The sequence below is a fragment of the Benincasa hispida genome, chromosome 1 (genome assembly GCF_027475165.1).
Source record: "Benincasa hispida cultivar pf3 chromosome 1, pf3_genome.v1.1, whole genome shotgun sequence".
Lineage (NCBI taxonomy): Eukaryota > Viridiplantae > Streptophyta > Magnoliopsida > Cucurbitales > Cucurbitaceae > Benincasa > Benincasa hispida.
Genome location: NC_143478.1, coordinates 67,810,473 through 67,882,561, shown reverse-complemented (window position 1 = coordinate 67,882,561; position 72,089 = coordinate 67,810,473). Strand labels below are relative to the sequence as shown.

General features: G+C 33.8%; 3 protein-coding genes and 1 long non-coding RNA gene across 6 annotated transcripts; 2 read left to right on the top strand and 2 right to left on the bottom strand.

The window, feature by feature from the left end:
• The first annotated feature begins 1,249 nt into the window (after window positions 1–1,249).
• On the top strand, window positions 1,250–3,429 carry LOC120078487 (putative polygalacturonase At3g15720). Its single transcript, XM_039032760.2, has 8 exons — window positions 1,250–1,449; window positions 1,539–1,676; window positions 1,934–2,104; window positions 2,172–2,379; window positions 2,455–2,536; window positions 2,671–2,779; window positions 2,855–2,971; window positions 3,062–3,429. The coding sequence occupies exons 1-8, from the start codon at window positions 1,315–1,317 to the stop codon at window positions 3,293–3,295; spliced, it is 1,194 nt and encodes a 397-aa protein (XP_038888688.1). The 5' UTR covers window positions 1,250–1,314; the 3' UTR covers window positions 3,296–3,429.
• Window positions 3,430–26,819: 23,390 nt separating this feature from the next.
• LOC120092076 (uncharacterized) lies at window positions 26,820–47,824 on the bottom strand. Of its 3 annotated transcripts, none has more exons than XR_016524522.1 (3): window positions 47,317–47,784; window positions 46,690–46,767; window positions 26,820–27,503 (listed from the first exon to the last, which is right to left on the bottom strand). It is a non-coding gene; the product is annotated as an uncharacterized LOC120092076 (long non-coding RNA). The 3 variants fall into 3 exon arrangements; XR_016524526.1 differs by lacking the exon at window positions 26,820–27,503 and adding an exon at window positions 39,419–39,775 and having other exon boundaries at window positions 47,317–47,785; XR_005485911.2 differs by lacking the exon at window positions 26,820–27,503 and having other exon boundaries at window positions 46,383–46,767; window positions 47,317–47,824.
• A 2,500-nt stretch (window positions 47,825–50,324) lies between these two features.
• LOC150038656 (uncharacterized) lies at window positions 50,325–50,711 on the bottom strand. Its single transcript, XM_090314049.1, has one exon. It carries the CDS (start codon window positions 50,709–50,711, stop codon window positions 50,325–50,327), a length of 387 nt encoding a protein of 128 aa, XP_090170175.1.
• Window positions 50,712–68,020: 17,309 nt separating this feature from the next.
• LOC120078477 (putative polygalacturonase At3g15720) lies at window positions 68,021–70,099 on the top strand. The gene is made up of 8 exons (XM_039032748.1): window positions 68,021–68,152; window positions 68,285–68,422; window positions 68,607–68,780; window positions 68,867–69,074; window positions 69,182–69,263; window positions 69,452–69,560; window positions 69,649–69,765; window positions 69,866–70,099. The coding sequence occupies exons 1-8, from the start codon at window positions 68,021–68,023 to the stop codon at window positions 70,097–70,099; spliced, it is 1,194 nt and encodes a 397-aa protein (XP_038888676.1).
• Window positions 70,100–72,089: the final 1,990 nt, after the last annotated feature.

The window sequence follows — 72,089 nt, the reverse complement described above, 5'->3', positions numbered from 1 at the left end:
TTGAAGGAATTTTACAGGTTGTCTATCTTTGAAATTCTAATTTTACCAGAAATAATATTTGAGTGTAGCTTAGTTTATGCTTATGTCTATATATCTTCTCCAATCACAAAAAGATAAAAATATTTTAAAAACACGTACTTCTATAAAAAAAATTGTCATATAATAATTTGTAATTAAATACTTAAGTTAGATGCACAAAAATAAATGCAGCCGGATATATATCAAAATATTCTTGAAAATCTTGATTGATATAATCTTCTCTATTTGAATTAGAATATTGGATATGACTCATTTCTTGTTATAATAATGTGAGAATCTAATTATTTGGTGTCCGTGAAGTGCTTAAGTTCACACATGAGTAGAGATTTATGGATTTTGTAAAAAAAAAAAAAAAATAAATAATAATAATAAACGATAATGAGTATTTTTTTTAATATAATTCTTCAGGTTGATCAAATCTTTAATTTTGAGGATATATTATATACTTTTTTTTATTACGTTTATCAAAAAACTAATTATTATATAATCGAAAGATAAACATTAACTAGACTAATGAAATTAGAGATGAAAGAAAATTTCAAATGAAGATGCTTCATTCAAAATAGTTTTTTTTTTTTTTTAAAAAAAATTCTTTTTGAGAATCTCTATTTTTTTCTTAGAATCTCTATTTATCTACTTAATAAGAGTAATATTACTATTATATATATATATATATATAAGAGTATTATTATTCTTACAAACAAAAATAGTGAATTTCATGAATCCAACCAAAGAGTAACTTTGAATTTCTACAAATTTGGAGCAAAATTGACCCAAATAGTGACGTCACTTACTAGTACAAAAAAAATATTAATTTTGCCTAAAATAAATGCCCCCACAAGAAAAATGAATAAAAATAGGAATTAGCATTCTCAAAATAATAATAATAATCAATCCATTTATTTATCACCTAAACTAAATTCCCCACACATTTGGCCTTATTTTAGGCATTTTATTACATTTCAACAAAACCCAAAATGCTAAAAGGAATAAACATTCATCTATTTATGGAGATTGCTTTTCCCTACCCTATAATTTAACTAAATCCGAATTATATTCAATTAATATTTTCCTTTTTCTAATCTTTCATACTTCCAAAAATATTGTTTTTTTATTAAAAAAATAAATATAAGATTACATTTTCCATTTCAATCCTAACACTATATAACCATGGACATATCCATTCATTTTCATTATCCTTTCACATTTCAACATTTATCTTTATCTTATTCTTATATTTTCATTTCTCTTCAAATTCTTCATTATAGCACATAAATGAAGCTCCTTTTTGTTTTTGTTTCAATCTTTTCCATTGCCAATTTAAGTTCAAGGAATGTATTAGCTTCGCCTCATTATTTCAATGTTCTTCATTATGGAGCCACCGGAAATGATGAAACCGATGATTCACAAGTAAGTAATTTATAACTCCAATTATATATATATTTTTCGAAGCAATTGTTAGCATGTCTCTAACTTTTTATTATTTTTTTTCTATAAAGGCTTTCTTAAAAGCTTGGAAAGATGTATGCGAAGCAACCAAAGGCATTCCAACATTACATGTTCCACTCGGAAAATCTTACCTATTGAACCCTCTCACTTTTCAGGGTCCTTGCAAGTCCAAACAAGTCAATATACAAGTAATTTATCTCTCACCCCATATTCTTTAAATTTTTTTTTTTTTATATTTAACCTACTTTTTGAGATTGAGGACACAAGTTTTATACTAATTCATCTATGACAGTTGAAAATTTGAGAAAACACTTTTAGAAAATGAACCATTATTTTGTCGAAATGAGTTTGGTTTAATGGTATTGAGATGACTTCTGTCCAAAGAGGTCGGAGGTTCAATCTACTAAAAAGAAATACTATTTTATATGATTGTGTTATTTTGTAGCTTAGAGGAACTCTAGTAGCTCCAAAGAAGGGTGCATGGCCAACTGACAAGAAAGATAAATGGATCGAATTTCATGACATAGATGGACTTACAATTAATGGGGGAGGACAAATTGATGGCCAAGGTTCTTCTTGGTGGGAAGATTGTGAAACACATTGTGAACGACCAACGGTAACTTTTAATTCATTATTAAATTTATAATGTGGACATTACTTTTATAACATATGGTTTTTTCTAGGCATTATTTTTCCACAATTGCAACGGTTTTCTATTAAGAGATATGAAGCACGTCAATAGTGGAAGGAACCACATCTCCATAAATGCTTGTAACAATGTTATGGTCTCAAATATTCATATAATTGCTCCTGAGGCGAGCCCGAACACAGATGGAATTGACATTGCAAGATCAACCAATGTTTTTATTCAAAAATCTTTCATGGCAACGGGTAACAAATTTTAGATTGTTCTTAGGAAGAATATTATTTTCATTTATAAGATTGTAATCATATATTTTATTATAGGTGACGATTGTGTTGCCATTAACAATGGATCTTCCAACATCAATATCGTAGGGATTACTTGTGGCCCTGGCCATGGCATAAGGTAAACATGTTGATTTCTAAATAAAATATAACATCTAATCTTTATTTGCATTAAATAAAATCAATTTAAAAGTTCTATAACAAAAAAAAAAAAAAAAATACAATGTAGCATTGTTTTGTTATATTTGAATGTAGCATTGGGAGCTTAGGAGCAGATGGACAATACAACGTAGTTGAAGATGTACATGTGAGAAATTGCTTCTTCAAGGGAGCTCAAAATGGAGTTAGAATCAAGACTTGGGAGGTGATATTAGTTTTCAATTAACTCATAATGAAATATCGATAAAAAGTAATATTTTTTGTTCCGACATAATTTTAGGGTGGATATGGATATGCAAGGAACATCACATTCGAAAAAATAACACTCATGAATACAAGAAATCCAATCATTATCGATCAATATTACACTACTTCAGCAAGTTCAAGAAAAAATAAGGTACAACAACAAATTACTTTTATCTTACTTTTTTCCCATTTTGTTCCCTATATATATATATATATATATTTAATTACACTTTATATTCAGGTAATAAATATAAAAGTGAGTGATGTGACATATCGTGAAGTTCATGGAACATCAGCAAATGAAAATGCAATTACTTTGAATTGTTCTCGAGCTCGTTGCACCAATATTCTAATGGACAATGTGAACATAAGGACATCAACACCAGGAGAAGAAGCCAAAGCTTTTTGCCAAAATGTTGAAGGAAAAGTCGATCGTGCTGTTCCCAGTGTACCTTGCTTATCAAAATTTGATTAATTTGTTTTTGAGACTTTATTAATGTATCATTGGAGAAAAGGATTTAGTTAATGATCCATCTCTTAATTAAGTCTATTAAACAAAGATGTTAATTAACCTAAAAAAGTCCAATGTCCCATTAATCTATACTTATAAACAAAATGGAACAAGTAAGCTTTTAAAAATAGAATGTGTAAGCTCAATGTCCCATCGTAAACCATTTTATAATGGTACTCATTATAAAATTTGAAATTGAGTTGGACAAAAGTAAATTCATGGATTCTGTGGGAGTTGAAAAATTAGGAAAATGAGAGTTTAAAACCGCCATTAAAAGATTTTAATAATACTATCTTTAATGTCGGTTGTCAACCAACATTAAAGCCCTTTAATGTTGGTAGACCAGAAATTCTTCTAATGTTCCAAAAAAAAAAAAAAAAAAAGGAAATAGAGACTAAAAAGGAAAATAGAACGTATGTTTTTAGTTTTTAAAATACTATCTTCAACTACGAATTCCTTTATTTTGTTTTTTGTTTTCTAATTAAATTTCAAAATTAATGCCAAGCTTTGGAAGTAATAAAACAAAGTTCTTAAAAACTTCTTGTAATTAGGATTTTGTCAAAAATTCAAATGTTCTATTAAAAAAGATGAATACTATAGTAAAAAATTGTTCAAAACTTCTTTCCTCTGAAGAGGACATTAATCAAGGAAGTGAACTGTGATCTGTCTTTTTAGTTCTCCTATGTGTTGGGGAGGAGTTGAATGTTTGTTGGGTATTTAATTGATGAATGCTATTTCATTAAAAAAAAATTGAGAAAACAACAACAAATTTTAAAAATAAAACAACAATTGAAAATTGTGAAACCTTAAAATTGAAATTTGAGATAAACAGAGATTTTCACTTTAATTCTATCATTTAGAAAGAAAAAACTTGACGCATATCGCAACTATCATTTATACATATGAACTAGCGATTAGAAGATGTATAGTTTGAATGACTTACCTTATTGTAGTCTAGAGAAAAAGAAAAAAAAAACTTCTATAAATTTGGACCAAGTAAAAGAAACAATTAGACCAAAATTGTTTCACGTCTCTATTATCTATTTAAAGGAAATCATTAATATAGAGACTAAATTGAATATGTCATAAATGATTTGACTTGATTGTAAGATTTTGAAATCTAAAATAAATTGGACACATCTCTCAAATGAAACAACATAATTTATCTCATATTAAAAAAAATATTGCATTTTATTCATATCCAAGGATAAGAAAGTCAGATTTCAATTTAAAATTAGTCATATTATAATTAATTGCATATTTCATTTTCGACATAGTCCTTTTTAAAAGCATACTCATTCCGTTTTGTTTATAAGTTACTTAATTATTATTGTTTACATAATTAAGGACATGCTTGGATTGGTTAGAGAATTTCTTTTTTTTAAAAAAATCATTTTTATTTAAACTTTTTTGATAAAAAATGGTTTAAAATACATTTTGAAAGTGTTTCAAAAGCTATTTTGAGTGGTTACCAAATTCTTTTTTTTTTTTTTTTTTTTTCAAAATGACTTATTTTTACAATCAAACACTTGAAAAGTTAACTAAAATACACTCTAAGTTTTTCGATCTAAAATAATAATGGGTAAGAAACACAATTTTAATTTTGATTTGAGTTATGTTCAAATAATAAAAAATATGCATTTAGTTTTTAAATTTAACTATATTAAAAATAACCAAAAATATAATTAAAATGATAAATTTAAACTAATATATATCTATATCTATAGTAGATTAAGGGGCAATAAAGGAAGATTTTTTCTCTTTCCTTTTTGCCCTCAAAACTTTTAAGAATTCCTATTTTTCCCTCGTAACTAGGGATGATCATTAAAATCGGTAAAACCAAACTGAAACCAATTAATGTGGTTCGATTCGGTTTGATATATTTTCAAATCAAATTATTGCGGCACGGTTCGGTTTCAAATCTGAAAATCGATTTGAAACCGAACTGAACCGCTTTTTTAATAAATTTATTAAAAGACTATATATATATATAATTCATGAGAAATTTCATTGGCTTTGTTATCAATTTCAATTGAATCGGTATCAACAAGAATATAAACAAGTTTTTTATGGATAATTTGGAATAAAATAGAAATTTGACGGAAATATTTTTTGGATTATTTCAGGAATAGATAGAGTTACTTAGGATTCCGGCTCAAGAGTTGTAATATATGAAGTTTGGGTTTTATTATGGTAAGAGATAGATGAAGATGGTCGATAATTAAAGATTTTGCTTGAAGGTATAACTTATGAATTAATTAATAGTAGGATATATAGATATTTGCATGCTTGACACGTGGCATTGTGGGAAATGATGAATGTATGGATAGAAAATTATATAGAATTATATGTAAATGATGAATACGTAAGAAATGATGAAGATAAGTTTTTTTGGAAAATCTAAATATAATAAAGAAATAAGATTTCATAATTTAAAGTAGATGTTGAAAATATAAAAATTGCTACGAACTCACTTAAATTTTGTACTTAGGAGTTGGAATCAACAAGGTGGTACATGGAGAAACGATGAACTTTTATTAAGACTTTTAACAGAATACAAGTTCTTTTTTCTCTCAAGGAAAAACACTCAAAAGACTGGAAAAAGACTTCTACCTCTTGATCCATACTAAGCTTCCTTTATATATGGATGGGAAGCTTTTCATGCATTACATTAACAAGACACGTTATTCTTTACAATGATAGTTATTCTTTACATCATGGGTTGTAGGACACGCTTTTACAAAAGATAACATTTAAAGTCTAAAATTACACTTGTACAATACATTGACACTTTAAAATCTAAAATGATACACGTACAACACTGTCTTTATTTGCAAATTGGAAATTTTGTCTTCTAGTAATTGGATCAATAGATTGGGTTTTAGTGTAAATGTGATGCATACAATTTGCAAATTGGTTTTCATCCTCTTCTTGTTGAAGGTTGGATGTATTTTCTTCTTGGCTAATAGTGGATTGAGACGAAATTTGTTGAAGGATAATATGAAGTTCTTCTTCATTTGATACTTGTGTCATTGCAGTCATTAGTCTTGATTTTGGAGCCAAGAATTGTTGACTCTTTTGTAGGTTTGGCTTCATGTTGTGGTGATAGATGGACAAACATTTTTCCACCATATTTTTTGAAGCAACAGGTGTGTTAAATTTATTCCACCACTTTATTTTGTATGTTAAAAAAGATGAGAGATTCTATTTGATTCTGTGATTGAGTAATTCTAGCAAAAGATCCATACCAAATGAACATAATTTGAAAAACATAGAAATAAGTCAAAAAAATCTGAGAAAATATTATTTGAAAAGTATTTATTACTTTCAAGAATTTGGTATGGTAGGATAGCCTCATTAAGGTCAAATATATCCCACCAATCATTAAACCATAAAGGAAAATTTTGAATACATGTTTTGTCAAACATTATGAACCAAGAATGATTAAAATTGTTTAACCAAAATATATTGTATCAAGCATTTTGATAATCGATATATGAATAAGTTTGTGGAAGAAATTGATGAGAAGATCTGTTTTTGGTATAAATACTTTGATTCAGTTTGGTTGAAGTTAGAACATGAAGAATCCTAACATTTGAAAAGGTAATTCTATTGGGGTCGTCTTTGTTTCTGTTACGAGCAATTTCAATTAAGTCGATATCAATAAAAATAAATTTGTAGAATAAATGAGTTTTTTGTGGATGATTTGGAATAAAATGGAAATTTGACGAAAATGTTTTTTGAAATGTTTTAGGAATAGAGTTACCTAGGAATTCCAACTCAAGAATTATAATATATGAAGTTTGGATTTTATTATGGTAAGAGGTAGATGTAGATGGTCAATAATTAAAGATTTTGCTTGAGGGTATAACTTTTAAGAGTTTGAGTTTGCAATAGCTTGGACGTAAGTAGTTAGAGAAGTGGATGACTCCTCAGTTTTGATAGGAGAAAAGTTGATTGTCAAGACAAAAGCCTTGAAATGATGGATGATCCCAAAATTTGAAATTTATTTGATAACAGTATTGTTTGAGGATTTTTCCGTTTTCAATCCTCCATTGCTTTTGATGATTCTCCATTGAGAAATTGAAACGCTTGAGAGTACGAGGCTTTGGTTTGCAGAGGTCATGTTGATCGTTGTTGTTGTTCTTAATCACGATGATTATTTTCTTCTTTCTTATAAGTATAATTATTCATTCTTTTCTTTCTCTCTTTCATTCTTTCCTTAAAGAAGTTCTCTTATCAGGTAATCAGGAAGGGAGTGAAGGACTGTGAGGTTTGATGCGGAAGCGTGCGTCGTGTCCCAATTTATTTATTTTTACAACGAATTAGAACTCAGAAGAACATTATGCATAGTCATAGATTTTACAATATGCATCCAAGGAGCTTTGTTTATTGGATATGAGTAAATGCCAGAATTAAATAACAATTATTTTATTCATTAAACAATGTGTAACTTTACAAAACAACGAGACTCCGGGTGAATTAGGACACCAATCCCAACAATCTGCCACTTGTCCTAATGACTCGGGAGACTAATGTACAATACAATATAAAAATGTACACTATACAATAAACTAGGGCATACCCCAGTATCATCTCCTATTTTCCCTATTTTCCCTAGATGCCGCATGTCATGTCCTGCAGACCCAGACTCTTCAGGTGACCCTCGAACACTTTAGTCATGAGGGCCTTTGTAAAGGGATCAACAACGTTGTGCCCCGATCGAGCATTCTTTTATACGATAGACTGTGTCATCTCCCACTTGCTCGATCATCTACACGATCATTGTCTTCCTATCTCTTCCTCTAACCAAGTTCATATAGATCCCACAACTCCTGGATTCTCATACTGAGAATACCAAGGTAACCATTGTGGTGGTGTCCTCACTCAACTCGATTGATTTTGAGGTTCTGGAGGCCGTTCGTTGGGTTCATGTTTGTTGTGATCGTGCTGTTGTTCTGGTTTGTTGGGTTTGTGTTGTTGTGCTATGAACACTTGAAGATCGATCGAGGGAGTTGGAAGAATGGTTCTTCAAAAGTACACATAGTCTATCCCTTGACAATCTTAGTAAGCATGATGCAATTTCTTGTTGTTGCATGACCTGTTAGTTTCCATTTTTTACTATAATTATTAGTGTTCAATTTTGAACAGAATTTGGAACGATCCTTCTATTGCTCATGGAAATCCTTATGTCTGATTTCCTTTATTTTGGCTTGATGCTCCATCAAACTATAGCTCCTCCATTTAGAGTAAACACTGAACCTGAGTGGATTTTAGAGAATCCCATCAGTCTGAAAGTCAGAGTCCGTGTATCCTGTAAGAATCAAATCCTTATCCCATCAGTCTAAAAGTCAGAGTCCGTGTATCCTGTAAGAAGGTACTTGAGGTTATTTTGACCACTATCCAGTGAGTTAATCCTTGATTAGATTGATATCTACTGACAATCCTTACTGCATAGCAAGTGCCAGGTCTGTTACACAACTTTGCATACATAAGGCTACCAACAGTCGATGCATAGGGAATTCGTCTCATTGCCTCAATCTTTTGAGGAGTCTTAGGGCACTGTTTTATAATCATACAATTCCATGTCTGAAAGGTAATAAACGCTTCTTGGAATTGTGCATCGAATATCTGACAAGCATCTTGTCAATATATGATGCTTGAGACAAGGTCAACGTTTTGTTCTTACTCTCCCTCATGATCTGGATCCCTAGAACAAACTATGCCTCTTCCAAATCTTTCATTTGGAATTGGACGACCAACCATTTCTTTACATCAGTCAGAAAACCTACATCATTCCTAATGAGTACGATATCATCCACATACAACACAAGGAAAACTATTGAGTTGTTGATGATTTTTTTGTAAACACAAGGCTCATCAACATTCTGATCAAAGCCATAAGATTTGATCGCAATATCAAATCTTATATTCCAAGATTGAAATGCTTTTCTCAGCCCATAAATGGACCGATTAAGCTTGCAAACTTTTTGCTCTTGATCTTGTTCAATGAATTCTTCTAGTTGATTTATGTAGATGACCTCTTTAAGATTGTCATTCAAGAGAATTCTAATAGACTTTAACATGACAACAGGCGAGAAAGTTTCTTCATAGTCCACTCTTTCAACCTGGGTATAACCCTTTGCCACAAGTCTAACTTCAAAGGTTTGTACCTTTCCATCTACACCTTTTCTTCTCTTGTAGATCCACTTTCAATCTATAGGTTTTTGAAGGAACTCTTATCAAAGAGAACCCATGAGTGGAAGCACGATCGATCCAAATCCATTGTGCAAGAATTAAAGGTATTCACAAACATACAAACTAGTTATGCATCTTAGATCAAATTACAACATGCTTTAGAAATTAAATATAAAAGAAATGAGAGACATACCTTCAATGAATTGTTCTTCTATTGATCTTTCACTCTCGTGAAGAACATGGACAATAATCTCTTGTTATAGCCTAGATCGCCTACCCAATCGTCTAGTGGTCACGAACAATCTTCTCCACGAACAAGCAACCTCTCGAACACCACCATTCAACAACCTTGGTATTCTCGGAGTGAGAGTTCAGGAGGTGTGGGCTCTATTGGATTTGGTAGAGGGATGGAGGCAAGTAAACGATCGAACCAAACGACCAAGAAAGTGGGAGAATGAACTATCTATCGCATAGACTTTATGTGCTTGATCGTTTAGTAAAGCTCGGAGGTACACGATTATTTAGTAAATCAGGCTTGATCGTTTACACGATCGTTTAGAGAAACTCGCTAAGCACGTGATCGTTTAGTAAATCACTTTACATGAACGTTTAGAGAAAGGTGCTTACACGATCGTTTAGGTTGTCGCTTAGAAGGCTATCGTGTAGTCTCTAATCAGCTAAACGATTGGTAATGCTCTTAATGAAGCGATGTCTTTTCAAAATGAAAACATTTTTCATTCTATCCTTCAGTTATGGAAACTGAACATAAATTCCCACTTTCACGCACAGTTAAAGGAGAAACCACCCAAAATTATCATATAATTATTTTAATTATAAATAAATATAATAACTAACTTATCATATTATATTTATAACCTATAGTTTTTATATCACATCATATATAACATTTAAACCATAGTTCCTTTCTTCTTTATTCAATATAAATCATATTTATATCAAAATCCTCCAATTAATGTATCTCATATATCATATCAATCATATCACATATAATTGAACCAGTTTAATCATATCATATATAATTAAACTCCTTCTTGTCAATTTAAATACTTCAAACTGATCCAAAAATTGATTCTCAACTTGAATCCATTGAGCTACCAAGGGGACCTTATGGACTTGTAGCTTGAAGCTCCAACGGTATGTAAATAGCTGACTAAACTCTTTAATCACGAGATCCACCATCCGTTAATTGCCGAACACTCTACTAAAGACTGACAACTACACTCCTCTCACTACAAATATATTTCTGTGTCCATTGGATATAACCAATCAACAGTACGATAATCCTTCACATACCACTCGTAAGTATAGTTGGGCCAATTTACCGTTTTGGCCTTGTAGTTACATCTAATTCCTTATGTACCACTGATTCCTCTAATGAACAATACATCATAGTCCTACTATGAGTGGACACCTCTCGGGCCATGAGAAGGTGTGTGGCGCCACATCGTTCAAGTCCCAGAATCAGTCCTTAAGGGAGCAATCTATCTACTTACCCTTGTTTTGAGGAAGGAGTGAATTTCATCTTGTATAGCTAAGTTCCCAACTCCCCAATCAGACGAATCTCCAAAGTGGTAGGTTTGAGTCGGCAATCTGGCCACTCGCACCCATATAAATCAAAAGACCGCCCTCATAGGCAGGAGTTCCCAACTCACTCAGTATTAAGGTCATGTTACCTATGGTCATCCTAGTGAAATGAAAGTCTCTATCATGAACGGTGTTATATAACGAGACTAAACACTACGTGGTTCGGTCTTATACAAACTCCTTTGTATAGGACACCTCCGCTCGCATGTCTCCACATGAATGATTAGGATCAGACTATCTGTAGCATGTCACAACACTTGTAACTATCTACAAAGAGAGCCGTATCATAGTATCACCAGGATAAAATTTCCCTCCAATATCCATATACTACAGACCATTTAGGTTATCACTTAAAGCATGATCCACTCGTATGTCTTCACATACATGCTTAATTTACAACGACAACCAGAGATCTTAGTTTATTGGTTTGTGGTAAATGCAAATAAAATATCTCATATTTCATAGACAATAGTGAAGAAAATATCTCATATTATTACATCACAAGCGTTTGTTCATACATGTGTTTACAAACTATAGAACCCTACGGGAGTTTAGGGCATCAACCCCAACAATCTCCCTCTTGTCCTAAAACGAGTGGGTGTACAAGATAACAACAAGTACAGAACAATAAACTAGGGCACTAAGGCCAGTACAAAAATCTCCTACTTGTCCTAGTCCAGCCTCAACCGGTCCCGTAGATCCATGCTCTGAAGGTGACACTAAAAAACTATAGCCGTGAGAGCCTTCGTAAATGGGTCAGCAACAATGTGCTCCGTAACGATCTTTGTGACTATCACGTCCCATTGATGCACTATCTCGTGGATGAGATGATACTTTCACTCTATATGTTTGCCGCGCTTGTGACTCCTAGGCTCCCTGGAGTTCACCACAACACTACAATTATCACAGTAAAGGGTGATGGGCCTAGACATGTCTGGAACAACTTCTAGATCAGTGAGGAACTTCTTGAGCCAAAAAACCTCCTTAGAAGCTTCACAAGCCACTACATACTTGGCTTCCATCGTAGAGTCAGTAGTATACCCCTGCTTAGTGCTTCGCCATACTATAGCTCTCTCGTTAAGAGTGAACACTGAACCTGAAGTGAATTTCTGAGAATCCTTATCAGTCTGAAAGATAGAGGCTGTGTATCCAGTAAGGATTAAATCCTTAGATCCATACACGAGCATGTAATCCCTCGTTCTCTGAAGATACTTGAGGATGTTCTTGACTGCGGTCCAGTGACCCTGTCCTGGATTAGACTGATATCTACTGACTATCCCAAGAGCGTAGCAGATATCCAGTCTAGTACACAGCATCGCATACATCAAACTGCCAACGACAGATGCATAGGGGACCCGTCTCATCTCCTCAACCTCTTGAGGTGCCTTAGAACACATTTCCTTAGATAAGTAACTCCATGCCGAAAAGGCAGTAGACTCTTTTTGTAGTTCTACATCATGTACTTGAGCAACATCTTGTCAATGTATAATGCCTGAGACAGTGCTAGCATTTTGTTCTTTTAATCCAGAAAGATCTGAATACCAAGAACAAGCTGAGCCTCTCCCAAATCTTTCATTTGAAATTGGGTCACTAGCCAGTTCTTAACTGATGTTAGTAAACCTACATCATACCTAATGATTAGGATATCGTCTACCACAACACTATGAAAACTACTGAACTGTTGATGATGTTCTTGTAGACACAAGGTTCATCAATGTTTTAGTCAAAGCCATACGATTTGATTGCAGTATCAAATCGAAGGTTTCAAGATCGAGACGCCTGTTTTAGTCTATAAATGGACCGATTCAGTTTGCAAACTTTTTGCTCTTGATCTTAGGCTATGAATCCCTCGGGCTACACCATATAAATGGTCTCCTCAAGATTACCATTCAGAAAGGCAGTTTTGACATCCATTTTCCATATCTCATAGTCATAATATGAGGCAATGGATAGGAGGATGCGGATAGACTTCAACATGGTAACAAGTGAGAAAGTCTTCTCATAGTCGACTCCCTCCACCTGGGTATAACCCTTTGCCACAAGTCTAGCCTTGAAGGTTTGCAACTTCCCATCGGCACACCGTTTCCTCTCGTAGATCCATTTACAACCTATAGGTTTTACTCTATCAGGTTGATCTACAAAATCTCATACTTAGTTGAAGTACATAGATTCCATCTCGAAATCCATGGCTTTGACCCATTCATCCCGGTCAACATCCTCCATTGCCTTCTGATAAGACAACGGATCCTTAACTTCGCCATTGGCTACCATAGCCAAGATTTCAATAAAACCCATATAACAAATAGGTGGGTTCGCAACCCTCCCACTACGTCGAGGTTTCATCAACTCCTGAGGTGGTTCTGACCTACCAGATGAAATACCATCAACAACTCTTGTTGATGGAGCAGAACCGTTGGAAAGTTCACGTAACACGATTTTACTACGTGGATTGTGCTCCCTCATATGATCCTCCTCCAGGAAGGTAGCGTTTTTCGACACAAACACATTGTTTTCCTTAGGATCATAAAAGTAACCCCTTCGTGTACCTTTGGGGTAGCCTATAAATAGACATAACCTCGAACGTAGTTTTAGTTTCTTTGAATTGGCCTCAAGCACATGTGCTGGCAACCCCATATGCGGAAGTGGTGCAAACTAGCTTGACGCCCGTTCCACAACTCCAAAGGTGTTCTAGCACTCTTGGAAGGAACACAATTGAGGATATAAGTTGCAGTCTCCACTGCAAATCCCAAAAACGAGTTCGGTAAGGAAGTGTAACTCATCATCGAACGAACCATGTTCAACAGGGTTCTATTTCTCCTCTTTGATACACCATTCTATTGAGGTGTACCCGGCATTGGGAGTTGGAAAACGATTCCATGTTCTATCATAAAGTTTTGGAACTCCGGATCCAAAAACTCTCCACCCCGATCTGATCGAAGTGTTTTAATCCGTCCATCTAATGTGTTTTCAACTTCAGCCTTGAACTCTTTGAACTTTTCAAAGGATTCTGACTTCTGTTGCATCAAATAAACATATCCATACCTAGTAATCATCAGTAAAAGTGATGAAATACTCATAGCCTTCCCTGGCTCGCACATCCATTGAACCACAAAGGTCTGAATGCACTAACTTTAGAGGCTCATTTGCTCGATAACCTTTTTCAATAAAAGGTCTTTTAGTCATCTTACCTTCAAGGCATGACTCACACACAGGTAAAGAATTTTCCTCTACCTCGCTTAGAAGTCCATTCTTCACCAACCTCTCAATCATATTGAGATTGATGTGCCTTAATAGAAGGTGCCAAAGTTAGGCATTTTCCTTAGGAAAAGCCTTAAGTCTTTTATTTTGATTTACGATAGTTTTAAAAATCTCTATGTTATGGAGGGAATTCGTTGCTAATAGCCTTAGCATATACAAATTATTTTCCAGTTTTGCTGAACAAATCTCAACACCATCTTTCAGAATAAACAGTTTATTCACCGAAAAGTTGGTTGTATTTACATTTAATCAAACACTTTATAGAAATTAAGTTCTGCTTTAACTCGGGAACAACATAGACATCATTCAAAATGATAAAGTTCTTCTGTAAAGTAAACTGGAGTCATCTCATTGCCACAATTGAGACGATGTGCCCTATGCCTACTCGCATCGTCATCTCACTAGCCTCAAGTTGCGACCGGGATCTAATCCCCTTGAAAGAAGAACAAATGTGATTAGTGGCCTCAAAGTCAATAATTCAGGCAAAATCATCATTCTCTGCGAAAAAAGTTTCCAAAACTAGTAAATTATATTTATCTTATTTTGCCTTGGCCTTAGCCTTCTTGTTTTCCTTCAACCCGAGAGGACAGTTCTGCTTCCAGTGCCCATCCTTGTTGCAATGGAAACATTTTCCTTTGTCAACTGACACTAGTCGTCTTCCCCGCTGAGTGACAAGTTGTGGGTTAGCAGGTTCCTTCCGCTTGCCCTTACCACCCTTCTTCTTCTTCCACTTGGAAGTGTTAGAAGTAGAAGGTGCAGACTTAGTTTATAAGGTCGAACCCCGATGGAACTTCTTTGAAGATGAAACAACATTTGCCTCACCTCTCTTCTTCACCTTACTTTTCAGTAAGGATTGGAATGTCTACAACTCGTGAGGGGAGTTGTAAGGGTATAGACTACTTTGTTCAGTATAGAATTACTGACAAAGTGTAGGAAGCTATCTGGCAACGAGTGCAGAATGATGCTAACCTGGCTGCCCTCATCATCGAGTGACCCATTCATCTCTGCCACATTGAAGTGGACCGTCATGTTCAGAATTTGTTCTCGAATAGATGTACCCTCTTCTATTTTGGATTTGAAGATGCATTTCAGAGCTTCGTGTTTGAGCTGTCGAGATGGTTGTCCACACATTCCCCGCAGGTACTCCATGATCTCACGCGCTAAGACTATAGGCTCATGCTTTTTGGCCAAAATGTCATTTAGACTGGCCAAAATATAAGCTCGGGTCTTCTTGTTCGCTCGTGTCTATCTCTTATATGCATCTAGAACATTTCGAGTGGCGTTTTGAGTCAGAATTGGAGGACACTCCTCCATAAGGACGAACCTAAGGTCATCGATGAACAGTATTATAGTTATCGTGTGTTTCCAACTAGCGTAATTCTCGCCAGTCAACTTATCAACACTTAATAGAGCTAATGTGGTTGTAGTCATTTTTACGTTGCTGAAAAAAGAACAAACTTAATAAGTTTATGCATTACCACTTTTAACACCAATTTTAGTTTTAGCAAAATAGTTTCCATATACGCTAAATGAAAAGACGTTATTTCACAATTATGCCTAAACTTGGCATGACAAAAGTCACGGATGGGGTGATCAGATGCCCCTTCACTGGGATGAGACATTCTCAACCATTAGACAGAAAGAACTCTTGTAACTGACTTTAACAGTCACCATTTTTTGGTCCAAAACTGTTAACCTTTAACAATTCCACGTAAGTGTAGCCCCTCATTTTCGGTCCTAGAGTCCCGCCTTAATATGCCTACCATAGGGAAAAAAAAATTAGGATAAGTGACTAAAGCGACCTTATCCTTTACAGAAGATCAGAAAAAGAGTCATGCAAAACTGCCATCCTTTAGGGGGACACTCCCAGGGTGCCTCGAGGCGATGCACAAAAATGTTATCCAACCTAATGAGAGAGAGCATGGGAGATGTTGTCACACCTCTCGCTTCTACTTACTATGAACATTCTCTCCATCCACCTTGGTATTGATCTACCCAAACACCATCCTTTAGGGGGACATTCCCAGTGTGCCTCGAGGCCATTGCTAGATCTCACAGTGTGAACATAAAGGGAGAAATGTTTTAAGTGAAGTATCATATATCCCAAGTACCTCCCATTGAATGTTCTACCTAGGGGTTCATTAACTTAGATCATCTAGCTACTGATTTTATCTGAAGTGTGTTTAATTTGCTAAAAAACAACTCTTATCTTTGATATTAAACAAGTTCATATCAAGTCCCATTAAACTCTTTAATGGACTATCCTCAAATTTGCATGCATGCATCAAATCTATCTAATTCACCTTTCCATGTTGGTTCCTAGGTAGGGGTGTTCCGTTTCCATCAACTTAAGTACCCCAACCTAGATAGAACCCGCCTCAGACAAAAAGTCCCTTATAGATAGATTTGCTACATATTTAATCTTTTATTAGTCAATTTAATCCTATTTAACTGATTAAAAGATTAAACCTTAGGTTTCTAATCTCATTAGAATCGTGATCTTAGGTCCATCTCCATCAAATTTTAAGTCTCTTTTAAAACATGATTCAAGCCTAAGTTCACATGCATGTCTTTCTTATTGATTTTAGTTCTAATTTCCCTTAAACCACTTATAAAAGCAACAACCAAAACCATTCCCATTGCTAAGCAAAACTAAGTATTTCTAACATTTATAAATTTAACCTATGTGTCATGCTTCATGCAATGTCCATTAATTACTATACATAACTCCTATATACTTGGTAATGAACTAAGCATACATACTTCCATCCACCTTTATACTTAACACTTATAATATAAAGATGATGCATGAATGTGCTTAATGCATGCATAAATATAACTCTTATATTATATGATAGATGAACATGCTCTTGAGTAATTTAATCATGCAAACTACTGTATCATAACTCTTACAATATAGAGATGATGCATGACAAATGCATAACCTAAGGTGGGATTTCAACTATATGGCATATAATGTGACATAATAAAACATACATCTTATGTACATTCACCAAAATTAATGGACCAGGATGATTAGCCTCAAAAATCGAAAATTAAATTCTATCTATTACATAAAACCATCAAGAAAACCGGTTCACAAGCAAACCGGGTCTTGAACAGCTTGGGCGAAGACTTCTTCCTGGTCGTTTAGTAAAATGGGCGAGTAACCATGATCGCTTAGCTACGATCGAGTACCATTGACTATGTGATGAAGCATGAAGATTACTCGATCATTTACCGCACTAAATTTAAACAACACAAGTCTAAACGATCGTTTAGACGACTACTATACTATGAGGCATGATCGTCTAGACGATAGAATAACAAGTGCTCAGTAACATTTATCTCACGATCGTGTAGTCAGTGACTATGCGATGAAGCATGATGACCTACATGATTGTTTAGTGCGGCGTGTCTACCTTATTACCGAGTATCCTGTACTCAACGATCGCTTACCCCATCGTTTACACGATTAATGCTTGGTCTTCTTATTCCTTGAAGTAATGGACATCACCATGCCTCAGAGCTTCATCACGAGTGATTCAAACTGACTCAAACACTTTGAATTACATACTCGATAGCAAGTTAATATGCCCAAAAACACAGGGGCCCTTACAATTAACTTGAATATGTAAAAGAATTCAACAACTAGAGGCAATCATCCCAGAAACTCCATTAATCCATATCCACAAACATATTTAACACAAACAGAATGTAGACATGTTTACACCCACCAAGAATGTAAATGCTATTCTATACATAAATGGATTTGGAATATGAGAACCTGACTCTGGTACCAATTGAAGGAACTCTTATCAAAGAGAACCCATGAGTGGAAGCACAATCGATCCAAATCCATTGTGACAGAATTAAAGGTAATCATAAACATACAAACTAGTTATGCATCTTAGATCAAATTATGACATGCTTTAGAAATTAAATACAAAAGGAACGAAAGACATACCTTCGAAGAACTCTTCTTCTACTGATATCTCGCTCTTGTGAAGAACTTGGACAACAATCTCTCTCTTTAGCCCAGATCGCCTACTCAATTGCCTAATGGTCACAAACAATCTTCTCCACGAACAAGCAACCTCTTGGACACCACCACTCAGCAATCTTGGTATTCTCAGAGTGAGAATCTAGGAGGTGTGGGCTCTGTTGGATTTGGGAGAGGGATGGAGGCAAGTAAACGATCGAACCAAACGACCAAGCAAGTGGGAGAATGAACTGTCTATCGTATAGACTTTGTGTGCTTGATCGTTTAGTAAAACTCGGAGGTACATGATCGTTTAGTAAAATAGGCTTGATCATTTACATGATTGTTTAGAGAAACTCGCTAGGCACACAATCGTTTAGTAAATCACTTTACACGATCGTTTAGAGAAAGACACTTATGCGATCGTTTAGGCTGTCGCTTAGAAGGCTGTCGTGTAGTCTCTAATCAGCTAAACGATTGGTAACGCTCTTAATGAAGTGATGTCTTTTAAAAATGAAAAAAATTTTCATTCTATCCTTCAGTTATAAAAGTTGAACATAACCTCCCACTTTCACACACGGTTAAAGGAGAAACTACCCACAATTATCATATAATTGTTTTAATTATAAACACATATAATAACTAACTTATCATATTATATTTATAACCTATAGTTTTAATATCACATCATATGTAACATTTAAACCATAGTTCCTTTCTCATTTATTCAATATAAATCATATTTATATCAAAATCCTCCAATTAATGTATCTCATATATCATATCAATTATATCACATATAATTGAACCAGTTTAATCATATCATATATAATCAAACTCCTTCTTGTCAATTTGAACACTTCAAACTGACCCAAAAACTGATTCTCAACTTGAATTCATTGAGCTACTAAGGGGACCTTAAGAACCTGTAGCTTGAAGCTCCAACCGTACGTGCTGACTAAACTCTTTAATCACGAGATCCACCATCCGTTAACTGTCGAGCACTCCATTAAAGACTGACAACTGCACTCTTCTTACTACAAATATATTTTTGTGTCCATTGGATATAACCAATCAATAGTACGATAACCCTTCACATACCGCTCATAAGTACAGTTGGGCCAATTTACCGTTTTGCCCTTGTAATTACATCTAACTCCTTAAGTACCACTAATTCCTCTAATGAACAATACATCATAGTCCTACTATGAATGGACACCTCTCGAGCCATGAGAAGATGTGTGGCGCCACATCGTTCAAGCCCCAGAATCAACCCTTAAGGGAGCAATCTATCTACTTACCCCTGCTTCGGGGAATGAGTGAATTCCCTCTTGTGTAGCTAAGTTCTCAGCTCCCCAATCAGACGAATCCCAAAAGTGGTAGGTTTGAGTCGGCAATCTGGCCACTCGCACCCATGCAAATCAAAGGACCGCCCTCATAGGCAGAAGTTACGAACTCACTCAGTATTAAGATCATTTTACCTATGGTCATCCTAGTGAAATGAAAGTCTCTGTTATGAATGGCGTTATATAACAGGACTAAACACTTTGTGGTCCGGTCTTATACAAACTTTTTTTTATAGGACACCTCTTCTTGCATGTCTCCACATGAATGATTAGGATCAGACCATCTGTAGCACGTCACAACACTTGTAACTATTTACAAAGCGGGCCGTTTCCGTAGTGTCACTAAGATAAGGTTTCCCTTCTATATCTATATACTAAAGACCATTTAGGTTATCACTTATAGCATGATCCACTCGTATGTCTCCACATACATGCTTAAGTTACAACGATAACCAGGGATCTTAGTTTATTGGTTTGTGGTGAATGAAAATAAAATATCTCATATTTTATAGAAAATAGTGAAGAAAATATCTCATATTATTACATCACAAACGTTTATTCATACTGATGTTTACAAACTACAGGACCCTACGAGAGTTTAGGACATCAACCTCAACAGTTTTACCCCATTGGGTTGGTCTACAAGCTCCCAAACGGAATTGAAATACGTAGATTCCATTTTTTGATTCATGGCTTTGATTAATTCATCCTCATGAACATCTTCCATTGCTTGTTTATAAGAAAATGTATCCTCAACACCATTATCGGTTATGATGTCTTGGGCTTATGTTAAATTAAACCCATGTAACGTATAGGTGGCTTCATAACCCTTCCACTATGTCGAGGCAATCTCAACTCTTGAGATGGATATGTATGACTAGATGAACTAATATCAACAACTCTTGTTGATGTATCAGCCTTTTCAACAACCCTTGTTGAAGTCTCAGTAGATTCATAGAAATTTCACTTAAAACTTTTTTACTTTGTTGTTTATGGTCCCTCATGTGGTTTTCTTCCAAGAAGGTAGCATTTTTTTTTATACAAATACTTTATTCTCACCTGGATCAAAGAAGTACCTACATCTCGTTTCCTTGGGGTAGCCTACAAATAGGCATACTCTTGCGAGGTTCCAACTTCTTGGGATTTGTCATTAGCATATAGGCTGGACATCCCCAAATTCTGAAGTGGTGTAAACTATCTTTACGACCTCTCCATAACTCAAAGGTGATTCAAAAACACTATTTGAGGGAACGTTGTTAAAGATGTAAATAACAGTCTCTACTGCATTTTCCCAAAACGAGTGAGGAAATCGAGCATAACTCATCATAGACCAAACTATGTCCAACAGGGTTCTATTTCTCCTTTCCGATACACCATTCTGTTGAGGTGTATCAGGGGTTGAGAGTTGGGATGTAATTCCATGTTCTATCATATAGCTGGAATCTTAAGTTCATATACTCTCCACAACGATCAGATCGTGATGTTTTTTTCTTTTTACCTAACAAGATTTCGACCTTAGTCTCTTAGTCCTTGAACTTTTGAAGTGCTTCAAACTTGTGTTGCATTAGGTATAGATACCCATATCTAGAATAATCATCTTGTTGGGGTTGATGCCCTAAAGTCTCGTGTCCTGCCATTTGTAAACAGTTTGTACGAACGCTTGTGATGTATAATATATGATATTTTACTTCACTTCTTGATTTTGCTCATCTGAATGTTTTATTTGCTTTACCACAAACCAATAAACTAAAATCCCTTGTTGTCTTGATGTAACTGAAGCATGTTTGTGGTGACATACAAGTGGATCATGTCTAAAGTGATAACCAAAATGGTATGTAGTATATGGATATAGGATGGAAACCTTATCGTGGTAATGCTACGTATGCGGCCCGCTTTGTGGAATAGTTACAAGTGTTGTGACTTGCCACAGATAATTTGATCCTGATCATTTGTGTAAGGCACATGCGAGCGGAGGCGTCCTATACAAAAAGTTTGTATAGGACCAGACCACGAAGTGTTAACGTCTTGTTATATAACACCGTTCATGACAAAGACTTCACTTCACTAGGATGACCATAGGTAACATGACCTCAATCGTTAGTCAGTTGGGAACTCTTACCATTAAGGAAGATCCTTTTATTTGCATGGGTGCGAGTGGCCAGGCTGCCGACTCAAACATACCACTTTGGGGATTCGTCTGATTTGGGAGCTGGAAACTGAACTACACAAGATGGAATTCACTCCTTCCCCGAAGTAAGGGTAAGTAGATAGATAGCTCCCTTAAGGACTGATTCTAGGGCTTAAACGATGCGGTGCCACACACATTCTCTTGGCCCGATAAGTGTTCACACATAATTGGATTATGATGTATTGTTCATTAGAGGGATCAGTGGTACTTAAGGAGTGAGATGTAACTACAAGGGCAAAATGGTAAATTGGCCCAGCTGTACTTACGAGTATCTGTGAAGGTTTATCGTACTCATGATTGGTTATATCCAATGAACACAAAAGTATATTTGTGGTAAGAAGAGTTCGGATGTCGGTTTTTAGTGGAATGCCTGGCAGTTAACGGATGGTGGATCTCATGGCTAAAGAGTTTAGATAGCTATTCATGTACCATTGGAGCTTCGAACGATAGGTCAATAAGGTCCCTTTGGTAGCTTGGATAAAAGTTGAGAATCAGTTTTTGGGTCAGTTTGAAATATTCAAATTGACAAGAGGGAGTTCGATTATATATGATATAATTGAACTAGTTAATTATATATGATATAACTGACTAAATGTATGAGATACATTATTTTGGAGAAAATTGGATATAATTATGATTTATATCTAGTAGATTATAAAATATTATAGTTGATATATGATATGAAACTATAGGTTAAGAATATAATATGATTATATTCATTGTTTAATTAATTAGGCGGTTATTGGAAGAAATTGGATATAAATATGATTTATATCAAGTAGAGTAGAAAACATTATAGTTGATATATGATATGAAACTATAGGTTAATAATATAATATGATTATATTCATTATTTAATTAATTAGGGGGTTATGAGATAATTGGCCGAGTTTTTCTCTGAATTCGTGCAAAAGTAGGAAGTTCATTTCAGTTCTTGTAACTGAAGAATAAAATGAAAATTATTTTCATTTTGCAAGGGTTACGCGAAGATAAGAAAATTTGCTCACAGTGTGAATCTAGACGATCTCTTAGTGTTGAGAGCCTATATGATAGCACCCGCCTTCCTAAACAATCGCACACCTGTGTAGCTAAATGGTCGCCTGCGATTATCTAAACGATCATTTACCTTTGCTAGACGATCGCTTAGCGTGCAAAGCGTAACTAAACGATCGCTTACCTTTTGATAGACGATCGTTTAGTGTTTACTACACAATCGTGTACCCTGCTCTAAACGATCAAGCACACCCGACTATATGATACTCTTCCCTTTTCTCCCACTTGCTTGTTCATAGTACACGATCATTTTTCCTTCTCCCCTCTACCAATTCCATCAAAGTCCACCCTTCGGATTCTCACTCCGAGAATACTTAGAGCTTCAAGTGGTGGTGTCGTCCTCGGTTGCTTGTTGTTCGTGCGCTGCTGATCGTGGTGTTGCTAGGCGGCTGCTTGCTGGACGAGAAGGAACGAGAGAAGTTTGTTCACGTTGGACCGAGTTCTATTGAATAAAGTCTTCAACTGGCACGTTCTCTCAGTCTTTTATATTTATCTTTTAAAGCATGTCAGTAATTAGTGTTTTCAATGCATATCTATTTGTTAGAATGTTTGTGTGGAAATTCTATCACAATGAAATTGGAAAGATCCGCTTCCACTCATAGGCACTCTTGTTTAAGATTTCCTTTACATCTATGAAAGAGATGAAATATTCATACCCTTCTCTTGCTCTTACAATCATTAAACCACAAAGATATGAATGTATAAGCTCTAAGGTATCTGTGGTTCTATAACAATTTCCAGTAAAATGTCATTTTGTCATTTTCCCTTCATGGCATGATTCACATACAGATAAAAAGTTTTCTTTTAAACCATTTAGAAGTCCGCTTTTCACCAATCTCTCAATCCTATTGAGTTAATGTGACCTAACTTTAGATGTTAAAGGTGGACATTTTTTTAGGAGAAATTCTTGGTCTTTTAGCAGTTGATGCTATTTTGAACATTTCAATATTTAGGACGACTTTTGTAACTAACGGCTTTAGTACATACAAGTTATTTTTCATTGAACCAAAGCCTAGCTCCATTCTATTGTTAAAAATAAACACTTTATTTTCAGAGAAGGATAGGGAATAGTTTTGTTCAATTAGACAAGAAACAAAAATTAAGTTCGTCTTGATATTGAGAACTACATACACGTCATCCAATAACATATATCGTTTCTTGTCGAAAAATAAATTAAGCCTGCTTATGGAAACAGCTGAAACGGTATCACCAGTATCGACTCTAAGAATCATATCTCCAACTACCAATTGTCTCTACGAATTAAATCCCTAATAGGAAGAACATACGTGATTAGTAGCTCCTGAATAAACTATCTAGTATAATCAGCATTCTATACTAAGCACGTCTACAAGAAAAATAAATCAGATTTATTTTCACCGGAGTTCTTCATTTTCTAAAGAGTAGTGGGATCTGCTCCTAAACCCATATCATAAACTCCAAGTTTCATTTCAGAGGAAGAATCTCGTTAATAAACATCACTAAATTTGGTAACATTTGCTTTCTCTATTTGTCCCTTGATTGTCAATATGGATTGGAGTTTATTTAGGGAGCTGGCATTATTGGTTTTATCGTCATCAACCCCACTTTGCTTGAATTGTGAGAACATTCACTCAAACAATGCGTGCATTGATTACATGATTTGATGTGTAGTGACCATGCTCTCAAATCTTAAATACCCTAGCCTAGACAGAACTAGCCTCAGACAAAAAGTCCCTTATAGATACATTTGCTACAAAATTTAATCTTTTAATTAGTATCAATTTAATCCTATTAAACTGATTAAAATATTAAACTTAATTTCTAATTTTATTAGAAATGTAATCTTAGGTCTATGTGAATCATATTTTAAAACTATTTTAAAAAATGATTTTAACTTTTGGTTTGCATGTAATTTTGAATTATTGATTTTAATTTCTAATTTCATTTAATTATAACGTTTATTAAAGAAATGAAACCAATTAAAATCATTCTATTGCATTCATCGATACACTTAGGAAAAATATAAAATTTATAAAATTACCTAAAGTAGTGTCATGCTTCATGCAGTTCCATTTCATTACTAAACTTATATAACATTTATATAATAAAACAATGAAATAATTAATAATATACAACCATCCATACATTCAAACTATATATCATAACTCTTATAATATAAATGGTGCATGGAAATGTTATTCATGCATGTATGCATATACTATTATATTTATATTGTATGATGCATGAGCATGCTATAAAAATAAAATCACACAACTATATATTATTACATTTATAATATAAATGATGCATGAAATATGTATAACCTATGGTTGGATTTTTACTATATGGCATATATTTTGACATATAATAATGAATAATAATCATACATCAAATGCATAATGAAAAAAAATTATTGGACCAGGATTGGACACCTAAACAATTAATTAATTTAATATAACATTCATATTAATTTATTGGACTGGGATTGGACACCTAAACAATTAATTAATTTAATATAACATTCATATTAATTTAGTTAATTAGAAAAAAATCAAACTATTACAAAATAATAGTCAACCAAATCGCAACAAGTGAACCCGGCATTAAATTGCTCAAGTCGAACCGCCTAGCACTCGTACCGGACCCAAAACGATCGAAACAATCAAACCAGATGCGAACCAATCGAGCCATGAACTAAACCGGATGAGAATTGGTTTGTTCTTTTCGTATCGGAGAGTTGCAATGTTGTGCCTAGCGTTGCAATGCGAAAAGAACAAAGCGCTCTTCCTCATCGCAGCGTTGCAATGTTAGGACACAATGTTGTAACGTTGCAGTATAGTCAACACTGTATATTCACGATTTCGTTCGTTCTTCCTCTGATTTGAGGCTCGTTTTCTCCAGAAACTCATTGGAAACAGCACGAGCAACTCAAAAACAGTAAATTATAGACTTGATTGCCAAAGTTATGCCCAAAACACAGGTCTTTACAAACAAAATTTTAAATTGAAAGCATTAAATCTAAATGGCCAATCCCTAAAACATTAATCACATGAAATACTTTTAAAGAATGGGCGCCCACTATTAACCTGTAAATCAATTCTGGAAAAACAAAAAAATTGGGACCAAAACCATGCTCTGATTCCAATTGAAGGAACCTATGAAGAACTTGAGCGAAAACGTGATTTGTCCCAATTTTTGGTTTTCCAAAAAATGCAAAATTACAACAACAATATTATGCAAAAAAAGAAAATTTACAGCGTGTTAACAAATTAAGAAAATGAAAATTAATTAGGGCTTAATAACCCTTACCTTGGAAGATTTGATCTTCTTCACAAATTTCCTCTTCTCTAAAGTTAGTCACGTACTGTCATGAACTCAAATAGTCACGTACTGTCATGAACTCAAAACCCTCAATCGATCCAAATGGCCACCACCAATTGGAGGTTCTTGTATTCTCCTTTGGGATGAAAATATAGGAGTTGTGTAGGCTTTGTCAATTTTGGAAAAGAGGGAGATTGGGAGGAGAGGGAGAATTTTTGGGGAAATTGCATAGAATGCTACTCAATCGATCTATGTTTTTTTTTTTTTTTTTTTTTTTTTTTTTTGTAAAAAAAGAAAACCACACCAAAAAATTTCATGTAACCTCTAATTAGTTACATGAGTTGAGAGAGATTAGGGGAGGGAAGTTATTTCCCTCCCTAAATTTAAAAAAATTAAAATTAATAAATAATAAATAAATAAATTTTAATAAATAAATATATATATAATAACTAACTTATAATTAATATATATATATATATATATATATAATATATATATATATATATATATAATCTATGGTTTAATATTATATCATATACAATAGAACCTATAGTTTTAATTCTCTCATCAATGGTATTTAATATAGATCTCATTTATATTAAATTCAATTATATGAATCCAATTTATATAACTAATATTTGAATCATAGTCAAATTTTATTTCCTCTCAAATAAACTCTATATTATAATGTATCAAATACATTATAGCAATTATATCATATATAATTAAGTAAAATTAATTATATCACATATAATTAATTCTCTCAATTAATTTAAACAATTTAAATTAACCCAAAATTGATGATCATAAATCTCTATTGAGCTATAGAGAGAACCTCATGGCCCTGTTGATTGATGCCCCAATGGTACTTGAATAATTAATTAAAATCCTTTAATAAAATTACCATTAATAAAATTATTCAACATCCATTAACTGTCGAACACTCCATTAAAAACCAACAGTTGCACTCATCACACTTCATATATATTCCTGGGTTCATTGGATATAACCAGTCAACAGTGCGATGACCCTTCACAAAGTGCTCGTAAGTACAGCAAGGGCAAAATTACTATTTTTCCCTTGTAGTTACATCAAACTTCTTATGTACCATTGATCCCTATAATGAATAATACGTCATAGTCCAACTATGACCAAACCCTTATCGGACTGGATAGGGTGTAGCGCCACATTGTTCATCCATTTACTACAGACCTTTTAGGTTATTACTTGAACATGAACCACCTATATGTCAACAACATACAATTCAAATGATATCATGTAACCTTGGATCTCAGTTTATCGGATTGAATTAATGTTGTCTAAATGTCAAATAAAGTACCTCTTATTTTATTAGATAAATAATTTTTGTTAACAAAACTACAAACCATAAGATACACTAGATTTAGGACATCAATCCCAACAATCTCCCATTTATCTAAAGCTAGTGAGATATATAAAAAAATACAATAAAAGACGATTCGGAAAGTAAAGTATCAATATACAATGCAAAGTAAATTATCAATATACGATACAATAAACTAGAGCATATAATATACACAATAAAATCTCCCATTTGCCTTAGCTTAGACAACTCATATCTCATAGATCCAAACCCTCTAGATGACCCTAAAAAACTTTAGCTGTGAGAGTCTTTGTAAATGGATCAACAATATTGTGCTCCGAGACAATCTTTATGACGAGCACATCTGCCTGTTGCACAATCTCTCTAATAAGATGATACTTGCGCTCTATATGCTTTCTACGTTTGTGGTTACGAGGCTCTTTGGAGTTTGTCATAGCACTACTGTTATCACAATAAAGTGTGATGGGCACGGAAATATTTGGAACAACTTCCAAATCTGTGACAAATGTTTTTAGCCAAACAACTTCTTTAGCAACTACATACTCAACCTCCATGGTGTAATCTGCAATACAACATTGCTTAATGTTGTGCGATACTATAACTCCTCTATTCAGAGTGAACATTGATTCTGATGTGGATTTCCTTGAATCCTTATCAGTCTGAAAATCAGAGTCAGTGTATCATATAAGAATCAAATCCTTAGCACCATACACAAACATATAGTTTCTCGTTCTCCTAAGATACTTGAGAATAACTGTAACTGTTGTCCAGTGATCAAATCTTGGATTGAATTGATATCTACTGACCACTCACACTTCATGACAGATTTCGGGTCTAGTACAAAATATGGCATACATAAGGCTACCCATTGCAGATGCATAGGAAATTTGTCTGATCTTCTCAACCTTTTATGGTTTCTTAGGACACTTTTCCTTAGACAAGATAATTCAATACTTGAAAAGTAACAAACCCTTATTGGAATTTTGCATCGAATATCTGACAAACACTTTGTCAATATAGGATGCCTTAGACAAGGTTAGTGATCTGTTCTTTTGATCCCTTATAATTTGGATCCCTAGAACAAATTTTGCTTCACCTAAATCTTTCATTTGGAATTGAGCAGTTAGCCATTCTTTAAAGGTAATCAGGTAACCTACATCATTCTTATTGAGTAGGATATCATCCACATACAGCACAAGAAAAGCTACTGAATTGTTGATGGTCGTCTTGTAAACACAAGGCTCATCAACATTTTGATCAAAGCCATAAGATTTGGCTGAAACATCAAATCTTATATTCCAAGATCGCAATGCTTGTTTCAATCCATAAATGGATAGATTAAGTTTGCAAACCTTTTACTCTTGACTTTATTCAATGAGTCCCTCTGGTTGGGTCATCTAGATGGTTTCGTCAATATTACTATTAAAAAAAGGCAGTATTGACATCCATTTTCTATATCTCATAGTCATAATATGTGACAATAAATAAGAGAATCCGAATAGACTTAATCATAGCAACAGGTGAGATAGTTCCTTCATAATCCACTCCCTCAACCTAGGTATAACCCTTTGCTACTAGTCTAATCTTAAAGGTTTGCACCTTTTCATCTACATCCAGTTTTCTCTTGTAGATTCATTTGCAATCTATGGGTTTAATTCTATCAGGTTGATCTACAAGATCCCAGAAAGAATTGGAGTACATAGACTCCATGGCTTTGATCCATTCATCTTTGTCAACATCAATCGTTGCCTTCTTATAAGATGATGAATCCTCAACTTTATCATATAATATGATGGTTTGAGTTTCTATTAAACCCAAACAACGAGTAGTTTGGGTTACAATCCTCCCACCGTTGGGTTGTATGTCCTAAAACTCGCAGTTTGTAAAGTTAAACATATTCTGTTATCAATAAAGATGTTATTCGACATTACATCAATAAAGTTGTTATTGAATCTATAAATTGCACTTATAAAGTCTAAATCCAATAAACTAAGATCCATGGCTATTATATGAATACTTGAACTTTATGTAGAGACATAAAAGTGGACCAAGTTCGAGTAAATAGCAAAAATGGTCTATAGTACACAAATAAGGTTGGGTGTCTTGTTCTGGTAACACTATCTGAAGTGGCTCACTCTGTAGTTGTTACAAGTTGTTGTAAAGGTGCTACAAACGAAGTGATCCTGATTCGTTCATGTATTGACACGAGGAGTGGGGGTGTCTTATGCAATGAGTTTGTGTAAGATCGGACTAAGAAATAAGTCACTCTTACTTTATAATGTTGATTACTGTTTAAAACCGACTATTTCGCTTAGTTGACCTAGGTAACTCGATCTTAATCCTGAGCTAACTATGAACTCCTGTTTATTCTGGATTATCCTTAGATTTGCATAGGTGAGGGTTGTCTCAACAGCACCGGTTCAATAAGCTTCCCATTTCAAGGGTAAGACCGGGTAGATAGTTGAGGACATAGTGTGCAATAAAGAATTCACGCCTACCCGATTTAGGGATAGAGAAAAGGTTGTTCTCTTAAGTACTGAATCTAGCTCTTGAGCAAAGGGACTTACCCTCTCATTGGCTCGAGAGGGACCTAGTTTAGCGATTGGATTACAAACAAAATGTTCATTAGAGGATCAGTGAAACTTAAGGAGCAAGATGTAATATCGGGAGTAAAACAACATATTGACTTAGTCATCATTACGAACAACCTGTGATGGGTTGACTTACTAATTACGATTAAATCAAGTGGACACAAACATATCTATAGTGAGGAGAGTGCAACTATCAAGCTATAGTGATGTGATTTGATAGTTAACAAATACTGATTAATTTGGTCTAAAAAGCTTTAGCCGATTATCCTTAAATCGTTGGAGCTCATGATCTGTAGGTCCATAAGGTCACTCTACTAATTCGTAAAAGATGAACACCTTGAATTCATAAATTGAGTGAATTTGGAATGATATCAATTTGAATTGTTCAAATTGAATTTTAGTATGAAAATGTTCAAATTGAAATTAGGGTTTGAATTTGAATAGTTCAAAATTCAAATTAGGGTTTGTATAATTATATTTGATATAATTAATTAATGTTTAATTTATCGAAATTAAACGAAATTGGAGAGTTTATAATATTTAAATATTATTTACATGAATAGAATTCATGTTTAAAATTAGGTGTGTGATTAATTTAACATTTGATATTAAATTATGATATATTTAATTAATATTAAATTGATTTCTCATTTTATTTCAAATTTCAAAATTTGAAATTGTGATTTTGATTTTGATTAATTTTGAATTAATTGAAAATTGAAATCGAGAAAGTGGAAACACAACACTTTACACAAAAGAAGGTGTTTCCTCTTTGAATCACCACCTAACCCATTATCTTCATCATCTTGGTGCTGGTATTCAGATGGTCGAGAAATGCCTGTATGAAAGAGTTGAATAAAAACTCTTCCTTTTGCGAGAAGAAGTAAGGTTTTTGGCTACTGAAATTAGTTTCTGCAGAAAAGTTTATTCATCACCTTCAAATTCTTTTTTCCCTCAAATTCACTCAAATTTGAAGTTCCAGCACTCAAATTCAAGGCTGAGAATATTAGAGAAGATCTTTTGGTATTCATTGTTGAATTAGAGTTGGAGTCACATGAAGAGCGGCTTGGAATTGGGAGAACTTATCAAAGGTATGTTGCTAAGAAACCCTTTTCTTAAATTTCTATTTAATCATGCTTTTAGAACTCAAATTAAATGTAATTAAAGTACTTATTGATTCTGTTTGCTTCCATTTCATGCTAGTAGATCCTAACAATTGGTATCAGAGTGTGATTTAAGCACTCAATTAGCATTAATTTGAGTTTTGGTGGGTGTTTTCCATAAGTTGTATGAAAATGATGAGCTAATATGATTTTTTTGAGTTTTGGCATTGTTTTCTCTTCAATTATATTGTAATTCTTGTAATTGGTTCTTGTTTGATGGGCCTTAATGTGTGTTTAAGTGTCTTTAATTCGATTTGAGTCATTAGAGTTGCAATTAGAATGTAATGGAAGAAAGAAGTGAAAAAGGTCGAGCAGCAGGAACTGGATTTTGCAACCACTACCATATACTTGATGCTCGATGGAATACTCGATGGCTTACTCGATGATATTTCATGAAATAACTCGATGCATGATGCCATACTCGATGGTACTCAATGCTTATACTCGATGGTATTTTATGAAATACTGAATGCACGATGCCATACTCAATGCTACGCGATGCAACTCGATGCACGGTGCCATACTTGATGGTACTCGATGCAACTCGATGGTATTTAGTGAAATACTCGATGCATGATACCATACTCAATGGTACTCGATGAGCAACTCGACTGGTATTTAGTGAAATACTCGAGGCTTGATGGCATAATCGATGCTTAATGGTAGTTGATGGATTTTTCCCGGTTTTGCCCATTTTGAGTATTAGAGGTCCGATTCGAGAGGTTCGGGTCCGGTTCAAGGTGGTTTAAGCAATCCAAAAGCTTTTTGGAGCCGGTTTTGCTGTTTTTTTTGTAATAATTAGGTTTTTGTTTTCTTGATAATGCCAAAACTAAAACTATACTAGTCTATGTTTAATTATTTATGCATGTGATGTATGTTATAATTAAATAAATCTTGTATGTGCATAAAAGTGTACTATGTAGATTTAAAATTCCATCATAGGAAGCATGTTACATGCATTAGAAGTATGTTATAAAGTGTTATAATATATAGTATGCATGTATAGGGTTTTACATGTTTTAAATATAAATGTTATATTAAATATTAAATGCCTTTGATGTATGTTGTGGATGCTTAACATACCTAAAATTTTTGCTATAAAATTGGGTTAGACGTTTAAAATCTATAATGAAGATAAGCTGTATACTCACGTAGGTTGACCACCTATTTTAGTAGTTAAAATAGGTTGACATCTTGTAAAATTTGGTCACAAACTCAACTGGTATATAATTCTGTCTAAGGTTGGAGGTACTTAAGTTGACGGTCTACAGAACACCTTCTACCTAGGGATTAGGGCTTAATAATTGAGCATTGTTAACCAAGTTTTATCAACAAAATGTGAGTGGTGTGAGGTCTAAAAAATGGTTTATCACCTAGACATTATGGGTTAAATCCAAATATAAATGTTATAATTGGATAAACACCTAGACTTAGGTTGTTTAATTAGCCAAAACAAACTTGAGTAAAATTATACCCAAATAAATAATAGGACCCTTCAGTGGGAGTTTAATAACATATGCGATATGTTATAGAACACTTCAGTGGGAGTTTAATAACATATGCGATATGTTATAGAACACTTCAGTGGGAGTTTAATAACATATGCGATATGTTATAGAACACTTCAGTGGGAGTTAATTAGAATGTAATAGGACTCCAATTATGTGGCAATATCAAAACAAAAAGAATAAAAGAGAAAAGAAGAAGTCGGCAGTTGAATCGGCTAAGAGTTATTGTCAAGGTTGTTAGGAGAAGTTGAGGTTTAAAATGATGGAAGAAAATGAAAGGGAGGGGAGTGAATTCTGAATATCAGGAGTGAGGAAGAGGAGCTCCCGAGAGTGGGAGTTCGGAAGACGCTGTCGTGGAGAATCCATCGCAGTGTGGCACTTATCGTCTATTTCTACTAGGCGATCGTGTAGCAGAACTAAGTGATCGTGTAGCAGAGCTCAGTAATCAAATAGCATTTGGTAGGCGATGGTATAACAATTGGTAGGCGATCATATAATAACTGGTAAGCGATCGTGTAATACTTTGTAAGCTATCATATAAGAGTTTATAAGCGATCGCGGAGGATTTAATAAGCGACTGTTTAGTAATACTGAGCGATCATGTAGAACTTGTAAACGATCGTTTAGTAAATTGGAAATCAATCGATTAGTCTTGTTTGTCCTTTATCATTTAATAAAGAGTTGTTCATCGTTTAGTTCCTATTCCGAGAGATTGAACCACTCGTTACGCTAATAAAGAATTTAAAAAATCAGTATCTTAACAAATTGGTATCAGAGCAACCACCTGGGCAAACATGGTTCAGAAAGGTTTTGCAGAGAAACTGGAATTACTAGAACAAAAGATTATTGGATTCAAAGTCGAAATACAGAAATTGCCAACCATAGAGGAGAATTTGGCGTTGTTGGTGAAGAGCGTAGAGAATTTGGGATTGCAGACAGAGAAACATCAACAAATGCTCTTTTCCCATGTTACGGAACTGGCCAAAGGAAAGGCAAGAGTGACAAAAGAATTAAAAAGATCGAATACCCATAATGTGTGCAAAGCAAATAGTTTGGGGAAAGCCGTCGAAGAAGATGTGATTTGCAAACGAAACAAATTCAAGAAAGTCGTAATGCCAGTGTTTAGCGAAAGTGATCCAGACGCGTGGTTATTCAGAGTAGGCCGCTATTTTCCAATCCATAAGTTGATTGAATCTGAGAAGATGACGGTAGCGGTTGTGAGTTTCGACGGCGCAACATTAGATTGGTACCAGTTAAAGAAAGGCAGAGAGCCGTTCAAAGACTTGGAAGACTTGAAGAAAATGATGCTTGTGCGATTTCGATCTTTGAGAGAAGGATCGATCTGTGGAAGATTCCTAGCTATAAAATAAGAAACGATGGTGGAGGCATATCGAAATCTTTTTGATAAGTTAGTAGTGTCGTTGCCGTATCTGCCGAACGAAGTTCTTCAGGAGACATTCATGAATGGTTTGACGCCATGGATAAAGACGAAAGTTGAATGTTGGGAACCCACTGGATTAGCGCAAATGATGTCGTTGGCATAGGGTGTTGAAGATAGAGAAAATGCGTGGGTCGAAGCCGGACGAGCACGAACATATAGATGTAAGTTCCACAATTCGAACGCTTCAAAATCCAATACTAACAATGTGAGTAAATCAATAAGCAGAAATGATCTGAAAGAGGGAGAGAAGACCGGAGAGTCATTTTCGATGAAGACCATCACCTTGCGAGGAACGTCCAGTAATGATAACTGGAGAGAAATTTCGGCGAGTAAATTAACAAATGCTAAATTTTAGTCGAAGAGAGAAAAAGGGCTCTGTTTCCAGTGCGATGAAAAATACACTGTTGGACATCAGTGCAAAGGGCGAGAGTCGAGAGAATTAAGATTGCTAGTGGTGCAGACGTCCGAAGAGGAGTGAGAATTGCATGAAGAAGACGAAGCAAGAGAAGAGACGTTAGAATTGTGTATGCTGACACTGAGTAAGGAAATTTCATCTATTATTGAACTGTCCATGAACTTAGCTGTGGGATTGAAGAATTCACGAACATTGAGGAATAGGGGGGATATGAAAGGAGAATCGATAGTGGTATTGATAGATTGTGGATCTACACACAACTCGAGATTTCCTTGAGCAGCAGAACAAGACTATTCCAAATTCAATACAAGCGGTTATGCAAATCATTTAGAAATCATAGCATAAGAATCTCAAATGTACAGAGGGAAAACTGTATAAACATTGGCAGAATCGTCTCCACGCTCCATCGCGCACGAACGCCCGAACAACAGCAGCCTCAAACAACGATCGCGTACACGACTGGGCAAGTAGGAGATGGCGGAAACATATCACATAGGCCGATGTCCAATCGTTTAGATAAAGCTATGCGATGGTTTAGCTCTATCATTTAGCTCGGTCTGTCGTTTACAGACACTACACGATTGTTTACCTTAGGCCAGCGATCGTCTAACAAAGCTATGCAATTGTTTAGTAAACATTGCACGATCGTTTAGCTCTACTCTGCACGATCGTTTAGCTCGCCCATCCATCGTTTAGTAAATCTGAATTTATTTGACGACTTCGTGAGTTTCTTTTTCACGAGAGAAAACTCAAAAACCTTTTCAAATGTTTGTAAAAACTTCTTTTTCAAATAGGAAAACCAATTTTCCTTTTAAACTCACGGTTACCATGATCAAATAACCACCCACTACTTTGGTTATTTAAAAGAAAAAGTATTAATTATCTAATAATTAATATTATTATAAATATAAATGATAACCAACTTATCATACTATATTTATAATCTATAGTTTTAATATTTCATCTCATGAAACATATAAACCATAGTTCTTTTTCTATTTCATGGTATTTAATATAAATCTCATTTACATCAATCCTCCACTAGTAGTATCTTATACATCATACCGATTATATCATATATAATTAAAATAGCTCTTGTCAATTTGAACATTTCAAATCAACATCAAGAACTGATCCTCAACAGAATCCAAGCTACTAAGGGGACCTCATGGACCTGTAGCTCCGAAGCTCCAACCGTACGTGAATAACTGACTAAACTCTTTAGTCACGAGATCCACCATCCATTAACTGCCAGGCACTCCACTAAAGATCGACAGCTGAACTCTTCTTACTACAGATATATTATGTGTTCATCTTAACCAATCACTAGTGCGACAACCCTTCACAGATCGCTCATAAGTACAGCTGGGCCAATAACCATTATGCCCTCGTAGTTACATCTGTCTCCTTAAGTACCACTGATCCATCTAATGAATATAAGTCATAGTCCTACTATGACTGAGTCTTCTCTTCCAAAGAGAGGTGTGGCCACTATGTTCAAGCCCAAGAATCAGCCCTTAAGGGAGAAATCTCTCTACTTATCCCTGCTTCGGGAAAGGAGTGAATTCCATATTGTGGATTGAGTTGAAATCTCCCAGATCGAACAAGTCCTAAAAAAGGTAGGCATGTTGAGTTGGCAATCTGGCCACTCTCACCCATACTAATCAAAGGACCGCCCTCAAAGGTCGGAGTTCCCAAAACACTCATGATTGAGGTTGTGTCATCTATGGTCGTTTAGGTGAGATGTAAGTCTTTAGTATCAACGACGTTATATACAGAGTCTAGTCATCTCGTAGTCCTGGTGTTATACAAACCCTTTGTATAGGACACCCCTGCTCCACGTCTTCACATGAATGGTAAGGATCTACCATCGTAGTAGTTTACAACACTTGCAAACCTCTACAAAGCGGGTCGTATCTGTAATGTCACCAGGATCAGGTATTCTACTTTAATCCTTATACTATAGACTGATTTAGGTTCACTTAAGGCATGATTCACTTGTATATCACATATACATACTTAAGTTTACATAAGATAACCAAGGAGCTTGTTTATTGGATATGAGTAAATGTCAGAATTAAATAACACTATTTTTTTCATTGAACAAAGTGTATCTTTACAACCACGACCAATTATAGAATAGTTTTGGGATCTGGTCCTACTCTACGAGGCAAGGGAGTATGTAAAAATGTGGAAATGAGGCTGGGAGATTGGAGAGTGTGTGACAGTTTCATTCCATTGGAGTTGGAAGGTGTTGATATGATTTTGGGGACGCAATGGCTACACTTTGGGGAAAACAGAGGTTGATTGGCAGAACCTAACAATATCATTTGTTCGTGAGGGTCGGAAGATTACTCTGCAAGAGAATCCAAGTCTGACTGAGGTAGGGGATAGTCTGAAATGTACGATGAGGATATGGGATGAGGCTATGCGAGTACGTAAGAAACATTGGAAGGTGACTCAAGAGAAAATGAAGAAGATTATAAAAAATGTAGCTGGACTAATAGAACTTTACCTTAAGAAGAAGGTAAAAGTGGATGGCGGAGGTAATAATAGGACTCCAATTATGTGGCAATATCAAAACAAAAGAATAAAAGAGAAAAGAGGAAGTCGGCAGTTGAATCGGTTAAGAGTTATTGTCAAGGTTGTTGGGAGAAGTTGAGGTTTAAAAAGGAGGAAGAAAATACAAGGGAAGGGAGTGAATTCTGAATATCAGAAATGAGGAAGAGGAGCTCTCGAGAGTGGGAGTTCGGAAGATTCTATCGTGGAGAAGCCATCATAGTGTGCCGCTTATCGTTTATTTCTACTAGGCGATCGTGTAGAGAGCTCAGCGATCGGGTAGCATTTGGTAGATGATCGTATAACAATTGATAGACGATCGTATAGTAACTGGTAAGTGATCGTGTAATAGTTTGTAAGCGATCGTATAGGAGTTTGTGAGCGATCGCGGAGGATTTAATAAGCAACCATTTAGTAATACTGAGCGATCGTGTAGAACTTTTAGCGATCGTTTAGTAAATTAGAAAGTGCTCGAGTAACTACTGTAAGTAACCAATTAGTCTTGTTTGTCCTTTATCGTTTAATAAAGAGTTGTTCATCGTTTAGTTCATATTCCGAGAGATTGAACCACTCGTTACGCTAATAAAGAATTTCAAGAATCAGTATCCTAATAGAATGCTTCAATGAGAAATTAATAATGTATACAATACGTGTTGAATATGGAAAACCTCCTTTTACCTTGTCCATATGATTTTATTCCCTGTAATTTGGTTTATTTTTATTCTTACCATATGTACATTTTTTGACTGTTATAAGGTTTTCCATAATTAGCTATCATAGTTGTATATATAAGGGATGCTAATCATCACAAGAATTAAAAGAAAGAGTTCTGTATTATAACATGGTGTCAAAGCCAACTCTATGAATCTTTTCTATAGGTTTAACGTCCGAAACCCTAGAAAAGAAAACAGAAAATCTCAAACATACCTAGTTGCTAGAAACAATGCCCCAGAAGAAACCTCCATTGATTCCTTGCGAGAAGCTTCATGTCTGAAGAAAAATGCATCAAATCGCATCGAACTAATGGATCACAACTAATCCGAAGCATCCACAGCCAAAACACAGTCTTCGACCGACGACCAAGAACACGTTCATCAACCAGAAGTCATCGACCGTGGGTGCCGATTCCCAAAAATCTCACCTCTGGTCGTGAATAGTCGCAAATCGTGGGTGTAAAATGAAACTACGGAAGTCATCGACAGATCCTCGAGGGTCAAGTTGCGGGTTTGGGAGTAAACGAAGTCGGGTCATGCCAAGTCTGTGCCTTGTGGGTCAGATCGTGTTAAGTTACGCATCTGGGAGTAAATGGAATCGGGTCGAATTGGGTCTGTGACTTGTGGGTCGGATCGAGTGAAATCGCGGGTATGGAGTCGGGTCTGGACGAGTTTTTGATCAGTTTTTTATTGTGTTTTTTTTTCCTTTTCCTATTTCCTTTTTAATTAATTGTTTTGCCAATCAACAATTTTTTATGGCATCCATAAATTCTAACAATACTGAAGGGACCGTACTTCCAATTACTAATCACAAATTAAATGGAAGGAATTACCTACATTGGTCATAATCAGTTATGATGTTCATATGTGGAAAAGGAAAGGAAGATTACCTGTCAAGCAAAAATCCTATCCCAGACCAAGCTGATCAAATATACAAAACATGGAAAACGGAAAATAATATGGTTATGTCATGGCTAATCAACTCCATGATGACAAAGATTGGTGAAGGTGTTTTACTCTTCTCAACTGTATGCAAAATTTGGAAAGCAGCTCGTGAAACTTATTTTGACCAAAAAGATACTGCAGAGCCATTTGAAATTGAAGGCAAAATTCATGAAATACGGCAAGGGAATATGTAAGTCACTCACTATTTTACTCAACTATCTCGACTTTGGCAACAACTGGACGTATTTGAAAGCCATAAGTGGGAATGTACTGCAGATGAAGCTACATTAAAAAAGATAGTTGAAAAGAAACGAGTGTTCAAATTTCTGCTTGGCCTTAATAAAGAACTCGATAAGGTACGTGGTAGAATCTTAGCTATTAAGCAATTACCTAACATCAGAGAAGTTTTTGCAGAAGTAAGAAGAGAAGAAAGTAGGAAGAAACTAATGTTAGGAGTGATTGCCAGTTCAGAATCTAAAGGATCAACCTTACTTGCTTAAAACCTTAATAATGAGGTATGTATAAATACTCATGATAACTGTTACAATCGAAACCAGAATTTCACAGGAACTGAGAATCGACAACAAAAACCAAGACCATGGTGTGAACACTGTAAAAAACTAGGACATATTAAAGAAGTGTGTTTGGATATTCATGGAAAACCTTCAGATTGGAAGCCCAACAAAGGTACAGGAAACAGACGTGGAAAGGCCTATCAAGCAAGTACATCATCAGAAGGTAACTTCAACCCCGAATATAATGTGTTTACTAAGGAGCTGTTGGACCTTCTCCAAAAACTATTCGGCCAACAGAAACCTACAAAAAAAACATCAGAAACCAGCGTAGCAAATTGGCACAATTAGGTAACTTTCTTTGGGCCCTTAATGCAACCAAAGAAAATTGTAGTACTTGGATTATTGACTCAGGTGCATCAGATCATATGATAGGTGACATCTCACTTTTAACTAACTACACACACTGTAACAGTCAAATTATTGCAAATATTGCTGATGGTATTTATTCTAAAGTAATGGGAATTGGCAATGTGTTTGTATCTAAAGATCTAGTATTAGAGAATGTGTTGCATATCCCAAATCTTAAATTCAATCTTCTTTCCATAAGCAAACCAACGTTTATGAAAAACTGCAGTGCAACTTTCTACTCACATAATTGCATATTTCAGGATTTGAATTCGGGGAGGATGATTGGCAATGCTAAGGAAACCTCGGGTCTCTACATACTAAATGCTCTTAAGCCACAAGTCAAGGAGTTAGGTCTTAGCAAATCTTTTTTTTATTTCTAAAGTCTATTATGATAGTACAACTAGTACATCTAGTTTTGTTGTCTCTAAAGATAATTATGTTAGTATATCTACTTTTGTTGTTTCTAAAGAAAATTATGATAGTACAATAATGTTATGGTATAATCATCTAAGACATCCCAATTTTCTATATTTGAAACGAATGTTTCCAGATATTTTCAATAAAAGTTCTAAGGTGTTTCAATGTGAGTCTTGTGAAATGGCAAAGTTGGCTCGATCCTCATATCCGATAAGCACATATAAACCCTCTTATCCCTTTTCTATGATACATAGTGATATTTGGGGACCTAGTAGAGTTCAGAATGTAACAGAAGCTAAATGGTTTGTTTCATTTATCGATGATCACACTAGACTTACATGAGTGTTTTTAATGAAAGAAAAATCTGAAGTTACTTCTATATTCTAGAATCTGTTTGCCATGATTCTTAAACTTTTTAACACAAAAATCCAAATCCTTCACACTGACAATGCTAAGGATTATTTTAACACTTCCTTGAAAATTTTCTAAACGAAAAAGGTATTGCCCTGTAACACCCCACACATTTTTTTAGTAATAATATAATTTCAATAACTTTATTATTTGGAATTTCAATAATTGTTATTAGTTGGAGAGCATTTTTGGAATTTTGGACTTCAAGTGTAAGTGCGAAAATTTAATTGTTGGCGTGAAATTATTCAATTTGAAATTCAAATTGAAAATTAATGGCAGGAATTAATTTTCTTTTGAAACGAAAAGGATTTTAATAGTATAAAATGGAAAGGAATTAAATATTTACTTCCTTTTTTTGTCTTATTATTATTATTGTTGTTTTTTTTTAAAAAAAAAAAAGTTAAACCCCACCCTCCCTTTTCTTCCTTATGTTCGTGAGCCCGTCCGACGCCGCCCAAAGCACTGCGTCAGTTTTTTCTTTATGACCTCCGTCCACCACTGCTTAAGCGTCGTTCGCTTTTGCCGTCACTGGATCTATCGATTTGGTTTGTGAAGTTATTGAGGTGTTGTTCAGTGAAGTTGGAGTTTTTTTTAGCGAGTTTTGGGGGTTGATGTTTTAACGAGTTTTGGGGGTTGATTCAAGAATTTCATTTAAGATGAAGAAGAGTTTGGTTTGCTAATTATTTGGACTTAAAATTGGAGGTTTGGAAGGTGAATTCGAATTGGACCACACCTTAGGTAAGGTTATCTAGAAATATTTTTTAATATTTGGGTGTTTGGAATTTGGCCTTAACTATTAATTTTAAAGCTTGGTTTATGTTTAGGCTTGATTAAGGATTCAAGAATTTCAGAAAGATTCAATTGCTTTTTGGTTCGACCTAATATCAAGGTAAGTAATCTTACTACTGAACTTCCCACGGACCAGGCATTAGATGTATGCTAGGACGTTAAATGAAGGTTATGGCAGAATGACAGCATGAAAGATTGATAGTATAACATGATTAAAGTATGTTCTGTTACGAGATCTGAATTATTTATTTATGCACATGTGCACTTGAATGCTAGCATGAGATGGTATGTGATTCTATATGCTTGTATATAATCTGTTGATGTTGAGGATTGTAAGACTGGTAACAAGGATAATTTTGACTGTTCTGAGATTTAATAGACCGTTTAGATAAGATATATGAACATGTGATAATATGACTGAAACATGTTAATGTATAAGCATGATTTAGAATTTTATGAAATATATTAAAAGGACGATTGGACATGACCCTAAATTATGAATTAAACGGCACTACTACGGAAATTTCTTAAAGTTAGGTGAAATTTGGAGCATATTGTTGATGTGCTTATTGATGTGATTTGTTATGAAAGTGTGTAAGTTATATGGTGTATTATGAAATTTCAAATGTTTGATTGTTACATGAATTAGTGCATGAAAGTGATGTACTAGAGTGGATCCATTAATACTAAATTAATTACGTATGTTGAGGTTAACTAGCCTAACCTACGGGACTTACTAGAGATAGTGGCCATACTTAACTACAGTAGAATAGAACTCAATTTTTCATGTATGTATGTGTCCCATGAGGACTAGAGCAATTTATATGTTTCACTAGAGGTGGGTATCTAGAGGACATAGATGCCCAACTTGACACCAGTAGTGGGGTTACTTACTGAGTATTTTATACTCATTCTTTCTCATGTTGTTGTTTCAGGTAAGGGTAGAGATGCACCGGCAATGGACAAACGGAATTCATGATCGAGCCACTGGGACTAGTTTTTACGCTTCCGCTCATAAGATTTAAAGTTATTTTCATGTTCCTCTTAACTTTTATTTTTTATGCTTAAAACTTACTTTTAAGAATTATTTTTCAGACTTATTTATTGTCCTTTATGATTTATGAGTACTCTACTATTGTTTTAGTATTTGAATTTAATGAAAGACTTTTGAACTTACCTTATTTAATTAGCATTTATTTCGCCATAACCGAGTGTCGTTTGAGTTCCATGCATGCATGTATTTAGTAATGGCCTAACTTAAGTCCTAGGGAGTCGGGTCGTTACATGCCCACCTAAGTACATATCCTAACACTCCCCAACAAAATGGAATTACGGAGAGAAAAAACAGACATCTCCTAGAAGTATCTAGAGCTTTAATGTGTCACACTAACACCGCGACTTTTTTAGGGAGAAGCAGTTCTAACAACCACCTACCTTATTAATAGAATGCCCTCTCGAATATTAGGCTTCAAAACTCCCTTACAAAAACTTAAGGAAGTATTTCCACATGATAGATTATTTTCTCAAGTCCCTTTAAAAATATTTGGTTGCATAGTTTTTGTCCAAGATCATAGATCCAATAGGAGTAAGTTAAATCCTAAGGCTATAAAATGCATCTTTCTCGGTTATGCTCCAAGCCAAAAGGGATACAAATGCTATTCACCAACTACAACAAGGTTCTATACAGCCATGGATGTAACCTTCTTTGAAACCTAACCTTACTTCAAAAAGGAAGATACTACTGAACCTTCAACCCTCATAGAAAACGAAAAACTTCTAGAAAACGAAGGAAACAAAAAACTAGATCTCATTGAAGAGAGTACTCCATGTGTTCCTTATATACATGAAATAGATATTCCCAATCAAGGCCCACCAGAAAGTAGGAAAGATCCTATAGTCTATACTAGAAGGAAGAACACCCTTGAACATGCACCAGTTCTCAGTAAAAACCCAACCGAAATACAGGAAAATCATGTCTCCAACTCCACAGCAGAAACACTTGCTGAAGACATTGATCTTCCTATTGCAAAACGAAAAGGGGTAAGAACCTGTTCGATGCATCCCATCCAAAACTACATGTCCTACAAAAAACACTCTCCTAAGTTTAAAGCATTCACAACTACACTACCCCAAGTTTACATTTCGAACAATGTCTATGAAGCCCTCAAGGACATTAATTGAAAGCAAGCTGTATTAGACGAAATAAAGGCCTTGGAAAAGAACAACACATGGGAAATAACAGACCTACCTCTAGGAAAGAAAACAGTAGGATGCAAATGAATCTTCACCATCAAGTACAAAGCTAATGGAGAAATAGATAGGTTCAAAGCTAGACTCGTCGCCAATGGATTCACCCAATCCTATGGCATTGACTATCAAGAAACATTTGCCCCAGTGAAAAAATTAAATACTATCCTTGTTCTGTTTTCTCTAGCTGTGAATAATGATTGGATTCTTCACCAATTAGACATAAAGAATGTCTTCCTTAATGGAGACTTAGAAGAAGAAGTGTATATGGATATACTGGCTGGTATAGAACCTACTTAAACCATAAATAAGGTATGCAAGCTAAAAAAATCCTTATATGGCCTAAAACAATCCCCTACGGCGTGGTTTGATAAATTCAAGAGTGTTAAAGGAAAACGGGTACTTACAATGTCAATCTGACCATACTTTCTTCATCAAACATTCTTGCACGGGTAAAATAGAAATTATCATTATCTATATAGATGACATTATCCTTACATGAGACCATGAAGAAGAAATAAGAAATCTAAAACTTCTCTTAGCCAAGGAATTCAAAGTAAATGACTTAGGCAACCTTAAATACTTCCTAGGAATGGAAGTGGCCCCCTAAAAAACAGGCTTGAGCATTTCTCAAAGAAAATATATCCTTGACCTGTTAAAGGAAACTGGAATGCTTAGATGCAAGCCCGCTAATACTCCAATTGACACAAACAATCACATAATCAAAGAAAACAATCAAAAAATGGTTAACAAAGATCAGTATCAAAGGCTAGTTGGAAAATTGATTTACCTAACTCACACAAGACTTGATATCTGTTTTTCAATTAGCTTTGTAAGTCAATTTATGAATAGACCAATAGAAGATAATATGCAAGCTGTATACAGAATACTTAGGTACTTGAAAGGAACTCCACGAGCGGGATTATACTTCAAGAAATCTAAGAGAAGAAACATCGAAATCTTCACCGATGTCGATTGGGCAAGCTAAAAAATAGACAGAAGATCAACTTCAAGATATTACACCTTTGCTTGGGGAAATTTAGTCACCTGGCGAGGCAAGAAACAACCTGTAGTATTCAAAAGCAGTGTTGAAGCAGAACTAAGAGCTCTAGCTTAAGGAATATATGAAGGAATGTGGCTCAAAAGCATTCTATCTGAACCTAAAATCAAACCAGAAGAACTAATGGAGGTACACTGTGATAATCAAGCTACTATGAGTATCGCCAAAGGGCCAGTCCATCATGATTGCATAAAACATGTGGACATTGATCGACAATATATTAAAGAAAAACTTGAAAACAAAAGCATCTCACTCAACTACATACCTTCCAAGAGGCAAATTGCTGACATACTAACAAAGGTCGTATTCAAGAATATGTTTGAAGTCTTAAAAACCAAGCTGGACTTAATCAACATATATTACCCAGCTTGAGGGGGAGTGTTGAATATGGAAAACCTCCTCTTACCTTGTTCATATGATTTTATTCCCTGTAATTTGGATTTATTTTTATTCATACCATATGTACATTTTTTTACTGTTATAAGGTTTTCCATAATTAGCTATCATAGTTATATATATAAGGAATGCTCCCTCTTGTAAAATCATCACAAAAAATAAAAGAAAGAGTTCTGTATTACAACAATATATTATTTTTAGCTCTCGCATCCCTAAGAGTTCACATCAAGAATTATGAACCTTGATTGCTCCATTCATAAAGTGTTGGCGTGAACCAAGATCAAGTGAATGGGGGAAGTTATTCACAATAAAATCAAATGTGATGTTTTGATTTTAAATCTCATGTCCTAAGAGTTAACATCGAGATTCATACTTTGCTTCGTGTCGATTATGAACCTTGACTACTCCATTCGGAAAGTGTTGGCATGAATCAAGATTAGGTAAATAAAGGGAAGTTGTCCAATGTAAAATTAAATATACGATATATAAATTTAAACTCTTACGTCCCTAGAAAGTTCACGTCGTGAGATCTGTATAACGCTTCGTGTCGATTATGAACCTCGACTGCTCCATTCGAAAAGTGTTTGCATGGGGTCAACATCAAGGTGAATGGGGGAAGTAGTTCATAGTAAGTGGGTGAAGGATATGTGTCAACACATCCTGCGGTCTCTTCCATTTGTTTAGACCATGAGATTCCTATGTTGCGCCTGTTTATCGTCTTTAAGTCGGCCTTGCTAGTCGTTTAACGACGGCTATCCCCTCGGAGGATTATAACATGAGATTCAGAACAACTCAAACTCCAAAAATGGATAGGACTTCTTAGGTCATTTTCCAACCTTGACTTTCCAATTCGGTAGCATCGTTAGGGCCGACCTCTGAGGTCTGAAAATGGAGGGTTACACTTACGAAATTACTAAAGTGTTAGTAAGTTCTGACAAAAAACGGTAGCTAAATGACATTGAAATATGAGTTATTCTGGAGATAGTATTTAGTCAAGATTGTCCTGCTTTAGTGAGGGAGTATTTGACTGTCCCGTGGTAGTACATATTCTGACTCACTATAGTTTTCATATTGCATTTAACAAAATCTGAATTCACTCATTTTTAGAATCAAATTTGGTACATGTAGCATAAAACATAAGTGTTACATACCACATTAACATTTGAAACTACATAAATCTAAAACAAAAAACTAAACTAAACCTTTATAACCCAAATGGGAACTAAATCCATTAGTATTTCCACTCTCTACACCAGAAAAAATCAAACAATACTATGTAGAAATTGAACTAAATTACCAACAAAATCATTAATTTTCCTCATCAGACACAAAAACTTGGTCAAAATTTAACATCAGAAAGGGCTACATGGACTAAATGAGCTAACAGAACAAACTCATACGAATTAAGAATAAGTCATCTCCCAAAAAGCATGAAGACACCAAGAAATTTAGGTCGTTAATCTCTACCATTAAGCTAAAACACAAACCTGTAAAAGATGTTTTATGCTCAATCGGGAAGATAAAATCAGATCAAGCTCTTGAACCTCGAACAAACCATGAATGATCTGCCAATAACAGAAAGAATGAGAAGCTAGAGAAATTTCAACAACTTTTTTTAACAGAGAAAGAGAGAAATGAAGGTGGGTAGAAATTTTTTCTGGGTAAAATCACAAGAGAAGAAAACCCCATCATAAAAAAAGTTGTAACCTCAACTTTTTCCTGGAAAATCAGAGGGGGGTTTTTAGAATCTGGAAAAATGTTTGAAAAAGTAAAAGATGGGGTTGAGTACTTAGATATGAGATAAAAAAATAGGGATTAAGAGGGTACCTCCACCAATTTGATAATGTTGTTAACACCAAAGACATGGTGAGCAACCTACTGAACAAAATAATGAACTACATGCCCCTGATAACTTGAAATGTAGACAATTCCTAATGAGTTATAATTTACAATTTTGATCTACAAATTAGGGTTGAATTGACTTTCCTTATTTTGATCTTTCTATTATTATTAAACTCCATTTTAATTATCCTTGTAAAGTAGACAATTAATTTCATAGATAATACAAAAGCAACAACGTATCACAACCTTATTATGTTTAGGGTTTTCTTTACCTTCGACTTTCATTGTAGTCACCGCTACCTCCCAACGTCGCAACACTTATCTGTTCGTGTAATCCTTGAATTTATTACTAGTTCTCCGTTTAAGCTCAGATCTTCTCGAAATCTCTACTCTGTTTTTCACATTTGGAGTTGTATCATATGGGACTCAAATGCCTTTATTCTTCACATTCAGTGTTGTATGAAGAAGAAGAAGAAGGTGGAGGAGGTGGGCGAGGAGAAGAGAAGAAGAGGATGAGGACGAGAAGGAGAAGGAAGGGAAGAAGAAGAGAATGAGGAGAAGAAGAGGCGAAGGAGGAGAAGAAGAAGGAGAAGCAAGAGGGAACGAAACTAGAATTTGTTGGGATGAAGAAATTAGAACTCCAAAATTGATTTGTGAGAGAGAGAGCCGAAATTTTTGGACGAAGATGTGAAATTAATTTTTGAAGGAACTAAAATTTTGGGAAGAAAATGGGTGTGAATCCCTTTTCATAAGATGAGGTTATTATTTTTCAATTTAGCATGATTTTTTTCTTTTAATTTTCAACTGAAGTACGTTTTTTTAGTAGCTTGCATAACCTTAATGCTATAACTCAATGTTATGGAAAATAAGATTTGTTGTAGTGGTATATGGAAATTAAGATTTTTTGTAGTGACATAAGCTTCAACGGTTCTTTGGTTCTATAACCTTTTGTAGTCAAATGTTATTTTGTCATTTTTTTTCTTCTAGACAAAATTCACATACAGGTAAAGAATTTTTCTCTAACTCGTTAGAAGTCCATTCTTAACCAACCTCTCAATCGATTTGAAATTAATGTGACCTAGTCTTAGATGCCAAAGATGAGCATTATCTTTAGGAGAAAATTTTCTTTTCTTAGTTTTAGTGGTTGCAGTATTGAACATTTCAATATTGTGGAGAATTTTAGATACTAATGACCTTAGTACATATAAGTTGCTTTTGTTTGTTGTAAAACATACATTAAAATGGTGCTCTAACAAACATGAAATTGAAATCAAATTCCTTTTAAAATTAGAAACATAGTAAATATTGTCTAACGACATAAAATTTAATTCAAAAAACAACTTCAAACTCCCAACTAAAACAGCCGAGACAACATCTCCTATTCCAACTCGTAGAGTCATCTCTCCAGCTACCAACTATTTCCAGGAAGTAGTTTCCCACAAAGAAGTGCAAACATGGTTAGTGGCTCATGAATCAAGTATCCAGGTACAATTATTATTTTTCACCAAACATGTTTTCAAAATTAGTACATCATATTTACCTTCTTTTTTCATCTTTTTCTCTATCAAATATTTTGAGCAATTCATTTTCCAATGCCAGCGATGATAACAGGTTTCTTTTGCAACTTTGACCTTCTTGCCCTTTCGAGCAACAACAGTAGTAGTGGCTTTGTTCCCCTTTCCACCTTTCTTCTTTTTCCACTTCTTCACACCAGATGAAGAGGAAGTCACAAATTTATTTCTAGAGGTCAAACCTCTGATGAACTTTTTCTTGTTGGAGTGATAGCGGAAATTCTGGTGTCGCTTCCAAACCCTTGCTACACAAATAAAATTTATAAATCATCGAACAAATCCTTTATACTAACTAGTAGCACAAGTAGCAAGTCTGAGGTCGAACCACATAGAGTCTAATATGGATTCCTAAAAAGTTGAAACTTGTAGGAAGTAACCGCGAGGTGGGGGGGGGGGGGGGGGGGGGGGTGTTGTGAGAATTGTTTAAAATAATTTTTGAAAACAAAAAGTAATGCAATGTAACAATTGTGAAAATTATCGATCAAACGAACACTTAGCTTAGGCAATTGTAATTTAATTCATTTCTCAATAATTCTATCATGGACTACTCAAAATATGTGTGAGATTATTAAAAAAGAAAAAAGAGCGAGGACCCTTAACAAATCAATTAACTAACAACTTTAAGCTTTAGGGTGATACTAAGCCAATTAATTGGTCTTCATTGTCTAACCGATTGATTGAACAAAATTTATAAATGCTTGCTAAATGGAATCCCTAAAATAACACAACAAACTGACTTAACTTTGGCTTCTAGATGAGACTACCTAATGAATACAAATTAGGGCCAATCAAAGGAGTCAATTAAACTTGCATAGTTAATTTGTTAGATTATCTCATACATGAAAACTGAAAATAAACAAATCCCAAAGTCAAAATAATACTCATGAAATTACAAAAGAAGTCTCAAGAATTACATTGGAATAAAATTAAACTAACTAATGCAAGCTAAGTTTACTCTTTAGCCACGAAACATGTCGAAAATCAACACGATTGGAAAAAGGAAGAACTTATTACAAGACTAAAAGAAAAAGCAATAAAAACAGAGCTAGAAAAGAGATTAAAATGCCCAAAATCGATAGTAGAAGGTAGAAGATGAGATGATTTTGGCTGAACCCTAAGGGTTCCTTTTATAGGCCAGCCGCAATGTCACAACGCTAGGGAGAGTGTTGCAATGCTCGGCTTCGCCGCGCATGTTGAGTGGTTCGCATCAAACTTCACAGCGTGCAACGTTGATGCTTCTATGTTACAACGTCAGACTTCAACGTTGGAGTGCGTTGCAACACTAGCATTCTTGAGTCTTCGAAGCATTGCAATGCTTGGGGGTAGCATTGCAACATTGCTCTGCGTCCAGACATTCTTCCCTTTTTTGGTCACTTGATCGATTTAGCTTCTAATTTTGTCATTTTAGCGTCTTTAAGTCTCGAACGCTTGATCCAACCTCTTATACGCTCGAGTCCTACAAAATAAGCAATTAAACCAAATTAAGTAGCTAAACAACCCTGAGTTAAGTAGAGAAAATAGCACATTTCAAGTGCTATCATGGAGAAAGAAACATTTGCCTCTCCATTATTTCTTTGTGCTTTCATTAAAGACTAAAAAATTTGTAGCTCGTTAAGAAGGGTGGTGAGGTTATAGTCAATTTTTTTCATAACAAAATTGCCATGGAATTGCATAAAGCTATCTGACAACGATTGCATGATAAAGCTCACTCAACTGGGCTCATTTATGAGACTTTCATTCATCTCAGTGGTATTGAAATGGTTCATCATGTTAAAGACATATTCCCTAACAGATGATCCTTCAGCCATCTGCGCACTGAAAAAGAACATAAGAACATCATGCATGGCTTGTGAGGAAGGTTTTCGAAACATGTCACACAATGATTTCATGATCTGGAATGCAGTGATCATGGTCTCATGCTTTTTTACCAGGATCTCAGATAAGCCTGCCAACATATAGACCTTTTCCTTATCATTGGCTTTGGTCCACTTCTCATTAGCATCACGAACACTTCGTGACGTGTTGTGCCTAGGGGTTGGAGGAAATTTCTCCATGAGAACGAATTTGAGGTCACCCACTACCAAAACTGTATTCATTGTAGTTTTCAAAGTTATATAGTTTTCTCTAGTTAATTTTTCGGCGTCAAGCAAAGTAATGATTAAGCTAGACATGCTGATACAAAAACAAATTACTTATATTCGACACTTGTGCAAAAAATTCATTTTTCATTTTAATCCAATCAGTTTAGCAAAAATTAATGAACCCCAATATCATTGAAGTGAGACACTCTCAATCAAATATTATCCCAGAATAACTTCTTATTCATATAATATTTAATTATCATTCATTTTGTCAATAAATCATTATATGCCTTAATGCTTTATCGTAAGTATAACCCTTCATTTTCAACCTCATAACCCCGCTCCAACCAATCTGCCCCAGGGAAGAAGAACATAATTGGTGCTTATCTATTTCTGGAGTTTGTAATGCCCTTCCCCTATACAAATACCTTCTTAAGGGAGGGTGCGCCAAAGGCACCACGAGGCCGAGCATGAATGAAACATTACAAACTAACGAAGGAGACCGCAAGATATGTTGTCACACATCCTTCTCCCACTTACTGTAAACACTTTCTCCATTCACCTTGATATTGACTCATGTAATTACCTTCCTAAGGAAGTATCCACCTAGAGTACCACGAGGCCGAGCGTGAATCTCATTTTGTGAACTCTTTAGGATTATGTGGGTGGAAAAATGACATATCATATATTTTTTTTCTCCCACTAAATGTTTTACCTTTTGGGTTTATTAACTTAGACTAAAAAAAGCTAAATTATTTTAACCAAGTCCTTGTTAAATTTCCTCAATATAACACTTATATTGAATCATTTAATAATATGTGTTTTTGTTCATTAAACCCTTTTAGTGAAAATAATCACTTATTTCATGCTTATAAAATATTTTCCCAATTCACTGTCCAGGTCCGTTCCCAGGTAGAGGTGTTTCGTTTCCGTCAGTTTAAAAAGCTTAACCTAGACAGAACATTCCTTAGACAAAGGTCCCTTATGGGAAATTATTTATAAATTTAATATTTTAACCAAGTTCATTTGATCATATTAAAACAAATTAAAAGATTAACCTATTTCGAATCTCACTAGAAATACATTTAACATAAGTCTAGGTGTATCAATTTCAAAACATTTAAAAAAAAAAATTGAACTTATATTTACATGCAACTCTTGATTATCGATTTAATCTAATTCATTTAACTTATGACCTTATTAAATAATGAATTTTTCAAAATTCTTTTTCATTTGCGTTATGACGACCTTGATTAAATATAACGTATATATTAATCTAAGTAACGTCATGCTCAATGAAAAGTTCATTTTTCATCAAATTATAACGCTTATAATTATCATACATGAAAAAATAAACATACATATTAATTTCTCTACATCATACATTATTAAATTTATGATGCATGAATATGCTTACTCAAAACATGCATTCAAATAATAAAACAATTATATTATACTGCATGAGTGTGCTTATATTAATTATGTAACCATATAACATTTATATGATGCATGATCATGTTTATCTTAAGGTGGGATTTTAAAACTATATGACATACATTACACAACATATAAAACACACAGTTAATTGATACATCGCATTCATTTAAAACTGTATAAAAGCTATGATAGACCAAATATTGGTACCCTAATCTTAAAAAAATTAAAATTACAAAGGAAAGCTGTCATCCTTGCGTTGGAAGAGACTCTTGCGATCAGCTATCTACCAGGTACCTTCCATGATGTACAAACTGAGACGGACAAGGAATTTTCGCTGAACTCCATGCATCACAGACGATGTGCTTGACGTATGTTGCCTCACTCGATGCATGGGTTTCGGGTATTGCATGCGTTGGCCAATGAAGCTCAACGCATGGTCATCGTTCCTTCGCATGCGACTGTGAGCATTGCATCCATTGCGCCTAAGTCCCTTCACTACATAGGCATCGACTCGCCGAATGGGTATGTTACCTGTCGCATGGGTTTGCGTTCAGCCTTCAAGCTCATTTGCTTTGAAAGAAAATCACCCCATCACATGGAATGCATCCCGTCACAAGTAATCATCTCATGGTAAGATACCAGATGCCACGAGACAAAAATAAAATCCTCTATTTTTCCCTGAAAAACTAGGCTTCGAACTACTTTGTTTGTGACCCCGATTGACCCAAAAATACAGACTCGATTGCAAAAAATGCAAACAATAGGTCCTTACTGTTGGGGTTGATGCCCTAAAGTCTCGTGTCCTATAGTTTGTAAACAATATGTACGAATGCTTGTGTTGTTAATATATGATATTTACATCACATCTTGTATTTTGCTTAGTTACATGTTTTATTTGCTTTACCACAAACCAATAAACATAAAATCCTTGGTTATCTGTATGTGACTCAAGCATGTATGTGGTGACATACAAGTGGATCATGTCTTGAGTGATAAGCAAAATGGTCTGTAGTATATGGATATAAGAGGGAAACCTTATCCTGGTAACGCTATGGATGCGGCCCGCTTTGTGGAATGGTCACAAGTGTTGTGACTTGTCACAGATGATCTGATCCTAATCATTCCAGTTGGGGACATGTGAGTGGGGGCGTCCTATACAAAGAGTTTGTATAAAACCTGACCACAAAGTGTTAACGTCTCGTTATATAACACCGTTCATGACATAGACTTCATTTCACTAGGATGACCATAGGTAACATGACCTCAATCCTGAGTGAGTTGGGAACTCCTGTCATTGAGGGCGGTCCTTTGATTTGTATGGGTGCGAGTGGCCAGATCACCGATTCAAACCTACCATTTTGGAAATTCATCTTATTTGGGAGCTGGGTACTCAGCTACACAAGATGAAATTCACTCCTTCCCCGAGGCAGAGGTAAGTAGATAGATAGCTCCCTTAAAAATTGATTCCAGGGCCTGAACGATATGGCACCACATACCTTTTCTAGGCTCGAGAGGTGTTCACATATAGTTGGACTATGTTGTATTGTTCATTAGAGGAATCAGTGGTACTTAAGGAGTGAGATGTAACTATAGAGGCATAACAGTATTTTGGCCCAGCTGTACTTACGACCATCTGTGAAGGGTCATCGTACTCATGATTGGTTATATCCGATGGACACAGAAATATATCTGTAGCAAGAAGATTTAAGTTGTTAGTCTTTAGTGGAATGTCTGACAGTTAACGGATGGTGGATCTCGTGACTAAAGAGTTTAGTCAGCTATTCACGGATTGTTGGAGCTTCGAGCCACAGGTCCATTAGGTCCCCTGGGTAGCTTGGATAAAGTCGAGAACCAGTATTTAGGTTAATTTGAAAAGTTCAAATTGACAAGAGGAAGTTCGATTATATATGATATAATTGTACTGGTTAATTATATATGATATAATTGACTAAATGTATGAGATACATTATTTTAGAGGAAATTAGATATAAATATAATTTATATCAAGTAGAGGAGAAAATACTATAGTAGATACGTGATATCAAACTATAGGGTAAAAATATAATATGATTATATGTATTAATTAATTAATTGATTAATTATATGATAGTTAATCCAAATTTCACGTTCGGACGTGGGTTGGTGGGGAGCGTCAGTTAATATAACCGATGAATTAAAATGAAAAAGGTTTTCATTTTGATCGTCAGTCGTTAGATCGCTTGAAGAGAATTCGGAAACGTGCGTTGGTGAAAGTAAACGATCGCATGAGAGCCTATACGATAGCGCTTTGCGTCTAGACGATTGTCTACCTCATGCCTAAACGATCGCACACTGTTTCCTACATGATCGCATAGCTTCTCTAAACGATCGTATATAGTGCCATTTTTACTAAACGATCGTGTACCTTTTCCTAAACGATCGTTCAATAAATCCTACACAATCGTGTAACTCCTTCTAAACGATAAGCATTTCTGCTATGTGATAGCGGCTTTTTCCCTCCCACTTGTTTATCGCCTACACGATTCGTGTTTCCTCCTTTCTCTACCAAATTCACCAAAGACCATCCTTTGGGTTTTCACTCTGAGAATACCCGGGGCTCTTTAATGGTAGTCTCGTCCCCGCCACATTTGTGTTCGCGGTCGTTCGTGCTGCTGTTGTTGACGCTGCTGCTGGGCGCGTTGGTAGATCGCGTGGAGGTTTCCGCTGCGTTGGAGTTTCGAAGTGTGAAGAACGTTTTCAACTGGTATGAAACTCTCTCCCTTATGATTTTATCTTGTTCTTAGCATGCCGATAATTAGTACTTGTTTTCATAACTGTATATTGAATGTATATATTCGTATTTCGGCTACTGTGAGATCGGAGCGATCTGAACACGCTCATGGAACTCTTTAGATATAAGATCCTTCAACATGGATCAAATCAACATAAAATTTTACAATCTATGGTGCCAACAAATGAAATTATCTATGAAGCAAACCTCATACATTTTCAAGAAAAATGCAGAAAACTAACCCACCTAATGAATTGATTTTTTGTTTAAAAAGAAAAAATAAAATTGTAAGAAAAACTGTCTCTGATACTAATTGAAGGAATCGAATTCCACAGAAGCGTGTGAACGCCTTGCATTTAGACATTCGATTTTTATGGAAACAAAAATAGTAAAATAAAACATGCATTTATAGGATAAACATTCAAACAAAACTATAAGCATGCTAGAAAAGAAGAAAAATAGAAGAAATCAAAACTCGGATTTATTGATTCTTCTTGCTTTCCTCTTCCACCGTTATTAATGATATGGAACTTCTCTAATGAAGAAGGATACCACCAACAAAGTTACCTTGCTATTTTCTAGGATTCCAAAGAACTTGGAAGAATGGTCTCCAAGAACTTTTGAGGAGGAAAATAGTAGAGAATTTTTGGAGAGATGTTAGAGAGAAGTTAGAGAGAAGGTGGAGGCTTGGAGACTTTTTTTTTTTTTTTTTGTTATCCAAAAACCCTTTGCCGTAAATGGGCTATAAGGATATATTTATATTGAGAAGGGTTAACCTCTTTTCCAAGTATTTTTCTATTTAATATACATTTAATTAATTATCATAAATATCATATATTTATATTAACCTCCAATCTCCATTATATCTTAATCATTTAATTAATCATTAATTAATCAATTAAATCATATTTAATATCGAGTTAATTAACATATAAATATCACATATTTATATGTATAGATCTCTTTATGAATTCGATTCATATAAATCTAATATTTGAATCTTATTCAAATATATCTCCTTTACATAATTTGAATTATAGATCATATCTATAATTAACCATTATATATTAATCTCATTAATATAAAATCCCCCTCATTTGATTTGAACAATTTAAATCATTCCTCATTACTATCCTTTAGTGAGCTAGCAAGGGGATCTTATGGACCTACAGATTAGAAGCTCAAATGATATGAGATTAATTGACTAAACTTTTTTAATCCAATTCATCAATATTCATTAACTACCGATCACATCACTAAAGACCGATAGCCGCACTCTTCGCACTATAGATATGTTTATGTGTCCATGGATATAACCAATCAACAGAGCGATGATCCTTTACAAATGCTCATAACTACAGCTAGGTCAAATATTGTTTTACCTTTACCGTTACATCTAACTCCTTAAGTACCATCGATTCCTCTAATGAACAAACAATTTATAGTCCAACTATAAACTAACACCTCTCGGGCCAGTGAGAGGTTGGGGCCTCATTGTTTAAGACATGGATCTAACTATTAAGGGAGCAATTTATCTACTTTTCCAATGAATGAGAATGAGTGAATTCCATCTTCTGTAGTTGTGTTCCCAGCTTCCTAATCAGAAAAATCCTTAAAATGGTAGGCTTATTGAGTCCGTTATCATGGCCACTCTCACCCATACAGATCAAAGGACTATCGTCATAAACAGGAGTTCACAACTCATTCATGATTAAGGTCAAATCTCCTATGGTCATCCTAGTGAAATATTAGTTTCTTCAAGTAACAGTGTTATAAAGAAAAACTAATTATTTTGTGGTCCGGTCTATGTATAAACTCCTATATACAAGATACCTCCACTCACATGTCTTTAAATGAAAAATATGGTTCATATTATTTGTAACAATTATATCTCATGTAATAATTAGAAAGTGGGTCGTATGTGCAGTGTTACCAAGATAAGGCACCCAACTTTCTGTTGGCATCGATGCCCTAAATCTCGTAGGGTCCTGTAATTTGTAAACACCTACATGAACAAACCATTTTTAATGTAATAATATTAGATACTTTATTCACCAAATTTTTTGAAATATGAGATATTTTAGTTGCATTGACCACAAACCAATAAACTAAGATCCCTGGTTGTCGTTGAATCTTAAGCATGTATGTGAAGACATACAAGTGGATCGTGCTTTAAGTGATAACCTAAAAATGGTATGTCGTTGATTTTTAATGGTCTGTAGTATATTGATAAAGGAGAAAAACCTTATCCTGCTGAGCTACAAGTGTGGCCTTCTTTGTAGATATTACAAGTGTTGTAAAGTGCTACAAATGGTATGATCCTGACTATTCATGTATTAGACATGCGAGCGGGAATGCTCTATACAAAGGAGTTTGTATAAGACCAGTTCACAAAATGTTTAGTTTTGTTATATAACACCGTTCATAATAGAGACTTTCATTTCACTAGGATGACCATAGGTAACATGACCTTAATTCTTAGTGACTTGGAAACTCTTGCCTATGAGGAGGGTCCTTTGATTTGCAATGGTGCGAGTGGCTAAATCACTTACTCAAATCTGCCACTTTGGGGATTCGTCTGATTGGGGAGCTGGAAACTCAGCTACATAAGACAGAATTCACTTCTTCCCCAAAGTAGGGGTAAGTAGATAAATTGGTCTCTTAAGGACTGATTCTAGGGCTTGAACAATATGGGGCCACAACTTCTCTTGGCCCGAGAAGTGTTTACTCATAATAGGACTATGATATATTGTTCATTAGAGGAATCAGTGATAGTTAAGGAGTTAGATGTAATTAAAGGGGCGAAACGATAAATTGTTTGGATTGTACTTCTGAGCGATTTTGGAAGCTCATCGTACTGTTGATTGGTTATATCCAATGAACACTGAAATATATCCGTAGCATGAAGAATGCAGCTGTTGGTCTTTAGTGGAGTACCCGATAGTTAACAGATGGTGGATATTGTGATTAAAGAGTTTAGTCAGTTATTCACGTATCTTTGGAGCTTCAAGCTACAAGTTTATAAGGTCCCCTTGGTAGCTCAATGGATTCATGTGTAGAATCAATTTTTGGGTTGGTTTGAAGTGTTGAAATTAACAAGAGAGAATTTGATTATATATGATATAATTAAATTGCTTCAATTATATGTGATATAATTGCATTGATGTATTAGATGTATTAATTGGAGGAATTAATGTTAAATGCCATAAAGGATAAAAAGAAATATGGTTTATATATTGTATGAGATGTGATATTAAAACCCATAATTGGTTTCGATTTTTTCTCCTAATAACCAAGTTAGTGAGAAGTTGTGATAAGTTATAGTAACTAATTGATAAAATGAAAATCGGTTTCATTTTTTCATAAGCAATCGATAATCGAAGGGCCATTAAATAAAAGCTCTACGATAGCTTGAGAGTGTAAACGATCGTGCATCCAGTTTGCTATACGATAGTTGCTCACTTCTAAACGATCGAGTACCTAAGATTACATGATAGTCTCTATCTTCTCCCACTTACTCGATCGTCTACACGATCATTCAATTCCTCATTACCTCTACCAAATCCATACAAAGCTCACAACTTTTGGATTCTCACACTGAGAATACCAAGGTAGCCTCGTGATGGTGTCTGCTTGCTGTTCGAGAGTTGAAGGTCGGGTGTTACTCGTCGGTGTTCGAGGTTATTGTTGAAGCGTGACTTTCGTGCTATTGAGCGTTCGTGTTGTTGAATGTTCGTACAATTAGATCGAGGGACACGAGAAAAAAAGTTCTTCAAGGGTATGTTCACTCGATCTTTAGTATTTTCCTTTGAAAGCATGTTGTAATTTCAAGATTATGCATAACTATAGTTGTTTGATTGTAAATGTGTATGTTCTGTCACAATGAGGTTTGGAACAATCTTGCTTCTGCTCGTTGGTTCTCTTTGGTAAGAGTTCCTTTACATTCATCCATTTACTACAGACCTTTTAATTGATTACCTAAACATGAACCACCTATATGTCATCCACATACTGTTCAAGAGACATGATATAACCTTGGATCTTAGTTTATTAGATTTAATTAATGTTGTCTAAATGTCAAATAAAATACCTCTGATTTTATTAGATAAATAATTTGTGTTAACAAAACTACAAACCACGAGATACACTAGATTTAGGACATAAATCCCTACAGACCATGCTTGCGAGGATTTAAGAATTGTCTTCAATAGATGGCACACATTTGGAGGGTAAGTATAAAGGTACGATGTTGGTTGGTGTTTCTGTGGACAACAATAATCAATTGTACCCTCTGACTTATATAATTGTGGAAGTGGTTTATGACGAACTTGAAAAATGCACTTGGAGATTGTCCCGATTTGGTATTCGTTTCAGATTGTCACCCTACTATAACCCTTACTATTAATGTTGTATTCCCAAATACATTTCACGGGTTGTGTACTTTCCATCTGAAGAGGAATGTCGAGACGAATTTCAAAGACGCAGTAGTGTGTAACTTGTTTGATCAAGCGGCCAGAGCATTCCAAGTGTCTGAATTCAAAAGGTATTAAGACCAAATAATGGACTACAAAGATGGTAGGCTTTGGACGATATTTGGAAGAAGTTGGCATTGAATGATGGAGTCGGTGTTATCAATATAGAAGCCAATACAATAACATGACTACCAATGCCGCTAATTGGTTGAATTCACTTATTATCGAAGGAAGGAAGTTATCAATTGTTTCTGTGCTTGAATTCATTAGAGGATTTATCCAAGATTCATTCTACAATCGACAAAACCACTAGTCGCCTAGTACATCTACACACTCAAATTATGCGGAGAAGATAATGTCACTTGAGTGTGCAAAAGCGAGACGGTACAAGGTTAATCCAATTGATTGTTATTGGTTCCATGTGAAGGATGGTGGGTTCGATGGTATTGTTAGTCTTAACACGTTTGAATGTAGCTGAAGATAGCTTGATTCTCTAAAAATTCTATGTTCGCATGCTATTTCTACATTTAGAATGAAAAACAACAACCCATTCACTCTTTGTAGCCAACTTTATAATGTTGAGTCTCTTGTACTTGCATATGAAGAATCAGTAACTCTGCTTGGCCATGTGTCTGAATGGAAGAAATTAGCAGATTATTCAGAGATTAAGATTCTTCCACTAAAAAGGTTTGTTAGGGTGGGCCACCGTCGGGAGCAACGTATTCCATCTACTTGAGACACCGTCCAATCAAGAAATGCCAACGTTGTGGTGGCACGGGGCATAACCAAAAAACTTGTAATTGATCCTCGTAGTTGATCCTGGTGCTCAATATCGATATTAGTCTCTGTAGTTGATCATGATGCCCAATCTTAGTGCTTAATTCTCTTGATTCTCTTACTCCGTCTCGATCCCCGTTCACAAATGCCACTCTCCCTCAAAATCCTACATCTACCATATAACATCCCCACAGACGAATTCCTAACCTAAACTCTGACCATAACAATGAACCAAATGAAAGAACCACATGCACAAAAACCCTAACCCAAAGTAATGCATGCAAAACGACGAAATTAGAAAATGAAAGTGATAAACAGAGATTTTGTCTTTGAAGTTGAACAAAATGATGAACTTTAGTGAAATTTTATAAGTTGTTAGAGGCACGAGGATTGTGGGAATGTTGGTCCAAAAAAACGTAGTAGGAGAATCTGTGTGAGGATGATAGTGGGCTAAGAGTGAGAAGCGTTAGAGATACGACTTTTGATATATACCGTTCACTTTTCAAATTTATTTAAAATGATTTTGTTTGGTGGCAAGGATGGGGATCGAGAAAGTCAGGAGCGGGAATTGGGAACGGGGAATTGGAACAGAATTAGAAAATGTGGAGACTGACTTGAATTAGAATTAGGGAATGGGAACTGGGAACGGAAAATGGGATCAGGAAGCATAGAGTTAGACTAGTGATTGGAATTAGGGATCGATTGAAGAGATGGATAATGGGATCAAGAATCAAGGTTGGGATAACGGGAGGCCTATCGAGCGCATCTTCAGGGGCAGTTGGGTAATTTCACATGCGACTGACATAAGCAAAAGGCTAAATTTCAGTGATTTTTTCAATGCGAGTCATTTTTCAGTTGGGCCCCCCAAAATAAGCCATCCGTACAAATTTTCCTTTTTAAAGGTTCAAATGAGATTTGGCCTAGATTTTAAAAATCAATTATTTTTGAAGTTTTGCTTATGTCAACATTGGGTAAAATTACTAAAATGGTCAAACTCTTAAAAACTTAGGTTTCTTTTTTTAATTTGATTCGTACGCAGCCACTGCCATCGATGCTTTTTCTACTTTATGCGATTTTTCAACCTTCTCTCTTTCCGATTTTCATTCTTATTTCTTATGTGATTTTCATCTTTCTTTATTTGCCTTTTTCCTTCCTTCCATCTTTTTCTTCGCAATTTTTTCCTTCTTTTTGTTCTACAACCTCTTTCTCTATGAATTGTGAACCTATAGAAGATGAAACATGAAATAGAGCATGACCGAGGAGCGATGGGAAGAAGTGAGAGCGAGAACCGAGGAGCGAGAGGGAGACCAAAGAGTGAGAAGAAGAAGCGAGAACACAAATCTGGATAAAAGAAAAAATGGAGCAAAAAGTGTATGACGATATGTTGATGAGGAACTAGAGGGAGAAACGAGAAAAAGGAATGAGAGCAAGAGGAATGAACGAGTCCAAGGTTGAGGAGTACCACAAGAGACCAAGGATCAGTCATAACTTTAAAAGATGAAAGGATAATGGTAGATAGACATGCGAAACTTGATCAAAGAGAAACCACCACCTGAGGCTGACCAGCCTAGGCCAAGGAAAGCTGACCTGTCAATTCCAAGTCGAGCCCATCTTAGGGGGACTACACAGGGGATATACTTCCCCATCAAACAAAAAGGCAAATTTACAGGGGATATGCTTTTCCCTATCAAATAAAAGCAGAAGTTATAAAGGATATGCTTCCCTATTAAACAAAAAGCGTAAGATCTTAAAAGCAAGTATCAAATCAATTTCATCATATGAATTTAAATTTGACAAAAGAATAATCAAAGGAAGCAACAAAAAAACCACTGAAGAAATATATGGTTGACTGAAGCTAAGCTCAATCAAGGCCAAGCACTTGATGGGCGAGGTAAAAAAATTGAATCGTTCTCTTTTTAAAGAGTTACACATCATGCACAATTAAGTTGTTTGGTTAGAATTTGAGAGCTCATCCTTGACAAAGAATAGGAAATCATTAGACAGACGTTGAACTGTGTGCGCATAAGTCAAAGCCAACCTTGGCCAAGCTTCGTCTATAGCTAGCATGTGTCTTACACATATTTCTAGGGGTGAGCATAAGTCAGACGGGGTTGGTTTTTCATGAAAACTGGCACTGAAATTGACCTGATCGAGATAGAAAATTCAATCAGCGTTAAACAAGGAAATCAAATTTTTAAGGTGATTGGATTTGATTTAAGATAGTCTGGTTCGGTTCTATTTTTTCTTTTTCTATTCTTTAATATTTTTTTTGGTTTAAGGCATTTCGATTCTTTTCTATTTCTTTTATATATTTAAATATTTTATAATAAGAATATATATAATATAATAATATTTATATTTATTTATATAACATAACATAACATAATATAATATAATCTATATAAGAAAAAATATAATATTAATATATTCGTCGGGTTCGGTTTAATTTTCGGTCGGAGTTGGTCGATTTTTAATATATTGCTAGCTACCCCACCTCTCAGAAATTGGTATTAATCTTTCTGAAGAAGTTGTTTATAATCATAAAAAATTTGAATTTCATCGTTATCGAAAAGGTGCTTATAATCTTATAGAGATCGATTTTCATCTTTCTGACAAGATTGTCATTTCTTCACCTCTCAAAAATCGATATAAATCTCTCTCGAGAAGGTGCTTATAATTTTAAAGAAATCAATTTTCATCTTTTTGTCAAGATTACTATTCCCTCACATTTCATAAATCGATCTTTATCTTTCTCGAGAAGGTGCTTACAATCTTAAAGAAATTGATTTTCATATTTTTGACAAGATTGTCACTCCCTTACCTCTCAGAAATTGTTATTCATCTTTTTCAAGAAGGTGCTTAAAATCTTAAAGAAATTGATTTTCAGCTTCCTGACAAGATTGCTACTTGTTGTCCACACCACCTCTCAGAAATCGATAGTCATCTTTCGAGAATATGCTTATGATCTTAAAGAAACCAATTTCTATCTTTCTCACAAGATTCAAAGAAGTATCCAACATCAACCTTACAGATTTGTTGTGTCAGTCTCTTAGCGCCTCATATGGAGACAATGAGAAGCTTAGCCTTACCGAGAGCCGATCGACAGGGCCATTGAAGCAGCACAAGTTAGAAAAAAATTATACTCCCAAGTTGGACCAAGAATGTTTAACTCATAACTGTGAGATGCCAAATCTCGAAACTCAACATTAGAGTAGGGGCTAATGTTACGGGTGATTTTGGACCAAAGGGTATAATTGACCGAAATAAGAATATAAGCAACAAGGTCGAAAATATAACAAAATATGGGTACAAAATAGCACCCTAATTCCAAAATGAGCCTAGGAGAGAAGGTTAGTTCGTATCAGAGCCCAAATTTATATTATATCCATTTATATCATGGATATTGATAATTTTTTGTGAGTTTATTTATAGGCAATGGAGATTATAATAGTAAGGGATGTAACATATCACGATATTCATGGAATGCCAACCATTGAAAATGCAATTATTTGAATTGTTCTTGAATTCGTTGCAGTAATAATGTTATGCAGTAATAAAGTTTTTTTCTTTTTTCTTTTTTTTTTTTTTTGAAATGTTGATGGAAAATCTAAATCTACATTCCGAAATTTGCCTTGTTGATCAAAATCCTAATAAATCTTTAATTTAATTATATGCATTTTAGTTGATATATTATGAAACTAGTAGTGGAGAAAAGTCCAATCTCTCCCAATTTTATTTTCTACGGCTTTGCCTAATCCAACTTGTTTGTTGGACAAAAATGATCTTTATTTTTATTAATTTGATGAAATGTTGACTCAAACTTTCACAAGTTAATCTGCCACGAATTTGTCCTCTAATTAATCACGTGTAAATTTAAAATTGTTGAATAATATCTCAATTTACAAAAATGTAAAGTAAAAATAGGTAGGTAACCTGATATGGAGTCATGAATGTTAAGTACAATGTTGTAGTACTTTAAAGAACAACACGGATAAATATAGAGAGCATAAACACAAATGCAATACAAAAATTGGTAATTCAGTTCGGTGAAATACTATCTACGTCTAGAGGACAATGTGTCTAAGAAAGATAAATCTGCTAATGCAAAGTAAAACAATTATAACGTTGCACTTATAAAAAAACAACGTTAGAACAGTGATAAACAAAAAGTTTGACTTCTTGACTTGACATTTAGGATCCTCGTAAATATGAGACTCCCTCTCAAGACACCTTAGGATTTCCTTAAGTATAGGTACATTAGTAGATGAACACTCAAGCTCTCCCTAAGTGTAAGACTTCTTCTCACCAAGAGGATTATCTTTTTTTTTTTTTTTTTCCTTCCAATTAAGCTCTCTCCACTCTATGAACTCAAGCTTTCTCTATGTTAGAGAATTCCCCTCTTCCTTTTTATGCATATTTTAATAGTAGTCTCTATATGAGAACTATCGAGATATATAACTCAAAGCATTCATCACGAAGGTCAGACACTTGCAACTCAAGACAAAATCGCAAGACAGTGGCAATGGAGTTCTCTTCTCAAAATAACCGTCAACCCTACAAAACAAATATTGTGAGCCCAACAAACAAGGACACAATTTTGAAGAGAATAAATTGCCATAATCTTCCGATAAAGAAAAATGTCGATATGTAAAAACTATTGCTAAAAAAATTTTAAAATAAAAATATCAAATAAATTATTTGAATTAATATATAGATCTTTTTTGTGTTTTAAACAGGTTAAAGGTGCTTATTATTTATATTATATACATATCAGTAATATTTTGTTATTTAATTTTTATGGATTGTTTTTACGATTTAATAAAGAGGTATTGACTCACTCTTTATGTGGATGTCTAATCCATAAAAAATATAAAAAATATATAAGACATACCAAACGAAAATTTAATAATTGGAGAGAAACACAATCTTAATTTTTGTTTTTTTTAGCAAACAAATTCTTAATTCAAAATAATGATAAAATTTAATAATTGGAGAGTAAACACAATCTTAATTTTTGTTTTGTAGTAAACAAATTCTTAACTCAAAATAATGATAAAATCAAATAGTCGAGAACATCACTAAGAGAATAGTTCAAAACTTTTGTACATAATTACCCACTTTTCTCTTTTAGTAGATATGTTTAGATTAGTTCAATTGACATGCGATGTGTTGGTAACCACGAAATTTGTGGTTAAAGTCTCCTTTACAGTAGTTGGACTAAAAAGATGTCAAGATTCGGTTTTACACCTCTATAATATTTTTTCCCCTCTAATGTTTGTATGTAATGAATTAAAAATATTATATGACTTGCATACCATAAATAAAATTACAAGGATGGTTAATAATTATGAGGATAAGAGACCAAAGTTTTAGTTTTTAAAAAAATAATATTAAATGTTAATTACTGCTAATTGAATCTCACTTTGGCAAGCCACAACTTACCTTCGTAATTGAAAAATTAGTGCTATTAGTTTGGTACAAATTTAAGTTTGAAAACTTTGACAAAACTCACAAATCTGAACAAAAACTAGCTCTAATGTTGTTTTTTTCTTAGAAATTTATCATCTTTATACCATACATATGTTTTATATTAAATCAATGATACTATATGAAAATATTTTTCCTTTACAAAAACATATTGACCAAAGTGAACTTAATTAACATGAACTTTCTCTCTAAAAGTCAAAGGGACGATCTTCCTTTTCTGCAATGGTTGTACTAAAAGAAAATCAAAGTAATAATTGCGATACGTTTAGAAAATGCAAGTTAAGATTGCAAAATTTATGTTTAGATGCATGCAATTCAATAAAATTGAAAGTTTATTGTTAAATGTTGATACAACATACGCCCAATTTAGGGATAAACATTTATATTTTTGTAAGATTTTTTCATCTTCATTCCCATAACCTTTTTAAGAAGGACCACACAAATTCAAAATACTAGTTTCTAGAAGAATAAAGGTTGCATATTACATGGTTAGTCCTTAAACTCTGAGGTTTGTATTTATTTGGTTTTGGAATTTTTAGAGTGTCAAACAAGTTCTTCAACATTAAAAAATATATAATTTATTAGGATTATATTAGACAAAAAAACATCCAATACATCAATTAATTTATTAAAATTTTAAATTATGCTTATAGTACTTATTAGAAACAAAATTAAGAACTTAAAAATCTATTAAACATTTTTCATTCCGGAATCAAATAGATACAAATATTAAAATTTACGAGAGGAAAAAAAACAATGTATCCACTAAATACATTTTCTTTTAATTACTCTTCATTAGCTTTCCAATTATACAGAAAAAAAAAACAATTAGATTACCAAAAAGGTAATAATTTTCATGCATGAAACAAATCCAACAAAAAAATAAGTTTAGATTTCAATAAATTTGGACCAAATTGACTTACCGTCATTATAACGTCCCTTACCATACCTATACACACAAACTAAGTCAATGTCTCCCTTGTTAATTTAGGGATTAAATTGAATATTTCATAAATAGTGGGGACTTGATTGTAAAATTTTGAAACTGGAATGAACTTCATAGATTTTCAAATTTGGGTGACCAAAAAGATATAATTTACCCTATTTAATTTTTAAATTCTTATACATATTTAAAAAAAATACTTAATTTGCATATTATTCATACCCAAGTTAGAAAAAATGTTAGATATTCAATTTACAATTACTCAATAGTATAATTAAAATGCATATTCCATTTTTGACATAGTCGTTTTTAAAAACTTAAATCATTTATTTTGTATATACGTTAGTCATTATTCGTTTTTACATAATTAAGTTAGTCGATTTAAAATAATAATAAATAAAGTATTTTATTTTTAACTTATAACTATATTAAAAAATGATTAAAGTATCAAATGTAAACTAACGCATCTAAATAATTAACTATTGATTGGATAAAATTAATTATTACAATGAAATATTATATTTTTGAATTTCCATCTAGGGCTTCCTAAACATGCACTCGTAACACATTTTTGTTCATATACTAAATTTTCTAAAATCACTCTATTGAACTCTTAATTAGCTTAACAATTGTACAAAAGAATATAATTAGTTTATTGAAAGAGGCTACTAAATCTCATACAGAAATGAAAGCACTAAAGTTGTAAATATAAATATTAGACCAAAAGTATTAACAAATACAACCTAATGTAAAAAAGAATTACAAATATAACCAAATTTAAATAGTCTATTAGTGATAGACTATATTATTGTAGGAGTCTATCAGTGATAGACTCTGTAAGAGTCTACCAACGATACAAGTCTATCGCTGACTATATTTACAATTTTTTAAAATGATATTATACACTTGGTTATTATTCTTAAAAATATTAATCCATTGCAATTAAAAAAAAAAATCTCATGAAGTAAATCCAACGAATATATTCTCTAAAATAAATATCCCATAAGAAAAATTAATAAAAATAAATAATTGGTCCACAAATTGAATTAATCACTAAAATAAATACCATTTATATATGCAAAAGAAATCATCTAAAATAAATGCCTCCACATTTTGCTTTATTTTTAGTATTCTGATACATTTCAACAAAACACAAAATGCTAAAAAGTTGAAGTATTGATCAATATATGGATATTTGCTTTTATCAAGCCCATAATTAATTCCCAATTATATTCTATTGATATTTTCCTTTCTTAATTTTCCATTATGTTTTATAATTAATAATTAAAAATGAATTTTCCATTTCATTCCTAGTGTTCTCTATATTTAAAGAATGATATATCCATTCATTTTTCACCAACCTTCAAATTTTGATTGGATCTTCTACTCTCTCGTTTCTCATCATTTTACTCTTCAAATTCTACATTTTGGCATAGAAATGAAGCTTCTCTTCGCTTTAATTTTCATATTTACTATTGATATTCTAACCTTATCGATTGTATCGGCTTCATCCAATTTCAATGTTCTTGATTATGGAGCAATTGGAAATGGCAAAGCAGACGATTCAGAAGTGAGTAATATAAGCTACATTGTGAATTTTGTTTTGTTTTGTTTTTTTTTTTAAAAAAAAACACTTCTGATTGTTTCTTTGATCTACAATCTTATAATAACTTGTTTTCTTTGTATTTTTCTATGTGACAAGGCTTTTTTGAAAGCTTGGAATGATGTATGTGGAGCAACAGAAGATAGTCCAACATTACATGTACCTGATGGAAAAACTTACCTCTTGAACCCTCTCAAATTTCAGGGTCCTTGCAAGTCTAATCAAGTCAATTTTGATGTAATTTATCTTACTCTATTTCTCATAGAAAACACCCTACATTTATAATACATTATTTAATAAAATTTGCATTTTTAATAGTCTTAACTTCAACCCACAATCTGTTATTATATGATTGGATTGAATATTTTGGAAATTTTACTTCTAATTGCATGTTTTTTTCCTTAAATATATAAATATATAGCTTAGAGGAACTCTAATGGCTCCAAGCAAGGATGAATGGCCAAGTGATGGTGCAGATAAATGGGTCCAATTTTATGACATAGAAGGTTTGAATCTCAAAGGAGCTGGAAAATTTGATGGTCAAGGCTCTTTATGGTGGAAAGATTGTGATCGTAAACATTGTAAACGACCAACGGTATGTTTTAAGTTCCTTATAAAACTTAGGGTTTGATGGATTGATTCATAATGCCAATAATAACTAAAATATGTATGATTTTATAGGCATTGTTTTTCCACAATTGCAACGGACTTCAAGTGAAAGAAATGAAGCATATCAATAGTGGCAGGAATCACATCTCCATAAATGATTGCAATGATGTTATTTTTTCTAATATTCAGATTCTTGCTCCCGAAGAGAGTCCTAACACTGATGGAATTGATATTTCCAAATCAAAAAATGTTCTTATCCAAGATTCTTTTATAGCAACAGGTAAAATATTAGTAGTATTATTATTTTTTTGTAGTTGATATAGTTTAATTCATGATTATACATTTTTTTTTTCAATTTTTTCTTATTAAATTCATGTAAAAATGTAGGTGATGATTGTATTGCCATTAATGAAGGATCTTCCGATATCAATATAATTGGTATCACTTGTGGCCCTGGCCATGGCATAAGGTAAAAATCATAATTGTTTTTCTTTTAACTCTTTACAAAATCCATATTACATTTGATATAATATTCTTTTTCCATTTTTTCATTTCAACAAAGTTTTGTTAATTTTCAAATTTTCTTCTCAAACAAATTGATTAATCATTATAATTTCTACTTTCCCTAAGAATGTTGTGTTTATTTGAATGATGTAGCATTGGGAGCCTAGGAAAAGATGGTGCATATAATGTAGTTGAAAATATTCATGTAAGCAACTGCCTCTTACAAGGCACTCAAAATGGAGTTAGAATCAAGACTTGGCAGGTGATTGTATTTTTTAAATTTATTTATATGCAATGTTAATGTAAATTATATAGATAGTTATAAATAATTTTCTTGATTGTAATTACAGGGTGGATATGGATATGCAAAGAATATCACATTCGAGAAAATAACACTCAAGAATGCAAAAAATCCAATCATTATTGATCAATATTACACATCTTATGCATATTCGAGAAAAATAAAGGTAAATATACAAAAAAAAAATGAAAATTTTTCTTTGTTCTTATTACATTTTGTCTATATATATATATATTTATAATATTGACTTTTTTTTTTTCTTCTAGGGAATGGACATAAAAGTGAGTGATGTGACATATCGTGAAGTTAATGGAACATCAGCAAATGAAGATGCAATTACTTTGAACTGCTCTCGAGCTCGTTGTACAAATATTATACTGGACAATGTCAACATAAAAATGATAACTCTTGGAAAAGAAGCCAAAGCTATTTGTCAAAATGTGGATGGAAAATTTTTATCTACTGTCCCAATTGTGTCTTGCTTATCAAAATCTCATTAATTTTTTTAGATGCATTTTGATATATGATTGAGTTGTAATATTCGAGAAAGGATTGTTTAGTGTTCCTTCTCCTAATTATAATTCTATTGAGCAACATTTTTAACTTAAAAGTTCAAGTCTCAAATCTATTCTCGCATTTTTATCATCTATACCCTCCACACTGATCACTTGTTGAACTCGAAAAGAAAGGTTAGAATTCGATGAGCTTTCTCATCTATTGATAACATGTGATTTAATTTGACAATATTTAGAAATATAACAACCCTATATAAAATAATATCATAATTTTCATTAATATTTAGATATTTACAACAATTTAGACTCAATTTGGTAACCATTTGATTTTTTAATTTTAAATTTTTGAAAATTAAGCCTATAAACATTCATTCTAATTCTATTTTTCTTACTTTGTAATCTATTTTTTACATATGTTTTCATAAGAAAAATCAAATATTAAAAACTAAAAAAAGCAATTTTTAAAAAGATGTTTTTTATTTAGAATTTAGCTTAAGATTTCAACTCTTGTATTTAAGAAATATGCAAGTCATCCTAAGAAAATAAGAGAAAATAGATTTAATTTTAAAAAATAAAAAACAAAAAACAGAATGATTAGTGAACAGTCTTTAATAATTTCACATGAATGTCAATATATATCATATTTTATGTTTAAACCTCAAATAAGAAATTAATTTTTGGATCTAAAATTGGGTAATATGTGTGATACAACCGTTGTTATTTGGTAGTTATCTTCAACACAAACTAAAAAAAAAAAAAAAAAAAAAAAAAAAAAAAGATAAAAAATATAATACAGAAACGATTTATGTAGTCGAGGATACACCCAATTTCTTTTTTCTTTAAAATGTTGTCATTTTGTATATATAATATTAATAATCAAGGCATTTTTTCCCTTCAAACTCCCGAATTTTCTTTTAAATTATAACAGATTTTTAACTATGGTATTTACATTATTATCTTTTTCTCTATTATTATGTTCTTTTATTTATCTATTTATATATTTTCAATAATTTTGTTGGCTTCATTTTATTTTCAGTGGGACAATTTGAAATGTTGCTTTCTTTCTTTCTTTTGTATTTTGCAATAAGATTGGTTAAGTTTCTTAAGTTGGTTTTTTTATTTTGGCTATTTTCTCTGATTTTACTTTTATTTTTACACCACATTATATTGGTGCATTTATTTTCTTAAAACTATGTTTTTTCCTCTGTTTAAATCATAGGATTACTTCACATCATTCATTTTTGCTGCTCTCAACTTTTAATAAAATATTATATACATCCACCCTAGGAATTCAATTTTATAAATGTTTGACCAATATTTTAAAAAAAAAATTCCCATTTCAACCAAAAATCTTTCCATTAAAATCTGGCTACTTTGGGCTAGGATTTCCATGTAGAAGAAGACATATTACTGAATGAAACATATCTTTTCTTATGTTGACATGATCCAAAAGTCTACCACTACTACTTTTATTATTTTAAAACCCTTCATTTTAGTTGATTTTGTACTATAATATTCCATTTTTTATTTTAAATTTTGCATAAATAAAAACAATATTAAAAAGTTTAAAACTATTTTTTAAAAAAAAAAAAATTTAGATAACTGGAGTTCGGATAATAGATACCTTTTTATTCTAGTTACCTTAATTTGCACTCTACTCTTTAAATGCCTACTAATTATAATAATAAATAAATAACTTAAAACATCGTGGCAAAAACAACTCCAAAATGTCAAAAAAAAAAACAACAACAACTCCATAAATCTTTTTAAATACAAAATGGGAGCTAAAGTTATTATTTAGATTATTATTTTGACAAACAATGGCAAGAGAACACATAAAATAAGAAAATAGATATATATTTGTAGCTGAAGTAATGATTTCATGGTATTAACATGACCTTCGTCTTTAAGAGGTCAGAGTTTCAATCCCACACCCTACAATTATTGTACTAAAAAAAAGTATATTTAGTATAAG

Bases quoted from the DNA above. Each gene is read 5' to 3' on its own strand.
- LOC120078487 (XM_039032760.2), top strand. From the start codon at position 1,315: ATGAAGCTCCTTTTTGTTTTTGTTTCAATCTTTTCCATTGCCAATTTA. The intron at 2,105-2,171 runs GTAACTTTTAAT...GGTTTTTTCTAG, and splicing joins CACATTGTGAACGACCAACG to GCATTATTTTTCCACAATTG. The intron at 2,780-2,854 runs GTGATATTAGTT...ACATAATTTTAG, and splicing joins TTAGAATCAAGACTTGGGAG to GGTGGATATGGATATGCAAG.
- LOC150038656 (XM_090314049.1), bottom strand. From the start codon at position 50,711: ATGAATACAGTTTTGGTAGTGGGTGACCTCAAATTCGTTCTCATGGAG.
- LOC120078477 (XM_039032748.1), top strand. From the start codon at position 68,021: ATGAAGCTTCTCTTCGCTTTAATTTTCATATTTACTATTGATATTCTA. The intron at 68,423-68,606 runs GTAATTTATCTT...ATAAATATATAG, and splicing joins CTAATCAAGTCAATTTTGAT to CTTAGAGGAACTCTAATGGC. The intron at 68,781-68,866 runs GTATGTTTTAAG...ATGATTTTATAG, and splicing joins AACATTGTAAACGACCAACG to GCATTGTTTTTCCACAATTG.